This window comes from Amborella trichopoda, chromosome 1 (genome assembly GCF_054954075.1).
Source record: "Amborella trichopoda isolate Santa Cruz 75 chromosome 1, AtrichopodaSantaCruz75HAP2 v2.0, whole genome shotgun sequence".
Taxonomy (NCBI): domain Eukaryota; kingdom Viridiplantae; phylum Streptophyta; class Magnoliopsida; order Amborellales; family Amborellaceae; genus Amborella; species Amborella trichopoda.
The window spans coordinates 50091324-50146745 of NC_142336.1; the positions used below are offsets into that span (position 1 = coordinate 50091324).

The following is a 55422-nucleotide window of genomic DNA, read 5'->3' on the forward strand; positions in this document are numbered from 1 at the left end:
AACTCCTCTTTCTTTTTCAGCATTCTTATTGACATAAAATGCTGAGCAACTCCAAGGGGATTGACTAGGTCTTATTAATTGTTTCTGGATTAAGTCATATATTTCAGCTTTGCATGTTTGTAGTAATTCACTGTTCATTTGAATTGGTCTAGCCTTTGTTGGTATTTTCTTTTCATCAAAATCAGGCTCATAGGGTAAGCTAATAATATGTTGTTTCCTATTCCAGAATGCATTAGGTAAATCACTACATATTTCTTTTTCAATTAATGTCTTAAGAGACTGTATTTTCTGCATTAATTCAGAGGTTTGTAATTTGTCATATATTATTTTATTTTTTATTTCTGTCTGTAAAGAACGTAGAAAATATTCCTTTTGTTTAATCATTGTTTTGACAGTGTTGATTTCTTTGATTTTGGGTTTATCTAAAAATTCAAATTGTAGTACCATGTATTTGAGTTTCTATTCTTGTATGGGTAATTGTCATGGGATAAAGTAAAGTCAGAAAAGGTACACCAAGGATAACAGCTTGACTTAATCCTTTAACCATGATAAAAGGGGTTGGAAAACAATGTCCGTTATTGCAGATCATCGTATTTGATAATTTATATTTAATATATAATTTTCTACCATCTGCAGTATTTAAAATTTACGTTGTTTTATCAAAATATTTAGTAGGTACTAATCCTTCATTGAGACAGTTTAAATATGCTCCAGAGTCTATTAAGGCTAAAGATTGGAAGTCATACTCATTATTGACTACAATTTTGACGAATACAAACCATTTTTGAGTAATTACTTTATTAAGTAAATTTAAGGATGTAGTATCGTCCTCTTTGATTTTTACACCTGAGGAGTCAGGATTATTTTTAAGATTATAAGTATGGACTAAATTATTAAATTCAATATCATCATTTTCAATTGCTATTTCTGAAACATTATTTTGTAATTCTAAAATTTGTATCCTATTTTTTAATTGAGATACTTCACTTTTAATATTATTCACCTCTATTTTGAGTTCAGCAATAATGGGATCTTTATGAATAGCTTCATATTGACTGATCCTTTTCATTATAGTAGAAAAATTATATTCATCTGGAGGTTTGATCAAAGAAACTGGTTTAGGTTTTTCTTTAGTTAAATTAATAAATTGTGTGATAACTTGCCTTTTATCATCAGGACCAGATATTTTTTCTATCAGATCTAGAATAAAATTATCTTCTTTTGTCAGGGTATGAAGATTATGAGTTGGAATTTTACCAGAACAAGTTGGAGTTTTACCGGAGCATTGTTTGCATAGATCATTATCAGATTCATCTGATGTATCTGACCAAATAAGATTTTCATCTTGTATATTTCCTAGTAGTGACATATCGCTACTGATTTGAGAATCCGTATCAGAACTAGTAGAGGAATTATACATTTGTACTAGGTCAAATAGATTATTTCTTAAGGATTCATCTAATATAAGAGTTTCGATTTTCTTTTTGACTTTACATTGGCTTTTATAATGGCCAATTTTTTTACATTTATAGCAGACAGGTAATTTTCGTTTGCCCTTTTTCTTAAAGGCAGAATATTTAGGAGCAAATCGTTTGATAAATTTATCTCTTTTTTCTCTACGTTTATATTTGTTAGAATGATATTTTTCTTTTTGGTTAGATCTATGTATTTTTTTATGAAATTTATGAATTTTATCTTTTTCTATATGGTAGCCAAATTGTTCACAAAAATCACTTAATTCTTTTCTACCAGTCATTTTTTGTTTATCAAGTTGTTTCTTTAATTTCATATCTGTGCATAATGCTAATCCTTCAGCACATATTTCAGCAGATAATTCTCCTAAAGTATATTTAGAATAATTTAGTATACCACCATTTTTATTTTTAAGACGTTCTTTTACTTTTTCAGCTAATAAATAAGGTAATCCAGTTATGAATTTTTCTTTCCCGTGTTCAAGCTGGCTATCTTCTCTTAGTAATAAATGGGAAAAGAATACATCTTTATACCATTTACAATGAGATAGAGTAGGGCATCTTAAATTAGATAGAAGATCTTCAGATCTAGATGCTAAGACAGCTGTATTTCCTATCAAATGGAGAGTAATAGTGTAAATTAATGTATTGACTACATCACTTTCTGTATAAAGGACATCTTGGTTTTGTTCATTTTTTGCAGTCCATTGTCTTGTATTATTTAATATTTGTTTTTTAATAGATTCTGGGAGATGGAAATCCCACCATCCACGTAACTATCCTGTAAAACCACAAATTATAGCTTTTGTTATTTCTTGATCATGGGTTCCTACCATCTTGCATGCAGATGCATACATGTCATATGTCTCATAGTATCTAAGATTTGATGTTCAGATATTCCATCTATATTCCAGTTTACTAAAGTTCTTCCTGAATATGAAGAAGTATTGAATATGAAAGCCTCTTCAAATTGGATATCAACAGGTGTTGGTCTTCTATGATATGGTAAGGCTGTTGCAGGTTTCCAATTTTTAGAATATGCAATTCTTTGGATTTCATCTATATGTGGACTAGGTGTCATAGATTGATTAAATGCTTGTTCTCTATTTTCAATTGTATCATCCATAGATTCATCATATTCTTCCTTAAGCATTAAGGTTTCATGTTCAGGAACCTTTTCTTTGGCTTTATTTGTAATATCAAGTTTAGATATTTTTTATTTTAATTGATCCATTAATGTTTTATTATCATCTCCGATTAGAAATTTTTCTTTATTTAGCTCAGGAGGAGGTTTGAATAGTAACTGTTTTGGTACAGGAATGAATGGAGTTGGAGATAAAAGATTTTCAATTCGTACTGTTTGTTTGCCTATTGTTTGTAGGTAAAAGTTCGTATAATTATTTTGATCAATTATATGAAGAAGTAAGTCAAATCTTGTGACATCTGAAGTAGTTAGTTTATATGGGGTTGTTGTTGTTTCATATACAACTATTTTGAGTAGAAGTACTTGATTCTTCTGTATCTTTTTCGGAGGGTTGTTTACTAACTCCTTTTATCGTTAGATTTTGTTCTGGAGGATGTATGCAAGTGATTTCTTTACCACCAGTAGTATTGAATTTTGTGAATTGAGATTCAAGAGTGTTGCCTTCAAAGTCAGGTATTTTAATGTTTTTATCTCTACATATATTTCTTAACCAATCAAAGAAACATATTGTTGTTTGCTCCTTTTTAATAAATGTATTAAACTTTTTATGGAAATTCTAGTAATCTAGATTCAAAAGTATTAAGATACCAATGCCTAATATTTTTGTTTTCCTCAGATAAATAATCATTAGTAATATTAATTTTATTGATTTTTTCTTCTTTTTGAAGAGTTAATAGATGAAATTCTGATTCATCAGGTTCATCTTGGGCTGGTTTATATTGAGGAATAATAACATTTTCAGATGTTCTTAGTAATCCCTGAATTTGTGGTTCAGATGTTCGACTATTTCGGGATATAGGTCTTTGTTTTGATGTCATTGGTCTTTTAGGAGACCAGTTATAAATGGTAACAGAACTTCGACCTGGTTCTATTTTAATTGGCTTAGAAGAGATATTTGAATCATCTTGAGTTAAATAATTTCGATCATTCTTAAATTGTATTTCTATGTTACCATTATTATGTTCCACTATCCTATCGGGAATATTTTGAACCAGATACTGTATAGATTGTTGATCATTTTGTATAGACCATGATTGTGGTAGAACTATTTCTGACCATGATATAGTTCTGGGGACAATAGTATTAGAATTTTCTATATTTGTTTGGAATAATATAGTTTGTCCTCTGGTATCTCTACCTGGAGTACATTTGGACATAAAGTAGTCGTAACTTTATAATAAATTCGATATACTATGGCAATATTTTGAGATCTTATTCTCATATCAAACCCTTGTATTTTTAAGTTTAAGGATAAAACATTTAGAATATTTGGATCTGTTAATAATACAGAATAATTAGAAAAACAATTAAAATATACTGGTCCACTACAAAGACTGGATTCCACTATTCCAATTAATGACGCAGAAAACCTATTATGTCTTGTATCTCTTAGGCATACAAGAACAAAATTAGTTAGTCCTAACAATTAAGCCATTAACAAGTATGTTACTGAGCTAGGACCCCGCACCCTTCGAAAAATAGTTCCTTGTAGCACAACATCTGGTTCCCGTATGATCTGCTGATATAGTACCACATGGCCCCACATAACTAAAAATACCATCCCCCATGCTATCTCAACATACCCCACCCACACCTGCCAAACCTGGATTTCCCAATGATGAAACATCAAAATCCAGTTTGTGACATCCAAACATAGGAGGCTGCCATCTACATTGCGGTCTAACCTTAACAAACTTAAGAGTCATTCAGTTAGCTCCAATAAGATTCTTCCTTTAACTTCTTGTAGCTCCAATGAAATTCTTTTAAAAGTTCTACGATCTTTCTTCAACCATAGTTCTTAAACGATAGCAGCATGAAAAATATTCCATCATGCAATTGACCTTCGTTAGCCCTGTTAGTTTTAGATGATCCACAATTTCCATATGTGAAATTAGACAAACCAAATGGATACCAATCTTGTGCATTGCCCAACTCCAAATGCTCGAGGAAAAAGGGCAGTGGAGGAATAAGTGAGCCCCGTTCCCCTCGTCATTATTACAAATAAGATGTACATTTACCATAATTTTACCTCTCTTCTTGATTGTCTGGAGTGAGTACCACAATTTGTTGCATAATCCGAACAAATGCATACACTTTATTGTATTTCCACTTCCAAATATTATTAAGCTTGGACAATTCCACCTAAAACGATCATGGAATAGCATGTAACAGGTTGATTTCACTTAAAAACATCCATCTGTCTTCAACTCCCACAGAAATTAATCATCAATCGAATTAGAAACATGGACATAATTCAAAGTTGAAAGCAGCTCTGTGAACTGATCAAATGCAGAATGGGGTATTCTGTTATAAGAGCAAATAATATTCCAAGTGCTAGAGCCATCTGACCTTCTAGGGGATGAACATGATTAACGGTTTCAATTTTGATCTTGATTGGTGCCTCCAATGGTATGATTTTGAATTCTTAGTTTTGAAATCTTAATATATGTATTTTCTTTCACATTTTTGGCTCTTTTTTTTTTTTTGCTATTGTTTTCCTTTATTTGTTTTCCTATTTCTAACAATACTAACTGAGTCAACCGAGCTGACTTGCTCGGATGAGTTGCCAGAAGCTGGCACCCGGTTCTAGTGCCTGAGCAAGTTTGTAAACATTGATTTTTATGGTAGCCATCCATCGTTATGGTATCACCCAGACAACCAAGTGGCAGCCTGGCAAAAAGCCAAACAGGGAAAATACCTTCCATGATAGTGTTTTCAAGTGTTCAAGAACTCAGATCGACAATCAAATTAGCTGGTTATTGGACTAATTTGGATTGGTGATTATTTATCTAGACTGTTGATTCTCCAGGCTAATTCAAAAAATATTAACCATTATTTTTATATTTAAAAATAATTAAAACTTAAAATGTTTTAAAAAGAAAATTGGCTAGGAAGCAATTTAGCCAATCTAGATTGCATTAGATCCCTTACAGGGTGATAACACCGGTCTAGTCCCTCTAAATCGTATCTATTATTGGACCCGGATTAGTTCCCACATGTCCTGATCTGGTTAGCTATTTAAAAAATAATATTATTAGAAAGATTTTGTTGGTTATTTAGAGTCTCTTTTCTAAATAACCAACATGCTATATGGAGGACTTTTACTTTTCCATTTTCAACCATTAAAATGAAACTATATGTTTATTTTGCAGAGTTTGAGGATCACAATGGTGAGTTACATGGGGAAGTTGAGAGTGACAGTAGGCGTGGAGAAAGGGTTCATAAATCCAAAGGTGCTCACTTCCTGCTTCCAAGAAGCCTTCACCAATATATCACAAGCAGCTATTGTGGGAGCAAAACGCGAAGATTCTTGATCTTACATGTATTATCTAAGGTTCAAAATAACAGATATCTGTTTACGCGGTTTCGAGACCACGCACAAGAAATACATGAATAATTATGCATGCAAAACTTTGTATCTCTAAACTTTGTATATGTTATTTGCTCATCTAAACATATGTAAATTGCAACCTTAAAATATAGAATTAAGGTACAACTAAAAAATCTATTGTAAAAGGCTATTTTGGGAAAATCCTCTAATTTGATCATCTCAACTTCGAGATTTATGAATCTGAAAAAACAAACAAAAAAATCGAGTCTAAAAAATAGTGCATCTTGCAACACATTATCTGGCCTGTCAATTTTCAAGAGTATCATTTGTTTCTAGATCTACTTGATTTGAACCATTTTTGGAGTCTAAAATTTTATAATTAGAGATAAATTTGTATTCGTAGGCCATCCAAATAATTTTTTATATCAAAATAACATTTTGTGGTAAAATTTGGTGGCGCATTGTTTAAGATTGCAACCTTATGCAAACCACCCTATATATATTCATGGCTAGCCTGTCTTGACCTGGCCCTTTACCAACCCTATCCTCGGGTGGTCTGCATAACACTTCTATTGTAAGGATGCCAACAAAAATCTTGTGTTCGTATGTCGTCATCATCATCATAACTTTTTTCCAATTAATTAGGGTCGGCTACACAAATCCTGCTCTATCATTTTACTCTATTTAAGGTCATACCCTCAGTGAGGCCATAAGTCCATATATATTCTCGAACTACTTCCAACCACATTCTTTTGGGCCCACCCCTTATCCTTTTCAATCTTCCACTTAAAAATTTTGTATCTGTATGTATCTTGTTTAATTGTTTTAATTTTATTTTTCAGGGCAAAATATTAATTAGTTGTAATAGAAAAGGGTGTGGAGTTACTTCTCTTTCTAAAAAATTTGTGAGGGATAGAAGGGAGTTCTATTCTTTGGGAAAGGTTTCTATGCTTTCCCTACAACATAGAAGTTTTATCCTCCCGCTACCATCCAGCCATCCAATTTTGATCAAGAGAGCCACTCACAGTTTGATCTTAGATCCAATGTCTTGAAGTATTTTATTTTTAGTTTTTTTTATACAAATTGTATGAATATGAAATTTGGTACGTGCCATCTTTTCATTGGGGTGCACCTATAAAAAAATATTAAAAATAATTTTTCGATAAAATATAATGACCAAAATACCCTTGAAAATTTTTAGGGGTATTTTGATCATTTTATTTTATTAAAATCATTTTTTTAATATTTTTTGCTTGTGCAAGTTTAATAGAGGAATGGACGTCCAAAATTTGATGTCAAAATAGTTTATAGAAAAAAATTAAAAATGAAATAGTGTAGAGACGTGACATTGTGATTGGGGCAATCTTAGCCCTCTATTCAAAATGGATGGTTGGATAAGGGAGAGGATAGAACTTCTATGTTGTAGGAGAAGCATATAACACTTGCCCTTATTCTTTTATGGAAATGAAAGCTATTATATCTACTTTTTCCTTATTCTTTTATGGAAATGAAAGCTATTATCTCTACTTTTTTTAGTTGTCCTCGAGCAATTTTTGTTGTTATTATCTCTACTTTTTTTAGTTGTCCTCGAGCAATTTTTGTTTTCTTCATCAAGGCTAAGTCATCTTTTTATTACAAGCAAGGAAGACTTAACATTTTTGGGAATCTGAAAATCTATTGCATGTAAATAGATTCCACAAAAATATGACATTTCCATTGTTTAGGTACAATTTAATAGTAAAGAAATGAAAAAGATTACCCGATATTTTCCCAAAAATCAAGAAATCTATGCCTTGTGAAGGGTGAAAAATCTATTATGCGCTTGACGAGTAATCGGGTAAATTTTTCCGGCGTGTCTGACAAAAATCACTTGATTCATGTCCCAATAAACCACAAAAAATAAAAAAAAAAATCGTATGATTTACCTCCTAATAAACCACTAAGAATTCTTTCGATTCTTTATCAGAGATATTCGGTCAATCAGAATGAAAGTGAAAGAAAGTATTTATCCTTGTCGTGTCCTTTCTATTGAAATCGGAAGCCAAGGATCCATTCCCTTGATTCGTAGTGATGAAAATTTCACTCGAGCAAAAAGCTATTAAATTTGCGTATGTCTTGCACGTATCAATTGAAGTATTGCTTATTTACCCATATCCAAGATTCAATTTTTTTGGGTTCTGCAAATATTGCTCCAAAAAAAATAAATGGATTTGGGTTCTCTTCTAATATTATTGTGTGTATATTTTTGGCTTTTTTTTTTTTGCTATTATTTGTTGATAATATCGGAATACTTGAGTTCACTCACAGAGAAACGTCAAATCAGTGTGCTTGAATTTTTTTTTTTTAGAACTTTTTAAAATTAATTTACCTCTTCAATCTCCTCCAATGCCCCAACATAATTTCTCTTCTAATACATCTCAATTATAACCTTCTAGGTTACTGACCAAATTTTTTCAATTTTTTTTTTTTCTTTTGAATTTGCCCATGGAATTTTTGTTGAGAGAGATGATCGAAAGGCTTTAGCACATGAAAGAAAACATAAAAAATATGATCGCTTATCGTAATAAAAGTATGTTATTCCAAAGTGTTAACATCTTGAATATTCCAAGTCAAGATACAAAGGCATACAAAAGGTGTGGCTAATTCTTATGCCTAATGCAATTATAAAGTTTAAGCTACATACTAATAGGGATTGTACACTTAACCATGTTTTGGGTATAAAGCTAAAAAAGAAAAAAAAAATGTTGGTAATGCGTTTCCCATATTTCTTCTGGACATAGCCAAACAGTAACAATGTATTTCCCAGGTTGCATCTAAATACTACCCAAACAGTGACAATCCATTTGCAGGTAATGTATTACGCAATAATGTATTACGCCAGTGATATATTTCACAAACAATATATTTTCAGGCATCCAAACGACCACTTAAAGGATAACACTGCATTCCACTCCATTGTTTTGTCTGGCCTTATTTTTGGGGAAAATAGGAATTATGATATTGAGATTACATTCTCATTTTTTGTTGAGTGAGCTAAGGAAGATATTGAAGGTTGGTTTTTTTCATTACAGCTCAAATCCCCTAAAAAATATAAATTAAATATTGAAACCGGATTTTCGAAAATCATTAAGGCCCTCGAGTCAATATGAGTGGTTCTCGCCTAAATCCAGTGAGTTGACTGGTACAACTTCGAAGAAATCAAAATGTTGCCCATAACAAAATCATGTCGCTTTTATAATTTAGAAAAATGTTAAGACTTCTGTGCGGCGGAAGAACTAAGGGATAGATAAAATGTCATCAAGATAATGATCACAAACATAATGGCGGTCCACATTAACATTATTTGGTTCACTAATAAAAAACCATATTAGATCTTAATGGCACTTTGGCTATTTGCATAGAAAGGCGTCCGATTGGATATGAAAATTCCAAAATCATTGAGACTATGAACCAAAACAATCTCACTAACAACAAGGGGCATATCATTATATTTACTTGATTTGGAAATGCTATCATGTCTCTTTCTCTTCTATGAGACTAATAATGACCCAAGAAATAATAGCCTTTAGTTGAACATCAAGTATCGAGATGACCTGCTCAATTTGCATTTGCATATGTAGGAGAATACAAAAAGGAAGTGGATGAAGAGAATAAGCGTGTTAGCTAAGAGAATGGGTCAACAAGAATCAAAGACAAATTTGTCAATACATGAATTATCATCATTTGAGCATTATCTCAACTATTTGGCGTCGAGCTACATAAATCATGTTCTGCCATTCTGTTCTATTTAAGGCCATACCCTAAGTCAAACTATGAGACACTATATTTGTTTTCACTACTTCAGTCTACATCTTTTAGGTTATTTCCCTTGCCATTCTAAAGCCTTTTACATCAACCTAATGGTGAGCCCCATTCTCTATCTATAACCATCCAACATTTGACTAGAAATGCATGTTTTAGGGAACGCAGCTAACTTTTGCGTGCAAAGTATTCAATAATCATTGTACTAGGCGCAATGTTTGGGTTCGTCCACTGAATTAACTTGCCTCGGGCCTAGGCCAAGTCCCAAAACCGAGTCGAGTCTCTAAACATTGCAACGAAGAGTGGAGTGAATCATCAATGGTTGACATCAGATAGCCGGGGGAGGTGCTAGACATTTGCATAAAACCTAATTACTAGCACTGTATATGGGAATAGACAGTGAGGATGATGTGCACATCTCAACCTTCAATGGTGGCATAGAGAGTGAGGATGATGTACATATCTCAACCTTCCCTTGTTGACATTACATGACTCTAATTTAAGTGCTTGCATTTTATAGAGTAAGGCAACCCATGGGACTAGTTGGGTCACTAGCCCACAATTAAATATAGAGAGAGAGACGGTGGCATCGGCTGGGCTTGGGCTAGGCCAGCCCTGACCATGGCCTAGCCCTTTTCCTATAGTGCGTCCTAGGCTTAGGTCTTGCCCGGCATGCAGGGCTAGGCTTGGACCACCAGAAACAAATGAATAAGCAAAAATAAAAAGAAAAAAAGAAAAAGAAAAAGAGAGGGTGGAGTCAGGCCTAATCGGGTTAGCACTGATCCTAACCCAGCCCTCAGGCCACAATTTGTGGCCAAGCCCGAGTTTTTAGGGTCAGGTTGCCTAGCCCATTGAGATAGAGAGAGCACAGTAACAAATGACCAAATGGCAAGTCCCCACTCTCTTTTTATCAGCATCCAATAGTTGACTAAATATGCCTCTCGAAGGAACTGGTGGGTGGACCCAATTTGGGTATCGGTCCAAGTCTAAAAACCTAGACCCATGTCGGATCCGGGTCGGTTCTAGGTCTCGGTCGACTCGATCCGAACATATTTATATACATATATACACATATATATATATATTTATACATACATTACTTTTACACCCTCGATCAAATGCCCCATGTGGGAGATTTTTTTCGATCTGAAATTTTGGTTTATACCTTAGAAACGCTAGATGATTCTTCTTAAAAAAAAAAAATTTTGAAATTTGAGTTTTGTAACATTTAGATCCCACCCTCTAAAAATTGGAGGGCATCTATTTGAAAGAAAGACCTATGTGATCTTTTGCCGGGGAATACATTTTTTCTTTTCTTTTTTCTTCATCCCTTTCTTTTGGCAAAAGATCACTTACATGTGGTCTTTATTATAATAAGATAAATTTCAAAATAAAATCAGTATAACAATAAAACCAAGATCTTAACAACTTGACGTCATTGAAACAACTATGCAATATGTTTGATTGCAAGAAACAAAAGGAAGAGTGTCGGTTACCTCAACCGGGATTATTGCACCCCACACAGAGTCACCACTATCCGATGGCGCGGGATCAACAGTCTAGCTTCAATCTCGAACCGAAAAGTAAATTTCAACCAAGACACACCAATGGAACATGAACCCCTTTGATTACAAACTCAAACCCTACGTGAATTCTCTTAGCAACCTAGTTTGAGGGAGATGAATTCTCTTTTTGCTAAACCCTAAAACCCTTAGCTATAAATCCATAGTTGAGAGATAGGAGAGAGAATAACTCTATAACCTAGACCCTTGAGTTCTTTCACAATGTGGGAGAAAGAGATCAAACATGAGAGAGAGAAACTTTCTTAAGAGAGATAAATAGAAAGATAAGATGTAGAGATTTTGGGTGGAGACAATCCATTTTTATAGGCTTTGAATAAGATTAGGGTTTCTTAGGGTTTTCTTTGGCTTGCCTCTTGTTGTGAGATTGAACAGAAACCGTCGATCAAAGGTGACTTGTGGGGTGAGAGATCTGAGTCATCCATTCTATAGATGGGTCATCAACATTATGGAAGGTGCATGAACCATTATCCCCCTTTCCTAAACCATTTTATCATCAATGGAAATTAAATAAATTAAATCTAATCAAAATATTATACATACCATAAAATAGCACAAGTCTACTCAATCTTTCCACCAAATCTTTCAAAGATATATCAAGTTCATATTTAGTCAATATCTTCCAACCATATGACCACATGGCATATCACCAAAAAAATAAGAAAGAGAATAAGGGTAGGGCGTGCCACCCAAGGGAGGCACTCATGGGCCCCACCTTCTAAAAATATGGCTGGCCTATGTGTTCAATGGGCCCACATGATATTTTATATATTTAAAATTAATAAAAGGATTTTAGAATATTATTTGAATATTTAAACAATTGTAAAATCAATATCTTTAATTTTATAAATCCAAAAATTATAAATAAAATATCCAGGGGTTCATAAAAATTCAAATAATAATTTTAAAATAATTTCCATCATAAAACAAATATAATTAAATTAATTTGATGGGGAAAAGATCCATATAGTTTAGGAATCAACAATCAGGGAGCACTCCACCTTCAATTGTAGACTACATACCACACTTGTTTTATCAGACCGGGCAAGTGTTTTCCATGACCCACAGTCCAAGCAGAGGCTCATTAACGGGTCACCAAAGTCCGGCCGATGAGCCAAGGGATCGCAATCCCAGTCTGTGGATTTCAGGTACTCCCCTAGAGACAAGTCAATGTCACCAAGACCTTATGTGACCACAACTCTATGGTGCATAGAGGTATCCCTCGCAAATGCATGTGTCACCCTAAAAGGTGGATTTCTGGCTTTTTCGAACGATCTATCGATATGCATGCCGTGTGATGGTACATGGAAGATGTTTTGGCCCCTGTCAATATGATAGTCATATCTTTGAATTTTAATTTTTTTGCTATAAATCCAAATCACGAATTTTATTTTGAATTTTAATTTTTTTCTATAAATTCAAATCACTTGAAATTTGAAGTGCCTACTTTTAAAATTTTTTGTTATGTTCTAGACCTAGACCTGAACCATACCATGTCTGGTCTAGTCTAGGTCCAATTTTGGACCTGACGGATTTCAGTTTGGGTCCAAAATCCTAGGCCTGAGTTGGGTCCGGATCAAGTCGAGGTATTTTGTTTTGCCAAAAAGTTATGTGGGAACATATCCTACATTCACTCCCTTAGATAATATCCTATCTATGAAGTTCCTAACACCCTGAAACTTCAGGGGTATAACCTGCGCAACCTACTGACCAATCTCCAAAAGTACATGAAGATAAAAATTACATGTCCTCAATATGTACATGAAAAGAATAATATGATGAGATTTAGCAATTGGCTTTAATTTTTGAATGGTTTGATCTATATATCTAAGAACTCAATTTTTATTTTTATTTTTAAAAAAATCTTTGAAAATGGGTCACAAAAAATTTTATTGAAAAAATCTTCCATCGATTGGGAGATATAGGTAAATGGAAAATGTGAATATTTGCTTTTGAGTAGGTTGCATCGCAATGTATGCTTTTGGCCTTACGAAATACGAGCATGGCCATCTCCAATTTGATCGGTCCCAAGGAGAAAATGATGATGGCTGATCATCCAGTGAAGACTTTCTATTTCATGTTGGCAGGCGCACCTCAGGTAATTATCTTTTATACGTACAGATTACGTAAATACATTCTTCTTTTTTTTCTCCTTTTTTTCTCTCTTTTTTTTTTGACGAATACGAGATTTTATTGATGAGATCAAAATTACATCAAGAAATTAGAAACAATCATATTTTCCATTAGAGCTCCCACATAACTAATCCATCTGCCACCTCATGGGCTTCTCTGTAACATGAAGAAAAGATAAAAACTATAGTGAAGAATAGTCCAAGATCTACATCCATAATGATCTTAAAGGTCAAGGTGGAGTATACACCTTATTGTACTAATTAATCACATTAAGCGAGTCTCCTTCAAAGATAGAAGAGCCACCAATTTGACGTTCCCTTAAAATTTAAGCCCTTGTAGCGCAAGGGTTAGTTCCGCATGATTTGCATTATAGTACCACATGGCCCCGCATACTTAAAAATAACATTCCCCATGCTATCCTGGCATACACCAGCCACACCTGCCAAACCTGGATTCTCCAATGATGAAACATCAAAATCCAGTTTGTGACATCCAAATATAGGAGACTGCCATTTACATTCCGGTTTGATCTTAACAACCTTAAGAGTCATTAAGTTAGCTATATTTAACTCAATATCCACCTTAGAGACTCCTCTCCCTTCTTCAGTGATGCTAAACCAACTCCAAACATCCGATAAGATTCTTCATTTACCTTCTTGTAGCTCCAACGAAATTCCTTCAAAAGTTCTACGATTTCTCTCCAACCATAGTTACAAAAAGATAGCAGTGCGAAAAATATCCCAAATCATGCAACCGACCATAGATAGCTCTGTTAGTTTTAGACTATCCACAATCTCCATATGTGAATTTGGACAAATCAAAGGGATACCAATCTTGCGCAATGCTCAACTCCAAATGCTCGAGGAAAAAGGGCAATGGAGGAATGAGTGCTCCCCATTCTCCTCATCATTCTTACAAAATAAAAATGTACATTTACCAAAATTTTACCCCTTTTCCTGAGATTGTTTAAAGTGAGCCTAAAACCATCATGGAATAAAATGTAGTAGGCAGATTCACTGAAAAATATCCATCTGTCTCCAACTCCCACAGAAATTCATCATCAACTGAATTAAAAACATGGACGAAATTCAAAGTTAAAAGCAGCTCTGTGAACTAATCAATTGCAGAATGGGTTACTCTGTTCTAAGAGCACATAACATACCTAAAGATAGAGCTACCTGACCTTTCAAAAACTTCATTCACCTTCACTATAGGATGAGCAGAGCTCCGAAATATTCAGGAAAATAGATTTCAAAAGTAACATTACCTACCCACCCATTTGTGATGCCAACATAACACCTTATCTCCTTCCCAACGTCCCATCTAGAATGCCTTTCCACAAAAGAACGAGTGGATAATATACCTTTCCAAAGTTGAGATTTCTCGTACCCATTCCTACCGCTGGCTACGAGGTTAATTGTAGATTCCAAACCATATTTGGCTATTAGAAATTCATGCCAAAACTGATTTTCATTTACCATAGATATCCACCACCACTTAGCCATCAAAGCTTGATAAACAAGCTTCAACTTCCTAATCGCCAAGCCACCTCTCTTAGGAAAGCATACCCTCTCTCAACTAACCAAGTTCAATTTCCTAACCTTGTTGTCTGAGCCCCACAAAAAATTCCTCATACGCTGCTCTATTATGCATAAACATCAAGTATAAAAGAAGATTGGATAAGAGTGATACACCCAACAATAAATATTTCACCTTCCATAAATCCAGTTTTACAAGAATTCTCTAGACAATAAGATCCCAAACTTCCTTTGGTAATCTTGAATCTGAAATAAGCATTCCAAGATACTTAATTGGAAAACACTCTTCCTTACAACCTAAAAGAATTGCCAAATGATTAACTAAAAACTCACTACAACCAACTCCAATAATCGAAGTCCCAAAATTAACTTTTAATCCTACAACTAATTCACAACATCTGAGAAACCTTCTGATCTTCACAATTTGATCCACTTTGACTAAGCAGCCACCATATAACCTTTGATGCGACACTTCTAGACATTATAACTAACATAACAAAAAATGTTTGATCCAAAAAAAGAAAAATGTATCACAAAAGGTTTGGAGTATAGAAATTAGGATAGCTGCTTGCCTCTTATTGGGGGGTTTTGTGAATGATTAGCGATCAGTTTCTGAGAATATATTACATGATACAAATAAAGATACAGTTTCTATAAGGCCTAGGCTTTATGAAATAAAGTAAAGCTTCATATCGAATCCTTGTCCGAAAAGCACTTTCGGGCATAAAAAATCTCCATGATGGCTCTAAAATAAATTTTCAACACCAATAATGAAATTTGAAGCTTAAAAAAAGGTTAAGATCTTGTACATATGTGAACACTTATTTTTAAGGTGAAATAGATGGTCTGGATATTAATATATACACTATTTTTAGGGTTTGAAATCCTGCTTTTTTCTTTACAACCATAATGGTCAGGTCTTAGATGATTGATTTGGAGGATTTTCAATGCCAAAATTGCAATTTTCGGTAAGTTTTGTGGTGAGGGTTTACTTATTTGATAGGGCTACAGCTCCTATCAAAATATTTTCTTAAAAAAGAATAAAAAGTAACATAGTAAAAAGCATGGAAGAGTTTAAAAAATATCAAGACAACAGACCCCATAAAACTATTTGTTTTTTAAAAATTAATTTTGCACATTGTACTTGACTTGTAATTTTCTCGTGTTTTCTAATTATGTACATCAATGAACTTGTGTTTTCAACTTATACAACGATGAACTCATCTTTTCTTGTTTGTTTTTTTTAACATCAACCCAAGCAACGACAAACTCATTCGATTCTTTTGTCTTCTTTTCTACTAATTCACCTAAAAAAGTGCACTTCATGAGAAAATCATGTTTCTTCAACCCTAAACATCAAAATCGTCATTCTTTCCATTTCTTGCTTCATTCTTAATAAAAGTGCTTAAAACTTGTTTCAAACTAAGCATGTTAAGGCCTCTATGAAGGTAAGTGATATCATGCAACAAGTGTATAGTAATATAATGCAACCACATTTCTAGAAAATCATATTTAATATATTTGTATGACTCCAAATTTTGCACACACACTCCTTTCATCCCAATAATCAATACTAAAAAAATAAAGTTCAATTTTGCACCGTAGATATAGTAAAAAATGAGTGCCTTCTAACAATGAATCTCAACCATCTATTTGGTGAATTTCAAGATGTAAACATTTGCAAATTCAAAATCATTTGTTTCTTTTTTGAGATTGTTTATCTAATGATACTAATGCTATCTAAAAATTTTGGAAAGAAAAAAAATCCTTCTAAAGCCTAGATCTAAGCATCTCATTAAAATGGACAGTCTATATTAGTTGGGTTCAAAAAACATCTTTTGGGATGTGTTTTCAATTTTATTATTTTTTTTTTTTTTTTGTGAATGTTCATTAGATTGAAAACAATGTATATTTAAAAACTGAGTTAAACAAATTGGTTTAACATGATTTTTTAAGGTTGTTGCATTACATTACTATACAGCCGTTGCACCAAATCACTGCTCCTCTATGAAAGCCTCAAATCAAGTTATTGATTATTTTTCTCCGCCAGTTTTTTTATACAAAAGTCATAACAGTTTCTTTATTCAAAATGAAAAAATAAAAAATCATTTTTTGTTAATTTTTTTACTATTTTTCTCCGCCAGTTTCTTTCCAAAATATTTTTCAATATTGATCTTGATTGGTGCCTCCAATGGTAGGATTTTGAATTCTTAGCTTTGAAATTTTAATATATGTATTTTTTCATATTTTTGGCTCTTGTTTTTTCTTTTTCTTTTTTTCGTGCTTTTGTTCTCCTTTTTTTTTTTTTCGTATTTTTAATAATACTAACTGAGTCAGCCGAGCTGACTTGCTCAGACACCTTGCCAAAGCAGGACCCAGTTCTAGTCCCTGAGCAAGTATGTAAACATTGATTCTTATGATAACCATCCATCGCTATGGTACCACCCACACAACCAAGTAGCAGCCTGGCAAAAGCCAAATAGTTAGAAATACCTTCCTTGATAGTCTTAGTCTTCAAAAACTCACATAGACAATCAAATTGGTTGGATATTGGGCTGATTTGGATCGGTGATTTTTTATCTGATTCTCTAGGCTAATTTAGAAAATATTAAATGAGAAAGTATGTAATGAGACCATTTACCTTTGATACGAGGTGGTTACAATGGATCTTGACTAATGGATGTGAAATTGGGTAGCTGCATTTATTTAATTGACTAAGCTCAAAGTTCAAAAGAAATTTTCTTGAACCTTGTGACGCATCCAAACTATCAAATTTCCCATCAGATGGTTATAAGTAATGATAGCTATTTAAAAAGTAAAAGAAAGACCTATGTGATATTTTACTGGGGAATACATGTTTTTTTTTTTTTTCACCCCATTCTTTTGGCAAACGATCATTTACAGGTGGTTTTTATTATAATAAGATTTATTTCAAAATAACATCAGAATAACAATAAAACCAAGATCTTAACAACTTGATGTCATTGAAACAACTATGCACTATGCTTGAGAATAAAATATAAGATTGTAAGAAACAAAAAAAGAAAAATGTCGGAGATTACCTCAACCGGGCTTATTACACCCCACACCGAGTCACCACCATCCGATGGTGCGGGATCAACAGTCTAGCTTCAATCTCGAACCGAGAAAGTAAATTTTGGCTAAGCCACACCAATGGAACATGAACCCTTTGATCACAAACTCAAACCCGGTGAATTTTCTTAGGAACCTAGTTTGAGAGATATGGATTCTCTTTTTGCTAAACCCTAAAACCCTTAACCGTAAATCTATATTTGAGAGATAGGAGAGAATAACTCCATAACCTAAACCCTTACATTCTTTCACAATCTGAGAAAGATCAACATGAGATAGTGGTGGGTGCTCTTTTTTGGGATATGAGAGAGAAAGATGAGAATTAGGTACAAGAGATAAGGTGTAAAGATTTTTTGGTAGAGACCATTCCTTTTTATAGGCTTTGAATAAGATTAAGGTTTATTAGGGCTTTCTTTGGCTTGCCTCTTCTTGTGAGATTGAACATAGACCGTCAATCAAGGGTGACTTCTGGGGTGAGAGATATGAGTCATCCATGTCATAGATGGGCATAGACAGTCAATCAAGGGTGATTTGTGGGGTGAGAGATATGAGTCCTCCATTCCATAGATGGGCCATCAACATTATGGAAGGTGCGTGGACCATTATCCCCTTTTTTTAAACCATTTTTCCATCAATATATTTAAATAAAATAAATATCATGCATTCTATAAACTTGCACGTGTCACATATTCCATAAAGATATGTCAAATAATATCAAGCAGATAAATGCTATCAAATATAAATAAGATAAAATCTATATTAATTCAAATTGACCGTATCTCTTTAAAACAAACTTGCTACAAAATAGATAAAGTCATGGTAAATATATCCCTTCCAAGATTTGACCACATGCCACAAATCAAACTAACTTTATCTTAAAAGCAAACAAGAGAATCCAAAGAGGGTGGGGCGTGCCACCCTTTTGTAGCACATGCGGGCCCCTACCCACATGTCACATGGTGGGCCCATGTGCACTATAGGCCCCCATGGAATATTATAAAAAAAATATTATTTTTAAAATTGAATAAAACAATTGAAAATATATATTTGAAATTTTATAACTTTATAAGAACAATAACTGTATTTTTATAAGTCCAAAAATCACAAATAAAATATTGAGAGATTCATAATTCAAATAACAAAACTAAAATAATTTCAATAATAAAATAAACACAATTAAATTAGTATGATGGGAAAAGGATCCATATGGTTTTAGGAATCCAATCTGTAATAACGGGGTGCTCCACCTTCAACTGTGGACTATAGACCACACTAGCTTTATCGAACTGACCCAGTGTTTTTCATAACCCACAATCCAAGCAGGGGCTCATTAACGGGTCACCAAAGTCAGGTCGATGAATCAAGGGTTCGTAATCCCAATCTGTGGATTACAGGTCCTCCCCTAGAGACGAGTCAAGGTCACCACGACCTGATGCGACCACAGCTCTATAGCGCATAGGGGTATCTCTCGTACATGCATACACTTCACCCAAAGGTGAATATCTGGCTTTCTCGAACGATCTATCAATATGCATGCCGTGTGATGGAACATGGATGAGGTTTTGGCCCCTGTTTCAGTATGCCACCATTACACACAAGGGTCACACAGTCCCTCGGTTCATTCATATGGGCATGTTCTTCGATCTCATCAAGGGCTAACCCATAAACCCTCATCGGTTTGTTCTTCATGCCCAGATAACATGAGTTTTTTCCAACCGACTGGCCTAGATCGTTAAGCACGAGGGACCACACTCCCACTGAATTCATGTTCCACTATATCATTTCATTTTACAAGCACTCATAAAGGCCTTTAAAGACCACTTGAGCCCAACAAAAAGGACCCGGTTTCTATACGACAAAGCCCGCATATGTAGAAATGAGGGTCTCTTAATAAATCTATTTTTTAGATGGATTATAAGACTTAATTTTTAAGGACATTTAATCTCTAACATGGAGATCATAAATATGAAAAAATACATAAATTTTAGAAACTAAAAATAATAATTCTAGTAAGAAAACATTTGGACCATTAGTTTCCATTATTTTTAGATGGAACACCTACTTGCATCCATTTATGAGATGGATGCTTTACACTTTCTGGACCACATATGTAGAAATGCGGTCCAGCCCGCATGACACAAATTTTCATTTAAAAATAATAATACTAGAAAGGTTTTGTTGGTTATTTAGAGTCTCTTTTCTAAACAATCAACATGCTATACCGAGGATTTTTGTTTTTCTATTTTCAACCATTGAAATCAAACTATATGTTTCTATTTTGCAGAGTTTGACTATCACAATGGTGAGTTACATGGGGAAGTTGAGAGTGACAGTAGGCGTGGAGAAAGGATTCATAAATCCAGAGGTGCTCACTTCCTGCTCCAGCAAGCCTTCACCGATATATCACAAGCAGCGATTGTGGGAACAAAATCCAAAGATTCTTGATCTTACATGTATTATCTGAGGGTGGTCAAAATATTTAATATCTATTTACGTGGTTTCGAGACAAATGCACAAATATTTATCTACTCCTGACTTAATTCATTGAATCCTAAAAGGTAGATGTGACTATGTTTATAGGTACAAGACACAAACATTTATAAAGCATTCAAGAAAAACATGACATTCAAAAATAAATTAGTGGAATCATCAGAATGAGTTGATCATCACATGGTTAAGGATCGAACACGACAACCAAGCAATAAACAGAAACAAAGAAATATGGAAAATGGAGAGCTAGAAAGATACAAATATGAAAGATTTCAAGTTTTTGTGTGGTATATTACGAACCAGAAATTTGTATTTTAATATATTTTTATATTTATAGAAATGCTCTTAAAAAGTATTGGTGGAACTCTTTTATAATTTTAATATGGCATAAGAATTAAAACAAAAAATATGGCCACGAATCTTCAACAATAATTTTCAATTATATATCATCTTTATTAATAAAAAACTAGCGACCTAAACGACTGTGCAATACATGTTCTATTGCTAGTAATATATCATTTGTTGTAACAAACATATATAAAACAATATGGCATAGTAACACATTACAATAAAATAAGTTACAAGAAAAGATAAATAGTCCCACATCGACAAGGGAAAGAAAGAGGGAAGAGAAGAGGGACTATAAGAGAGAGAGTGGTGCACGAAGAGGAGCATACTTACCTGGACGGGGTCAATCGGTGAACAGGAATCCCGATGGCCTAGGGTTGGTGCCTCCATTGCACTCAGGGGGTTGCTCACCTTAGTATCTCCTCAAGTAGGAGAGTACACGTCATAATTTGTGGTAGGGGGGTACGCGTTCGCGCGGCCCCCATCAAATCTAACCCCAAATATTTACAGGTCGGACTACACGGGATGACCGTAAATTCACTTGTATGAAACAAATGCCGAGTAAGGCCGCCGTAGTCGTGAGATGGCAAGAGAGCATTGGATTCCAAATTTTCAGCTTTGGAAAAATTGTATTTGGAAATGTATCTTTAGAAATATTGTATTTGGAAATGTATTTTTGGACTGTGAATTATCAACTTTGTTCATAGATGCTCAATTTATGCTATTTTTTAAATTTTAAATTTTATAATTAACGATAAAATTTATTTTAAAGCTATGACAAAGATTTAGTATTGAAATGCTATTTTTCAACTCGGTTCACTTTATTTTGATTATTTAGAGCTTCGGCTCTATACAAACTGCACCTTTTTAAATATGACACCTATTTTTAGTATTTACTTTTCATTAATTGTTTTCTTGTTTTCTTTTCCACAATATACTTTTTTTATTTTTTTATTGTTTCCAATGGTATTTCAAAAGGGTGGATTTTTTACTCTATAGAATCGTGTCGGATCATTAGATCAACGACCGGGATCGGTCTAAAGTGGTGATCTAAAAAATTATTACAAACACAAAAAAAAAAATCAGTCTTATAGGGGGGGGATATATATGAAAAAAAAAATTAAATAGTAGGTCATAGGAAGAAACTGGGTTGAGACCTATACCATACTTAAAACTAATTTGGTCTCGAGTGTTTCTCATCTATTGCTCCAAATCAGGAATCGGGGGGTTTTTAAAAAAAGGTCTTGGGGAGAAACTAGGCTAGGACCCATACAATACCAAAACTGATACGGTCTTTGATTGTTTCGAATCTATTAATCCCAACCAAGAATCGGGAGTTTTTAAAACATTGTTGTCTAAGATACACAGGTTTGAACCGAGCTTTCAAGTTTCGAACCAAGCATTCACTGAGAAATAATCGCGACACAAGTTTAAAATTTGGCTTCAAGTTTCAAACCGAACATTTCACTAGAAAAATTAGTGAAAGTGAAGTATGGCCATTTGTCTTTCTTCTAAGACGACCGTTTGAAGTTCTGAACCATCCCATTGTATCACTAATTTAGCATGGAGCCTGAAATAAATTTTTTTGAAAGTTGTGATAAATTTCTATACGTTAGATTTTACATTTAATAACTAAAAAAAAGTTACGACATTCTTGAAAAAAAATGAATGATCTCATAAAATACAATCCTATTTACTTATTTGGGTTTCAAGCCTATAATAGACGTCATTCAAGTATTTTTGACAAATAATAAAAGAGGAATTTTTTAAGTGAGAGGCTCCAAGATTAACAATGACCTTTAGGACAGGGTAGGGATAGACTGCTACAATATGATGTCAAGGGTTTTATCTTTAATGAGGTCATAAATTAATATTCAAAAAAGAAAAAAAAAAGAAAAGAAAAAAAAAGATCCGAGCTGGACATTATGAGTCCAATAGCGTTGTTTCCCTTGCTCACAAAAAAAATAAAATAAATGAATGAAAAGAGTTGCCCAATAAAACCATGGTTGGTTTAATCAACTCCTCAGTGAACTTTTAATGTTGATAGCTTAAACATATAATCGAAGAATTTGAATTATATTACAAAATCATTAAAGGGCTCAAAGTATCATTTACGCTATAGATTTACTTTTTAATTTCATTTCATAAGTGTACCTCCTAAGCAATTTAGTTCAAAACTTTGAAAGTCAACATTTTTCACTGAAACTTTAACAAGCAGGGGCATTTTGATAAGGGTGCGGTTTGTATGGAGCCTAGGCTCTAAACAATCAAATTAGAGCCTACCTTTGAATAGTATCGAGAAATGTTGTTTCAACATTGGAAATCTTTGTGATAGCTTTAGAATATATTTTTTTCTTTATCTATAAAGTTTAAAGCTTTAAACATAGTGTGGATCAACAGATTTATGAAAACTTGAAAATCTTGAAATCGACGGTCAAAAACTACATTACGAAAATACACTATTTTCAAATCTTGAAATCCAATTTTTTTTCATGTTCATGCATCTTGATGCCGAGATGATCAATTTGAAGATATTTGAGCATCAAAACAACCTCTCCTAGTGAAATTTTAGTGAAATTTTTGAGGTAGGCTCCAATTTGATGGTTTAGAGCCTCAGCTCTATATAAACTTTTTCCTTTTGATAATTTGGTCTACTTATGTGGCTCAAGCCAATTATGAGATACAACTAATTATTCAGGGGTTCTGTTGTGCACACGAAAGCTCTAAATTCGATGGGTTGATTTTTGACAAATGAAGTATGAGAAATAAAGTATAAAACACTATCACAAGAACACAAATATTTACATGGTTCACCCAATAGGGTTACATCCACAGGCACGACAAACAAAAATCCATTATACCAATGAAAGTTACATCAAATATTTTGAAACAAATATCGACAAAAATCCCAAGTCGAGCAAACCTTTTTAAACAACTCTACATTCCTTCTCTTTACTTCTAGTAATAACAACAACACCAGATAGAGACGCGAGAGCAACGAGAAACTAACATTCTCTCCTACTAAAAGGTGAACAACCTAAAATCTCTATAGGAACCGTTTCTTTACAAGAAACAAATAAGCCTCTCAATCTTCGGGAGTCCTAAGCAAGCACCATCACAATGTTTCTGTTCAAATCAAGCTTTCTTCTCTATAAGAGGAAATTGCATCTTATGCACATGACGCCCTAGCTTTCTCTCTCTCTAGAGGAACTACCATTCTCATATGGTGACCTAAATAGGGCACACAAATTCTTTGCACTTTCATCTCATATTTATAAGATTCGGAGTTCATATTAAATAGAAAACTTTCGATATATATAAAAAAACCAAGAGATATATCGAAGAGTCCTAATCCTTTCTGGATTTTATTTCCCTTAGGAAATTTATCAATATAAATCTCAATCCCATAAAATATGAGAATATCTCGATCCCACAAATATGGGATTTACTTATGTGGGTGATTTTAGATAACACCAAATCCAAAAATCTCCACCTTGATATCAAAATCATTTACTCACCATGCCAACATCCATTGGATAGCTTTATGGATTTTTCATCTTTTGCCAAATAACTTCCTTCATCATTCTTGCTAAAAATAATATTTGCCATTAAATTTCTTCACCTTAAACTTTGCATTCGAAACCTTTATTGTCTGTGATACCACTTGTTGTGCTCTGATACTACTTGTTGTGTGCGCCGAAGCTCTAAACCCGATGGGTTGATTTTTATCAAATAAAATATGAGAAATAAAATACGAAACACATATAACAAGAACACAAATATTTACGTGGTTCACCCAAGAGGTCTACATCCACGGGCACAACAAACAGAAATCCACTATACCAATTAAAGTTACATCGAACATTTTTTATCAAACCTCGACAAAAATCCCAAGTCGAGCAAAGGCTTTTAAACAACTCTCTATTCATTCTCTTTACTTCTTGCAATATCGACAACACCAGATAGAGACACGAGAGCAATGAGAAACTGATTTTCTCTGTTACTGAAAGGGTAACAACCGAAAATCTCCATGTGAACCGTTTTTTTTATAAGAAACAAACAAGCATCGCAATCTTCGAGAGTCCTAAAGAGGATCCATCACAGTGTTTTTGTCCAAATGAAACTTTCTTCTCTCCAAGAGGAAATTGTATCTTATGCACTGGAGGCTCTAGCTCATTCTCTTTCCAGAGGAACCACCATTCCCATATGGTGACCCAAATAAGGCACACAAATTCTCCGCAATTCATCTCATATATATAAGATTAGGAGCCCATATTAAATAAAAAACTTCAAATAGATATCACATATATCTCAAAAGACCAAGAGATATATAGAAGAGTTCTAATCCTTTTTGGATTTCTATTTTCCTTAGGAAACTTCTCAATATAAATCTCAATCCTATAAAATATGAAAATAACTCAATCCCATAAAATATGGGATTTACTTATGTGGGTGATTTTGGATAACACCAAATCCAATGATCTCCACCTTAATATCAAAATCACTTGCTCACCATGCCAACATCTATTAGATAGCTTCATGGATTTTTCGTCTTTTGTCAAATAAATTTATTTATCATTCTTGCTGAAAAATAGTGTTTGTCATTAAATTTATCCACCTCGAACTTTGCATTCGAAACTTTTATTGCCTTATCAAATACCCTAAACCAGGGCTCTGATACCACTTGTTATGCGCGTGGAGCTCTAAACTCGTTGGGTTGATTTTTGGCAAATAAAGCACAAGAAATAAAGCACAAAACACTTATCACAAGAACACAAATATTTACGTGGTTTACCCAAGAGGGCTACATCCACGGGCACAGCAAACATAAATCCACTAGACCAATGAAAGGAACATCATAGATTTTGGAACAAACCTCGACAAAAATCCCAAATCGAGCAAACCTTTTTAAAAGAAACAAACTAAAAAGGGAACAACGAGAAACACCTTTTTGAGAGACACGAGAGCAACGAGAAACTGACTTTCTCTCTTACTAAAAAGGGAACAACTAAAAATCTCTATGGGAATCGCTACTTTACAAGAAACAAACAAGTCTCTCAATCTTCGAGAGTCTTAAAGAAACTCATTTACTTCTTGCCATATCGACAACACCAGATAGAAACGCGAGAGCAAAGAGAAACTGACTTTCTCTTTTATTAAAAGGGGAACAACCCAATATGGGAACCGCCTCTATACAAAAAACAAACAAGCCTCTCAATCTTTGGGAGTCCTAAAGAGGTTCCATCACAATGTTTCTATTCATATGAAGCTTAGTCCTAAAGAGGTTCCTTCACAATGTTTATATTCAAATGAAGCTTTCTTCTCTCAAAGAGAAAATTGCGTCTTATGCACTGAAGGCTGTAGCTCACTCTATCTTCAGAGGTACTACCATTCCTATATGGTGACCCAATAAAGCGCACAAATTCTCTGCAGTTTTATCTCATATATATATAAGATTAAGATTCTATAGTAAATATGAAACTTCCGATAGATATCACATATATATCAAAAGACCAAGAGATATATCAAAGAGTCCTAATCCTTTTTGGATTTCTATTTCTCTTAAGAAACTTATCAATATAAATCTCAATCCCATAAAATATGTTAATATCTCAATCTCACAAAATATAAGATCTACTTATGTGGGTGATTTTCGCAAGCCCCAAATCCAACAGATACATAATAGTAATGACAATATTCTTAGTTTTGTATTGCTAACCCTGAATAACCAAAGGTATTTTTATAATGGAAAATCTTTTAATATGCGCTGGACTTCTTTTCTACATATATAGTCCAGAAAGTGTAAAGCATCCATATTAAAGATGGATGCAAGTAGGTGTTCCATCTAAAGACAAGGCAAACTAACGGTCCAAATGTTTTCTTATTAGAAATATAATTTTTAGTTTTTCAAATTTATTTATTTTTTCATATTCATGATCTTCATGTTAGCTATTAAATGTCCTTAAAAATTAAGTCTTAAATCCATCTCAATAGATTTATTAAGAGGCCCACATTTCTACATGTGCAGGCTTGGTTGCATAAAAACTGAGTCCTTTTATAATTGAGTCACTTAAATGGCCAAATGACCAAAATGGCCATGATTGTTTTGGCTTCCGAACTCGACCAAGAGTAATTTGAGATTTTAAATTTTTTTTTTTTTGAGGAGTGCCATTTTTTAAGAAAAACTTAAAAAGTAAACAATCCAGTGGCAAATGAGCCCTCTTAATCCATCATTATTTTAAAAGATTAATTGAGCTTTTATATCTATAGAATGATTGTAGAAGATATAAGGATGTTGAGATAGATGAGCGACAAGATAAGAAGGGATAGAATTCGAAATGAATGCATTTGAGAAAATTTAAATGTAGTTCCAATAGGCGATAAAATGAAAAACAGTCATGGGCTAACCATGTGTGGTGCACATTCAATATAACATCTGTTAGGAGGTTCGAGTTAGTTCAAGTGGAAGACTAAAAAAGAATAAAAGATAGACCCAAATTGACATAATTGAAAATATGACCTTCATATAGCAGGATAGCAGACTAGATTAGTGTAGCCGACCTAAATTAATTGGAAAAATCTTTGACGATGATGATGATAATTTGAGCCAACAATTAATATTTTGCCATATTTCACATTTCCTGACAGCCCATTTTCCTAAACTTGAAATTTAAAAATCCTGAGAAAATCCCTTCATTTTTTGATATCCTAAACTTCTAATACGTAACAATGCCTAATTTTGGCCCTAAAACGAAAAACTTTTGGAAAAAAAAAACAGAAAGCAAAAAAGTACCAAAATGTCATTTGGTTAATTCCTTGGTGCCGGGGGCACGGCCAAATCCAATGGATTGTTGCCTGCTGAAATGATAGGGGTACTTCGGAAGATTTTCATTATCCAGTAGGCAAATTTAGTCCACAAAATATTTACTGAACGGCTTAGATTGTATCCCAATTAGGGTTTTGCAACTATAAATACGATGCCGTGCGTCTTGCGAATGAGGGCATACAATACGCAAAATCAGGGTTACAAACTTCTATTCTCAATTTTATGAGATTGAGGTACTGAGCAATTAGAGTTTCTATTTTTCTGATTTTATGTGGATTTTACATTTGTTTTTTCTTTGTTCCCTGTTATGCTTGTGTTTTTATTCCGCCATGTTGATTGATTGAGGTACTGGGCAATTAGGGTTTATATTTTGCTGATTTTATGGGGATTTTACATTTGTTTTTTCTTTGTTCCCTGCTTTTTCATATTGAATGTTTTCGTTTTAATCTACATTTGGGATTGTGAGGAAAGTATAACGAGTTAGTATGATTGATGATTACATCTTGGTTCTCGCTACGTTCTTTCTGAATCCAAATTTCTATGCATTTAATCTTATTTTGTGGGAATTTTCTCTTTTTTCTCTTATATATACAAATATAATTAGTTAGATCTAATGAAACCGATTTACCGCTCTCTCTTTTATATGGCTTTGCAGATAGGGATGAAGAGAATATGCATAATCCAACACTTGATCTGACATTTCAATGTGAAGGATAATTTCTGGTTCTGAGTCTGTAAATTATCAATTTTCATTTCAGTATTAGTTTAGTTTCTTCTATAAATTTGATATTTCAATCAAGGATAATTTCTGGTTCTGAGTCTGTAAATTACCAACTTTCATTTCAGTATTGGTTTAGTTTCTTCTATAAATTTGATATTTCAATCAGATGATGAGACTCAGAAAATCTTAGGACACCTTCCTACACAGTTATAAAATAACTGTGGATGAGAAAGACTTTCTATCTCTGATGATAAGTATAATAATGGGATATTTTTTTCCATGTTTTCTAATCTCTTTTTTTTTTTTTAGATTTAATGTCTCGGAGGGTAAATATTCTGCTCAACATTCCTGCAAAATTTTGTCTTCAAAGGATATTTTTAACGCTTTATGAAACCCAAATATATTCATCAGGAAAATTTGGAGCTCGGAATGTTTTTTTATTTCCTCAATCTTACAAAAAATTGTTTTTGAGAAATAATAAGAATTATTTTGTGCTATACTAGTGTTTCAATTAATTAGAAATTTTAACCCAAACGCCGCCTTGAAACCCAAATCCTCATGTCCATCGATCTGTAATCTCTTCTTTTTGTTTTGGAAAATTTTCTTCCTCTCTTTTGGTATCAAGTTTTTGCTTCCTTTCTTTTGTTATCTAGTTTTTGGGAAAATGTCACTAAAGCGATTACCCCTGTAATTTTAAGGAAAAATTTTATACAAGTGAAATTAAGGCGCGCCTCAAAAATTTTACTGCAAGAGGTTGTTTTGATGCTAAAAAAATCCTCAAATTGATTATCTTGACCGCAAGATGTATGGACCTGATGCAACTGCCCGATCTAGTTTTGGGTGGTTTTGTGATCGTGTATTTAAAAAATAAAATAAAAAATATGTATAAAATCTAAAAAATAAAGAATTTGGTTTGTAATACATTTTTTAATACTTTTTAGATTATTCTAAATATTAGAAATTGTTTTGATCATTAATACTCACTTTTATATTTTTCCATCTTTTTTGAAAAATTTTAAAAATATTATTAGCCACAAATTGATTATTTAAAAATCAGTTTATTTTCCATTAATTTTGAACTTCATTGGAATGCATTTTGTTTGAGTGGGGTGGTTTCTATAAGGTTGCAACTTTAAGGTGCACCTTCAAATTTGATGATAACATATTATTTTGATGTAAATTATTCTTAGGATCATCTCAAAAACTATTTTCATATCTAATTATAAAATTTCACATTATAAAAATGGTTAAAATCAAGAAGATCTATATTCATATGAAAATTTGAAAAATGGATAGTTTAGATAATGTGTTGTAAGTAGCACTATTTATGTGACTCAAAATCCTTTTTTCTTTCGTAACCATACGTTTCGATGCCGAGATGCTCAATTAAAAGGTTTTTCAACATTAAAATAATATTTTTCAATGGATTTTTGAGGTTCATATGTAGTTTTACATTTTAAGTTTGTAATTTTATATAAACTTTTTCTTTTTTTATATGTTTTTTGTATTTTATCTTTTTTTTTATCTTTTTTAGTAGTTTTTTTTTTATCTTTTTTATCTGTTTTTTGTATTTTAGTAGTTTTTTTAATCTGTTTTTTGTATTTTAGTAGTTTTTTTTGCCTGTTTTTATTTTTTTCAATAATTTGTTGACCGCTCGGGACGTGTCCGGTTAGAACGGTTGAATCAGTTGGTCTACGTCATTAGAAAAAAAAAAAAAAAAAAAAGGATTCCAAGTTTTGAAAATTGTGCATTTTGTAATGCATTTTTGGATGTCAATTTTGAAGATTTTCATAGATTTGCTTGAGCTACACTAATTTTTAAGCTTTAAATTTTATATTTAGAGTTGTAAATAAAATTTTAAGGTTATCAATTTGTAGTATTGAAACAACATTTCTTAACTTTATTTGAAGGTGTGTTTTATTTTTTATTGTTTAGAGCCTCGGTGCGTTTTATTTAGATTGTTTAGAGCGTCAGGCTTTATATGAACCGCACCCAATTGTTAATGGTTCAAACATCTCTTATTTTTTCTTTTCCATTTTAATTAGAAACCTAAAAAAAAAAACACTTAAATTATGTTTATTTGACAGCGGTTGAGAAAAAAGTTACGATGATGATGAAATTATGTTTTTGGTCTAGTACTCAGGTTATGAAAGTTGAATAGCTCTGCACTAATCAACTTGGTGCTAACTGATAAGTATAGGAGTTTTGCATCGGCCATCGGATATTTAATAGAAACGGCAGAATTAGTGATATGGAATGTCATGAAAAGTTAATTAAAAAACATTTAAAAGATGGAAATCTGGGTAGAGGGACCCTGATCGTCGATCCAGATGCCAAAGGGACGAACCTAAGAAGATAGGGAAAAAACAAAACTGAGCGTACTTTGTGATTTAGCCGAGCCGACGCCCTTTCCTTGCTGTAAACGCATTTCCCTGCCTCAAATACTACTTTTAAATTGGATGAGTAAAATCTACTTGTTAAAGACTCAAGTCGATAAATGGTAATCTTTTAAGGAAAGGTTTATACAGGGATGAGGCTCTAAACAATCAAATGAACTAAAAAATTCACTAGAAGGGGTTTTGATCAATGTTGTCAGATTTGTATCTTTTTTTTTTTTTTTTGGCTTTGCCCTAATCTTCTGCTGAATCGGCTTGAAGATGATTGAAGCGGCCAAAATTTGATCGCTTTGGCCTAATCTACGGCTGATTGGCCCAATTTTGACTGCTTTGGCCTAATCTTTGGCTTTGATTGGCCCAAATTTGATTGCTTCACTCTAATTTTCAGCCAAATCGGCTAGAATCGGATCAAAGTGGCCCAGATTTGACCGAAACAACAACATCAGTCTTTACTTCGGTTCATCCCTAACATTAATGCCCAACATACTAAGGCTTTTTTATTGCTCTTGCTCGTTCATGCCTAACATACAAAGGGTTTTTTATTGCTCTCGCTTATCATACGATTAATTTCGCACGGGCCACACTCTCGCTCATCATACGATTAATTTGGCATGGGCCACATGAGGTTGAGTAATTTACCATACAAATTGATTTGTCGGGTATTCCTTCCATTAAAGAGCGTTTTCATGGGGTAGAATCTCCTCCGGGAATGTAAGGTTTATGAGGCCAATCTTGAGCCACCATCCATGCTCATTCAATAGAATATTTTTGGTACAAGAAGTCGAATATTTTTGGTATTAAAGGTCTCAAATTCAGGAACTTCTACTGCAGGTACCTTGGAATACGAAGTCATAATCGCGTAAGTTCAAAGCCAGACTGACTGCTCCAATAACACATCCATAAATCGGTTATTGGTACAATAACATAAAGAAATGAAACCAATGTTTATTGGAAACAACCACCACAAAGGTTTTGTGGTTTGGGGCCAAAAGCAATTAGCATTGACTATCGAATAAGCCTCTTCAACTTGAGTTGGAATAAAAGCACGGAATACATTTGTACCATAACCATCTTCAAATAAAGTATTTTTTATGGTAGCACCATGAATAGTGCATAGTAGCACTCAATACTCTAACAACTCCCATCATATGAAATAAATTCAACATCCATTTATGAAATCTTTGGAAGTAGTGAATGAAGCAAAATATAGTTACAACATCGAAAGTTAGTGCAAAGAACTACTAGATTGACCTAGTAAATAAATCAGGAAAATGGAAATAAAAACAACAATGGAGTGGAGAATGTGATTGTGTTATAAAGTTGTAATCGAACAGATCAAGCAAGGTCAAATTAGTGCAACATGAAACCTAGTAGTTTGAAAGCACCATAGAGAGCAACAAAAGTCCACATACCATATAATTGACACCAACGAGTAAAATCTTAGTGCTTCTGGACCCCATAGTAGCAACAAAGCATGTGCTAAACTACTAGCAAGAGTAGAAATTGTAATTGTCACCAACTAAAATCTCCTTGTGCTTCAAGACCCTACAGTAGTAATAAAGAATATGCTAAACTATCAACAGGAGTAGAAGTTGCAGTGGTTAAAAGAAAATGCATCCTTCCAAATAAGAGAACTAATCCGTGGTGTACCATGAAGTTACAAAGGTTGAACCTATGAACCACCATCCTAAAGAAAAATACACACAACAATTGCAATCATTTTTTAACACTTCATATCACTATGCTTAAAAAAATATATGTAGTTCGATTATTTATGTGTGGTTGATCACTCACCCATTGCCCCTTCCAAAATATCGGATTTCGAAGATATAGATCCGTTGTGGAAATAAACCTAAGTAAAGGCATGTTATCCCAATTTCATTATTGTTTCCTATTCCTATATCTGATCCATGAATTGTCGCATGACTCATTAATCAGATGAAATTTATAAAAAAAACTTTCAAGGAATAAGTGATCCTTTCTCTCACTATCAGTTTCTTCTTAGATCCTATCTCCCTTTTCCATCAAACGGAAGTTCTATCTCCATGTTCCATCAAACATTATCTCCTTGTACAAGAGTTCATATTTGAAGTTGAGGAGTCTATGGCTCTGATACCATGATAGAATTTCAGAATATAGAATTTCAGAATACTGTAGAGAACTCTATGTATTGATCGATTAAAAAATACACAATACTCGTATAAATATATGGTCAGTAACAGTCACAAATAAATACTTATATCTATCATACATATCAATGACATCTAAACTTATCATAATCAAGAGATATACATCCATACGACCTAATCTAATTAGGACATACATGTCCCTACTCGATGTGTCCATATCTATCCATCAATATCTTTCTATACGATAACAAAATTAAAAAAATTTAAACAAAATTCAAAAAAATTATTAGGAACAAAACTATAGAACATTTTTTAATCTATTACAACTTTTCATAGTTCTATTGAAATGTTAAAGAATAAAAAATAAAACCAAAAAAAGAAAACTAATATTTAACTAATAAAAGTGTATATAATCTACCAAAAAAGTAAGAACCTAAAACAATATACCTATTGAAGCAACAAAAACAATTAAATTGAATAAAAGAAATACTTTATTGCATGGATTTGAAAAGGAATATTATTTCTAGCAAAACCCCTAAAAATTTATTAATTTTTTTTCTATAAATATAAAATAAACAAATAAAAAAAAGTGTAAAAAACTTGCTTGGGGCTTGAAATAGGTCAGAATTTTCAGAGCAACTGTATCTATAAAAATCTACTTTGAAGCCCCAGAACCCTCCTACTGTGATGGTCATGTATGAAATCTATCACAGAGAGAGAGAGAGAGAGAGGCGTAGAAATATAGTGTAATTTTTTTGAACAAGTAGAAATACAGTGTAATAATAGTCCATAGACTATTAAACAACCTATTAATTATAATAACCATTTTTTTTTTTGTTGCAAGGTAGAATAACTTCTTCGAAGATATCTCCTTCAATGAGCAGATGTCCATATATTATCTACAAGTTTCATACACAGATAAATAGTTAAAAGCAAATTTTGATTCTAGGTTTCCGGTTACAGTCTGCCAAACATTACCGAAAATGTGAAATCAATTATACATGATTTATATGTTTATTAAAAATGGGAAAGGTCAAGAAAACTTATTTCTAGTTATAAAGGTAAAAAAAAAGTATTGAATGAGACAATTTACTTTTGGTATAAGATGATCACAATTAATCTTGACCATTGGATATGAAATTGTGTAGCAGCATTTAATTCATTGACCAAACTCAAAGCTAAGAAAAAATATTCTCAAATTTTGTGACATACCCAAATTAACAAATTGTACATCGGTTGGTTATAAGCAATTGTGACATTGTACCAAGAGTAAATGATTTTATTACATACATTCCCATATGTAAATATATTGCATAAACAGCCTGTTTCAAGCAAACAAACGTACCCTAGTAAGTAAAGGTATAGTAATTTCACTAAGCCCATGCCTGATGGCTACGGGATCCAAATAGTACACTTGGGCCTGCCACCAAAAATATTAGTCGGGGGATTTATGCTACCGAGAATCTCGTTGAAACGAATTCTATACATCCTAAGAGCCATATAGGGTCATGTGGTAGCACCCCCATGCCAAAGTCACTACGTTGTGGTTTCTATTTCTATTGGTACCCCTCAACTAACTAACACCTTCAAAATGTTAACTTCTAACCTATTTGAAAAATTAAGTAGGGCCGGTCTTCCCCACGAATTACCCAAAAAAAAAAGAAGAGCAATATCAAAGCAAAGGACAAAAAAAGAAAGAAAAAGAAAACGAGTTTAAGCTTAAAAATTTCCAGCCCTAGTATTCCTTCTAGATTCAGTCTCGGATATGATTTTGATTTAAGACACTTTTTGGGTTTTAAAGCAATGTTTATTCTTTAATTGATCTTAAAGTGTGGTTATAAACATATTTAAGAGTTTCGGGGTTGCATTAGACAGTCCCATACAAGAGTTTCATATGCAGGTGCTCACCGAAAAAAAAAGAGAAAAGTTTCACATTTAGGTCCAAATGAGCAATTTGAACTAGAGATATCCAAATGTCGAAGCGGTTCTATTAGAGTTTTGATTGATCATCAAACTAGTTGGACTGTTAAAACCCCTAATCTGTCTCCGAAATGTTTCTCCAATTCATTAAAATCCGGTTTTTGGTGATCTGGTTTTGGTAAAGGGTCCACTTTTTGAACAGCTAGGTGTCCACACACTAAAATATTACAGCCTTTTGTAGTGCCATGAAACAAGTACAAATTATTTAGCCCCACTTGTAGGCGGGGGAACAGGGCGGGCTGAGCCCTAGACCAGGCCCAACACTGACAAGGCAAAGAGGCCATGGCCCAAGCCTGGCCTTGACCCTATCAGTGCGGCCGAAGAGGCCGTGGCCCAAGCCTGGTCTTGACCCGTCAGTGCTAGGGTGGACAAGACCAAATACAATAAACATAAACAAAAAGCAATAAGAAAAAAGGGCCAGGATGACCCGGCCTGTAGCGGACCTGCCCCACCCCATGCCTGCTATTTCCTCAGGCCATGGTGGCCCGGCCCTTGGGCCACAGTTTGTGACCAAGGCCTTTATTTTTTCGGGCCAATCGCACTGGGCCAACCGGGCCATTGCCCTACCCACTTGCACAAGGGTGACACACTTCAGTATAATTTGCTAGCAAACTAGGGGTACATAAACCGGAGTCTAGAGTCTAGAGTGTAAGATCTAGCAAGCACATAAACCGGAGTCTAGAGTTATTGTGACCTTATATTCCACTTAGGCTTTAATTTTTAATATCTAATGTTGACCACGCAAAATAAGCGCTGAGCAGCAGACTTGATAAGTATCAAGTCTTCTATAGAATTGGTTTGAAGTAATATAATAACCATATCAATGGTTTCAAAAAATATAATAACTATAGTTTCATAACTATGATTGTCACTAATTCTTAGACACTCTGTGAAATTTAGAAGGAAAGGGAAGAAATCAATACAGGGTTTTGCACTGCCACCAGATTAAAGTAATCATAGGGCAAGCTACATTAAAGTCCTTGCTTCTTCTGAAAATTTATGAAAAACCCTCTTGTAGTTCCCTTGTTATATATACTCACTGTACCATTCCCGATCTGCTGGCTTGGCTGAATCGTTGAAAACTCGGCAAAAAAGTTTTGAAAATAATAGTATATAGTGATTTTAGAAGGGAGAGGACTTGTACTGCAATCCGGATTACGATTCCCTGTCCAAATTACAGACTTTCAAACCCCAAAAAAACACCTATCCCTAAAGACCGCGTGAGGATTTTCGGAAGTGTTTGTGATTGGAATTACTCTAATAAAACCTTGTAAGGTCTTAAAATTAACCCTATAGGGGGTTTTCTCCTAAGGGGACAAATGAGTAATATACTCCCACGGGAGCATGATATCTTTGGTTAGCCTAATTCATGTTTTATGTTGATTATTTTGGAGCACTTGAGATTTCTATTTGTTGGGTGCATTTCCTTAATTTCCAAGAAATATGAAGGGTAAGCTGAATGCTCACATGGGACTTGGAAACCAGGGTCCAAGAATTTAATGTCCTTGAAGTCAAAAGAGCTCTGATGCGTACACGTGGAAGTCATTCCATGCGATGGACGGCATCCTCTCTCTTAATTTTGGCGGGCAACCCATGTGTGCCCAATTTCAATTCACCCTTCAAACGCCCCTTTTTCCCTTCAATAAGCAAACCAAATAAAAATATGATTTCCTTTACTATAATAATTAGTTTAAAAATAAAATTAATATTTAAATTCATCTATTAAAAAAATAACGCATTTCTCGCCTAAAAACCAGATCACCAACCTCCCCCTTCATGCAATTGCAAACAAACACCGGGAACGTTACGCTTCTTCCGTTTCATTCCAGCAAAATATTCAATATATTTATCTTACAATAACATGATATATATAATATAATGAATGCTAATATTTTAGAATTGCAATTATAATAGTTGTAATATTGAATTATTTTCAGTTCAATTCCGAAATATTATAATAATTGGCAGCGAATCTGTGGCTGTAGTGGCACGGAGAAGCCCCATTGGAGCTCGTAGGATCTCCATACGTAATGTCTAACCAGGAGAGCTTTTTTTTTTTTTTTTTTTTTTTAAGTTTTCCCTTCATTTTAGTGATTTTAAAAAATTCCTGAATAATAACTTGTATTTTTTTAATGAAAATCTAGGAAAACTAAAACATAAATCAACTTTAGTTGTTAGAATTTTAAATTTTGTGGCAAAAAATGTGCCATCCATCAGGTTCAAAATTTTAAAATTTTTTTATCAAACTCTATTATACCCTAAGCCGTAGGAACCTTTGAGATTAAGACTGACTTGATTGTACCAAAAATAACCTATAATATATACTCATTTCCCAAAATGTCCCATTTTCTTGTTGTTAATTTGTTGTTTTAGAAATACTATGTATATAAAAGCTTGATTTAGAGAGATGGAAGTGTTTATTGTGACAATCAACTTTACGGGTGGGTTCTAAATTGTGTGGCCAAGGTTATACCATTCACCACAATAAAAATTCAAAAAAAATCTTTTGAACCTTATAACCCGCCTCAGGCCGTAAGATTTCACGTATGATATTAAGACAAATTATGATCTACTTCTACCAAAGGCAAACAGCCTCATGGAATATACTACCTTTGGCGATTTATCCCTGTTCCCTTGTGTTTACGCATTGTTTTTAGAAAGGCTATACTCATAGAAACTTTAAGGGAAAATTGCATAATACTCTAAAAAATGGACTTTCTAAACACTTCAACTAAACCTAACTTTTTTTAGCAACTTTTTCCTCAAAAACATGTTTCATAGCATATACACCCCAACTCAAAAAAACAAAAAAAACCGAGACTAAAATGCTCCTCCCTTACCTCACATTGACCATGGTGGTCCGGCACTTCACAATGACGGTCCGGCACTTCATCATGCGGGTCGGAGTTTGGAAGAGGTGGTCCGGCATTTGCTTCTGGATTAATGAGTGGTCCGGCATTTTATGAGCTACGGTCCGGTAAAATTGAAAATTGTGTTTTGAATAGGCAGCACGACAGTGTACAGTTCCGGTCCGGCATAATGGATGGATTTCGCAATATACAACTGTGGTTCGACGTTTCTTTTTATTGGGATCCGAAAATGATTTGTTATGTACGGGAAAGGTGTTTTCATTAAAAAAAAAATTGAACTTTTTGTATTGGAAGGGTATTTACTATAAAACTTGATTTTTGAAAAAAATATGGTAAGCAAAATTAAGGTGGGGCAAAGTGCCTAAAAAATCTATTTTTTTGGTCTTTTATACAATTTTCCCAACTTTAATAATCATTGACAAATGCAAATGTTTAATGTCTTCTATCTAGTTGATGCAAAAATTAAGAATTCCTCAACTTCTTGGAACAAAAAACAAATTGAAAATCCCTAAGACTAATTTGTTCATCGAGGAATTAACTTTCTAAATTTTGAGTTTATTATGGACATCTCCAAAAGCTTGACTTTTGGTTCCTACAATCCCAAAGCTCAGAACTAGGCTGGCAATTTCTACTAAAATAGTGGGCATCAAACTGAAGTCATTAAAAGCGAACAATATTCTATTGATACAATTTGTTTCTAAAGATGGATTTCTCGACGTATCATACTATTTAAACCTTGAGGCACTTATATTTATAGAATATATCAAGATTCAAGAACCCTTGTTATAAAATTATATTTATTTTGTCGAGAGAATTCCACTTCAAATACCCATCGTAGGGCACGTCCGCTTCGATAGTTCCCTAGGTGGAGAGAGAGAGAGAGAGAGAGAGAGAGAGAGAGAGAGAATGCAGTCTTTCATGAGAAGTGCCACTATTCTCTCTCTTCTAATGTTGGGCGTTGTTCTGAAGGTAAGTTGTGATGCAGTAGCAGATGAAGGCATGGACGACCACTTTCTCTCTCTAAACCAGAGGGCAGGGAGCAGGTTTCTTGCAGATAAGATCAAGAAGGGCACGAAATGTGACTTATCAAACAACGTTTGCCCAGGACTTTCTCTCTCTAACGGTTCGGTGCTACTCGAATGTTGCAAGAAACATTGCCGTAATGTGCTGTCTGATAGGAACAATTGTGGGACTTGTCTTTCCAAGTGCAAGTTCGGCGAGCTTTGCTGCCATGGGGTGTGCACAAACATTGCTTACAATGTAGACAATTGTGGCAAGTGTGGGCTCAAGTGCAAGCCTGGGGTCAGGTGTGAGTATGGGTCTTGTGGTTATGCCTAGAGAGAGATAGTGAGTGTAGAGTGTGATGGCTAGTGGTAAGTGCTTATAGATACTCAAATAAGTTAGAGAGAGAAAGAGAGATGGGTGGTGGTTTAGGGATGGAATTTTTTGTTGTTTTCACATAGGAGGGAATTGTATGTTGTGACAATACTGGTGGTACATTGTTATAGATATACAAGCCAAGCCTATTGTTGTTTCGAAACTTCTCTCTCATCAATAACAAAACCATGGTTGCATATTTCATTCTTGGTTTTACTACATATCAAACTGTGTGTGTTGTGTGAAAAGAGAGAGAGAGAGAGAGAGAGAGAGAGAGAGAGAGAGAGAGAATTTCAAGTTTATCTACCATTTTTTTTTTGTGTTATTTGTAGTATCCTTTATTGAGCTCTAATCGTTTCAGTGTTATTATTGTGTGTCGTTTCGTCTTAACTTTCATCAGTTCACAATGACTCGAGAAATAAGCAACATTTCTATGTTAGGGAGGAGTGATCTCTCTCTCTCTTACATTGAGTCTATAAAGACCATCAATCAATTAGTATTCTCCCCCTCTCTCACTCATGCTTTTGTTATTTTGCATGACAGAGTCGATCAACTGATTCAAACCTGATTATCATTCTTATTTTGCCTCTGCAATTTTAGTTTTTGACTTATTTGCACATCAAATGGTGCCTCTAGGTCTATAGCCTCCATAGATTTTTTGTCAGTATTTCCTAGTTTTTGTGAAATGCCAATTTAAGGAGTCGCATGTGAAATGGCAATGTAAGAAGTCATACACGTCTTCTCTAGACTTTTTAGAGGGAGACTTCACCCCCCAAAAAAAAAAAAAACAAAATAATAATAATAATAATAATAGTAAAGAGTTTGAGATTTCGTTGTTCCACGTGCATAGTATCAGATCTCTATGTATATATAATTACGAATGAGAAAGAATAGTAAGGAAGACCGAGAGTCTCCACAATCAAGGACAATAGAAGTGCAAATTACGCGTTCCCCATGTGGGGACATTTATGAGCAAAACTTTACTTCAAATGCTTTTGTCAAAGACTCTTTGAAGTGCAAAACAAGTATATAACTATTGTGTTAAATAAGGGCACGTATGCTATGTTCTCTCGGGAGATTTACTTGGGAGGGAGGATTTTTTCGACCTACTTCAGAATTATTAGATGACTATTTTATAAAAAATAAAATAAAAATTGAAATTTGAGGTTTTTAACACCGTCACTATCTAAAAATTAGATGGTCCCTTTCAATCTCGAGATATTATTTTTTTCAAGTGCCTTAGAATTTTTTTTTATTGAGATTAATGTATGGGTTGAAATCATTGTTGGAAAAATCAGGTGATCTAATTGGTATCCGCTCGTTTAGATGTGGCTGGTTTAGTTTTAAGCGGTTTTGGTGATCGGCCAGTATTAAAAAATAATTCAAAAATATATATGTAAATTCTCATAAATAAATAATTTGGTTTGTAATACATCTTTTAATATTCTTTACATTGTGGTACGACTAAAAATTGTTTTGGTCACTAAAAATACCCATAGGAGCAAATCGATTTTTTAAAATCCATTTTTTCATTAATTTTCAATTTCATTTGAATGTGTTTTGTTTTAATCATTATTTATATGTTTTTTACATTTTAGTAGACTTTTTTTGGTATCTTTTTTAATTTTTTTGAACACTTTTTTCACCACCCGAAATTTGCCCTTTTAGAACGATTGAATTCGTCAGTTTACCAATTAGGCCGGTTAAATCACTTTCCGGCCGATGTCTAGTTAACCATTCCGGTTCGATTTTGTGAACACTGGTTGAAATGGTTACGTCCCTAAAATTTAGGTTCCTAAAATTATTTTTGGGTGATGTTTTACCCGAGAAAGAAAATACGGCGTAAATAATTGATGAACGGTGATGTCGGGAGAGTGGAACCCTCGAGAACATGACATGAACGTATGCGTTACTCTCACGCTGTCCATCCCACCATTGGACGGTGGCAACATTTAGGACCACAACTTATGATTACGTGCATCATGGTATGCTTTAGGCCGTTTATCCCACAAATCAAGCCTCCTCCAACGTTTTTCATGGATTGAACATTTTATCTGGCCCTTCCTTTTCTTTTTTTTTAGTCTGAGAGATAAAAATAAGTAAGAACTAAGAAAACGCTTGCTTACGATAAAGGGAAAAGTTAAAACCTGGCTTATTCAGATGTGATCCCTTTTGGAAAGTCTATTTTAAAGATGGCTTTGACTTTGAAATTTCACAGGTTGATAATCTCGATTACTAAAAATTGTGAACCTAAAAGAAAGATAAAATTAATTTTAAGCCTTAAAAATCTTTTGAAAGAATAGAATGAATAGAAACAAAAATAGAAACAAAAATAAAAATAGAAACAAAAATAAAAACAAAAATAGAAACAAGAATAGAAACAAAAGCAAAGTTTAGAAAAAAAAATTTTACTTTTATTTTAACGTTTAAACTTTAAAACAATCTTGAAGTTTTATTTATTTTTTCATTCATTGCCTGTGAAATGTAAGATAGAATTTTTGGAAGGAGACCTTACTCGAATAGGTGTATGGCATGGCTCTCCAAAACCCGATCCTAAACTAAAAGGAAAAAAAATTAAAATACAAGAAAAAAAGATTGAGATTGCAGGTAAATATCATAAAGTGAAAATCCAAAAGATTGAGATTGTACAATGTAAGATATAAAGTGATCGCTGCATACCGATGAAATTTAAGGGAAAATTCTATAGGACAGTTGTAATACCAGTTTTTTTTAAAAAAATCGAAATATTGAACGGTAAAAAAACAACATACCCATAAGATAAATGTAACTGAGATGAAGATGTTCAGATGGAGGAGTGGAAAGACAAGAAATAATCAAATTCGAAATGAATACATTCGGAATAATTAGGTGTGGCACCAATAGGAGATAGGAAGAAAGAAAGCAGACTTAGATGGACAGGCTACATGCAGTGCAAATAGTCCAAGTGTAAGGCTAAAAAAAATAAAGGATTGGGGCAAAGGATATAGTGAAAATAGTGAGAAAAGATATAGGATATATGACCTTACTGAGGATATAGCCCTTGATAGAGTAAATTGATAGACCATAATTTGTAACAAAACCCAAATAGTTTGAAAAAAAGCTTGGATGATGATGAAGAAGAAAAAGCTATGAAGAAGTTAATTTTCTTTAAAATCAGTAAGCTAGATAAGTTTTTGGCACAAACTTGTAGATTTATGCAAAATGTTGTTGGTTAATTTAAACCTTTCCTCAAGAAATATATGATGTACGAGCATGTAAGTGACACGCAAAAAGGAAGCCACAAGAGAATGAAAAAACCTTTCGTATTATAATAACAATTTGGAGGCCGGATCAAAAGTCATGATTTCGAAAGTACTAGGCCTCCTAGATAAAAAAAAGGCATATTTCCAATGGCATCTTCTGGAGGTTTGGATTTTTCGAGCCATGAAGCATTAGGGTTGGGAAAGAGATCAATATAGGAAAACATTCAGGTGCACAAGCCAGGTTGAGTGTTCCTGAAGTTCATTCAAAGATAGATATTTTTTACTGCATTACATATTCTTTTTCATTTTCTTTTTACATGTATTGTTAGTGTTTGGGTCCTTGAAAGCCTTTAAATTTTCTTTTCTTATGCTCGGGTACGCATTTCTTAGGGCCAAAACTCCATAACTGCAGCCAAAACTGCATATCTGTTGTAAAAAGGTATACCTAATTTGAAATGAGTAACTGAGGTTAAAATGAACAACGAAGGTTAAACTACTTAGCAAAAAATGAAACGGCTCCATTGGGCAATTCAATGGTGTCTATAGACATCGAATGTTAGGAGAAATAAAATTTTCAGATTGTTACCATCTACAATACTTTTTAAGATGTTTCATCACCATCATCCAAGCCTTATTCGCATATCCCAAATAATTGCTTTTGAGGTGTTTCACAACCGTCGGAAATGATTGTTTCAAGAACTGTAGCTTGTAAAAGTAATTGACGGTGGAAATATGGATTATGTGAGGAGAGAAAAACTCATGGATTTCTCAAAAGAAATATTATATCTGTAAAAACGAAAAGCAATCTACGAAAACAAAAAAGAAGAAACAAACAAAAAAAAAAACGACAACCAACCACAATGCAAAGATATACGTGGTTCGACAACGTGCCTATGTACACAATAGATACAAGCTTCTATACTGACAATATTATACAGAGATCTGCGTTTTTCCCCTAACCTTAACCCCATAATGGTATAAATTGCCTAAATACCCCATATACAGATACAAAAATTTCCCTCAGAGGCGACAGCCTCGAACCCTCGCAGGGGCAGAGTCCATCCAATCTACTTGGCAAGACGACTCCTCCAAGCCTCAAGCCCTTCGAGCCTTTGGCCCTTCGGGCTTTTAAGGACCATCCAAAGTTATCTTTTTTACTCCTATCTTTGACGGACAGATATATTTCCTCGTAATACAAGACATCAATCCTCGACAAAATCTTCCTTCCCCTTAATTTTTCTAACCCAAGTTTCAATTTGCTATTACAAGAACGGGGTAGCGCACGTCAACCGGTAAAACCGTCCAGCTATTTCAACATGCATATCATTGCTCATTTCCCGTAGATTTTATCATTCGAGTTTGCCTTTATAAGGAGTAAGCGAAACAGAATATAGATTCACAAATAATTTTTTGAAAGAAAAACTATAATTGTTACAGAATGTGACTTGTTTTAGGGAAAAAATTGAAATTGCTCTAAAATTGGAATAAATCCCAATACATAAAAGCCCATTACTAGCGCATCAAGAATTTTATTCATTGAATTTGGTGCACATGGGATGGTTATCCCCATAAGTCCAAGTGGTTTGGTGCTGTCTCTCTCTCTCTCTCTAGGAAGACAGTCACAGTTGGCATTAAGCAAGGTTGATTGATGTATACCACATTTCATAAAATAATAATTAATAGTGAGAGAGCTAACCAGCCTTCCTAGAGTGATCAACCAAAATTCAATTGGCCATGAAGAACAAAGTTAAAATGAAAAATAGGAGAGAGTATAATAATTGCTATGAAGGGAAAATTACAGGTCAAACCCTTTCTCAAAATCTATGAAACACAATGCATCTTATCTTAGCCTCCTCGTAGCTTGTGGTTTATTCAGAAGCTCACAAGTATCGGATAAGCTCAACTGCATATTTTCCTTTCTTTGTTTCAGTTATTTCTCCTATCTGCATTAACAAAGCTTGGAATTTGAGGAAAAATTGTTCGAACTCTTAAATCATTGTCAATATATGTGTGTGTGTGTGTGAGAGAGAGAGAGAGAGATACTTTTAACCTCCCTTTCCCACTGATTGATACAGTATCACCAGTCTTGAGCGTAGCTCCATTTTTCGTGGCAGGGTTCCAGTTAACCCGAACATCCCCGTTACTGAAAGACAAAATTGGGGAGAAAAAAAAACACTCACAACATTCATTTGACAAATACGTTCGACGAACGCATGAAGGTGGACTAATATGATTCTCATAACCTCTACTCTAAGATAGAACTTTTACTCATATACTCGTATATGCGATTCATATACTCAGAGTGTATATGCGAGTGATTAAAACACCTGGAATAAAAAGGTAATTTGAGTTATTATACCTGATCAAATCAACAAGCTTTGAACGGGAGACTTTAAAGCCTGCACTGGCTATGGCATCCACTCTCAAGGAAGCCTCAACAGTCTTGAATGACTTAGTCCTAAACTAAAGTAAGTAATCGTGAGAATGAGAATGCATGAGCTAAGAAATTCTTCTGTAAATTCATAAGAAAAACATGAAGCAAGGTTTGATGACTATATATCTGACTTCGGTGGCTGGAACTCCAGTGCAAGAAGTGGAATCTGATTACATGAAACCGTAACGTTCCCAACCTGAAAAGTGATAAATAAGAACCTTAATGAGTGGATTATATTTCAAATGAGAAATTTACACCATACACCTCTCCCAAACCAAGATGTCAAATACTCCAAAACTTCTACGAGGAGCCCAATACTCCCACTAAACCAACATCCAATCCCCTCCTACTTGTTCAACCAAAGTCTCTCTCTCTCCCCCCTGGTTCTCTTCCTTCTATCTGCCCTCCTCAATGGAGGACTCGCTGAGTTTTTCTGCTCTTCCTGTATTCATGAGAATTTTGTCACTCCATTTTCTGAGCAAGGATTCCCCAATATTCTTGTTAAAGTCAACCTTATTTTCGAGTGTTGTCTCTGCTGGTTCCTTGATTATCTCCACCTCCTCACATGCGAGTTCCGCCTTCTAACCAAAAACCTCAATATCTTCACAATTCTCATCATTTTCACTAGTTTTTCTCCCGCTCTCTCCATTTTTAGTGGTGGATTTCTCTTCTTCGTTCTTCTCTGGTGGCCCATACCTTTTTTTTTTTCCAAGATCCATTCCAATGAATCGACGTGATGGATTAGTTGGTGCACTTTTCTCAGCTTCAATCTCCTCAGTTTGTTCGAAGTGCCATGAATTGATTGGAAAGTCAAGCATGTCTCAAATCTTCACACTTCTCTCCACTCTTTGCAAGAAGTGCTGCTTGGTTTTTTGACTGTCCTTTCTTGGTGTGCATTCTTCATATGAGTCTGACTGAAATCATGTCCAAGGATAGAGCACTGCCATGCAATAGTTTAACCAAACAACAGAATCAGGCTAACTCCACCTTCTCTAAACATAAACTTTTGGACTAGCTTTACTGAGCTTCTTCGAGTTCATAACTCTGAATAAATTCATGATCACTGTTGACACTTCAATCACTCTAGTCTAAAATTGACAAGTACAAAACCATGAATCCACAGTAAATGTTCCAAGCTTTAAATTTGATCTTCTAATCTTCAATTTCCTCTTGATAATCAGACTAAATGATTTAGGCAATTTCATGTCAAGGAAACTCAAACAACAGAAATGGAGAGAGGATCTGTAAACAGAGAGTAAGTTTTCATGGGAAATTGAGGAAACCAAATATTGTGGTTTTGATTGAGAGAAGAAAGTGAAAGGTGAGAGAAACAAGGAAAAGATAAGGAAATTAGGAGTGGAAGATTCATAGAGAATGGAGGCTTTTGAAGGTTCTTCTGAAACAATTAGGAGAGAGAGGTAACAAGGTAACAGGGGACACAATGGTGACCAAATGAGAAAAGATTAACATAAAAGGAAGATTCATAAAAAAGCAAGTTGGTTCATCCGATGAGTTTGGAGAGAGAAAGAGCTGGTTACCATTGGCCCATCATTTCCAATTGGATCACGCCTATCTTCGATTTCAAAGAAAGAGGCAATAGTTTAAAGAAATCGTGGCTGTCCAGGAGAGGGAGGGAGAATGGTAGAGAGAGAGAGAGAGAGAGAGGTTGGGAGCTTCGATTTAGGAAAAAATATTAGGTTAGTTTATTAGAAGAGAAAAAAATTGATTTTGGTTGAACCGGTACTGAGGGGGTTGCATGAAGATTCACTGGGAGGTAATGAGGTTGCACATGGAAGTTGTGGAGGTGAGGTGTTTTTTGCACATTGGTCTGGGGAAGGTAATACACTGTAAATTTCTCTTAAAAAAAAAAAGATGGATGACCAGTTTATATCATGTGCAAGTGCCACATTTAAGAAATTATCGAATCTTGAACAATTCTATTCTTACTACAAATTTACCTTTGCGATAGAATGACATACTCTGCTTTCAAAGAAGTTCATGAAATGTACCACTAGCCATTTCATTATTCAAATCATGACTTCATATATTGGTGAATTTAAGTTGAATTTCAGTTTATGCTTTTGGCGAAAAGGCCATTAACTGAAAGAAGTGGAACGTTATATGTCATATGCTAGACCTGATACCCAGAAGTTTGTCATATCTAACACAATCTGTTAGTAACTACTGAAATGGGACATTAGAAGGACAGGTAAATCAATTTCCGAGTCTCAAGATCTGAGTCGCATTACATCGAGGTATTTGCACAAACATTATATGCATGCTTACTGTAGTACCTATATTACAAAACAAGAAAACCATCAAGTACAAAAGGAAATTTTGACAAGAGGCAATAAAGTTAGGTCATGATAACATCCCTAAGATGTATCCGTCGATTAACTGAATTCCATAGAAGTTTAGTTTCTCCAATCCTAGCATGTCGGGAATTGGGTAACAAAGTAATCGCACGTTAGCTACTAAGCTTGCTCAAATATGAAGTGAAGTTGGAGGAAGTTCCAGGCAAGGTTCGAGGGATCAAAGAATGGATAAGCATTTCACCAGTTGTCAATGGGGATTGAGGAGTCAGACGGCTTTAGAGGAGGGTAATTGTGAGTGTACCTAGGTGCCTAAGCAAAGGATTCGGGCTGTCATCTCTTTCCCTATTTTTTTTTCCCTTTTTTTTTGGAATGTTAACTTGGGATTGGTGAGAATGGAAGTAAAGATGTCACATTATGGAGCCTGCCACCACAACCACCACTACCGTTATATGCCACCTATTGCAATTTCTTTTCTATCATCATCATAGCCTTTTCCCATTTATTTGGGGTCGACTACACGAATTCTAGTCAACTATTCTGCTGCTCTATCAAGGATCATACGAGACCATAAGTCCCCATATCTTTTCTTATTACCTCCAACTATGTCTTTTTGGGGCAACCCCCTACTTTTCTTTAGCCTTCCACTTGAACCAACTCGCACCTCCCAACAGGTATTGTACTGGGTCTGTGTTGCACATGGCCACCCACCTAAGTCTACTTTCACTCAGTTTATCGCTTGTTGGAGCCACACCTAAGTTCTCTCAAATGCATTCATTTCAAATTCTATCCCTTCTTGTCTTGCCACTCATCCATCTTAACATACTCATCTCAACTACATTCATCCTATCAGTATGTTATTTTTTGACCGCCCAACATTGCACCCCCATAAAGCAAAGCTGACCTCATAGCTATCCTATAGAATTTCCCCCTCAACTTCATTTTAATTTCTTTTACAATTAATAAAAAAGGCATTTACATATCTATTTAGGCAAAAGATAACAACCTCACTAATAGATTATTGATTAGAATGTAACAATATATAGAGGTTACAAAATATTAATACAATAAAAGAAAAACTTCACCTTTACTAGGGAAGATCTCAGGTAATCAACGAGCTCTGGAACAACAATAACCTGAGCTCCTTTCTCACCCTGGAACAGGACGATTGGTTTTTTAACCTGAATGATATCTCTCCTAGCAAACCTAACACCCAAAGTAGTAAAGAGAACATAGACATACAAGTTAAGCGACACACAAATTCTTGAGTTAACCCATATGCACTTCTAATTATTAGAAAAAGCAACAGTCACACCTGGAGAAGAATGTCACCAACTTTCTCCCTGGCAATCCCTGTACCAAGAACAGCTCCAAGAAAGTCACCATGAGAGCAAGGTTCAAATCCAAAGTTTCCTGTGATGCTGAAAAGTTCAACAATTTACTGAAGATGATTTTGTGAGGGATTTCAATGGAACTGTAAATCCTAGAAAATATAACCTTGAGAAGGAATAAAACTCTGGAAGCATATGAACTATGGGAAACTACACTAAATAATCCAACAGACTATGCAAAACCAGAGTTCATTGGCATCACCACCAACAAGAACAGGAAATGACCGCAATGGAGGGTCTGATTCTCTCTCCATCACCATCCATTTCACCAGACAGTGATAACCCCAATGGACTATGGTTTTCCTTAGACCATAGCATGCACATTATATAAAAATTTGAATTACTAACCTCAAAGCAGCAACTATATCAGGAACATTTGACATTGCTTCAGGACATCCAACCGATAGGCGGCAACGTTCAGCCTAGGCAAATAGGACACTGCATAAGCTGATTGGTACTGTTGATGACGCGTAGTGATACAAATCTAATTGCTGTCATATGTATTGCAAGGAAACTATATGAAAAGAAATGTGCCAAAAACAACATGCTTGGAACATGAAGATCTGCATGAAAATAATTAAATAATAATAATTAAAAAAAAGAAGTAAAGGGGCAACAAATTTTAAGTAGATAATGATTCCAAGGGCAGTCTTGAAGAAGAAAAAGAAATTCTTGAAATTTTTAAATGATAATACGCATTGATTCTGATTGAGAAAATCTTTAACAAACCAAATACACTTTTTATGATTAAAATCAGGACGAATATATTGTTACGCCAAGATAATTACTGGCACTTTATTTAGGCAAATTTGGAGGAAAAGTTGCCCAACTTCCAACTCTATGCAAAAACTATAAGAGAAGCATGGACAAGAAGAAAAATGATTATAAGCATTGGAGATTTGGACTATTAAAATATCATTCTGTTTTCAAAGAGAACAGGCTAACCAGCAGTTATTTGTTCTCACTAATATGAACAGACGGAATTTATGTCATTCTAATGATAATAATTAACTAGCATCATGGGATTTAACCTGTGGATAACCCCCTTGAGAAACAGCTTCAACATCTGATAATTTTTCCAGTGCAAACATTGCGTCTCTTAGTACGGGTGGAGTCAGAAAATCAGTATGATAAACTTCTTTCCTAGTTAGAGCCCTCCTTGCCTTGACAAAATGATGGGAAGACAATCAGCACACATGTATATGTTCCTAATAAGAATTTCTCAATGGCTACTACATAACAAAAAAGTGTATGTCATGCAAATCTGTGGGCACACATGCCTAATGCATATGAGAGAGAGAGAGAGAGAGAGATTTATAATGTGGGCACATTGTGCTCCTGAAAGTAACTTTCAAACTTTCTAGGAATGCACCATACTCACACATGTACCAAAGTAATGCGCATCAATCTAAAAATCAGATCCATAAACTCAAGCTCCCAATAGTACTAAGATCAATCTCCATAAAGTGAGATTACAGCCCAAAGATATGAACTAGGTAAGTCTCCATTACGAACAAGTATACAAGAATTAGAACAAATTAAAACATTATTACATTCTGGATACAAAGTAGAGAAAATTTGCTCAAACATAAAGCCAATACCATTTCAAGAATGTTCTTCACAGCCTCAATGCTGTTCTTGTCTCCTATTGCTTTCAGTATAACTTCATCCCCACCCTTTATTGCATGTACCACATTGCAAAACCCTACATATTTGAGAAACATTAGGTCATAACTAAAATGACATCATTCACAACAAAGGATAGGTCCCCAACAAGGTTTGTGCCACGATGGTTACGGCAATTAGATTCAGTTGATGAATATATAACCCAAGTGGAATATGGAAGAACCATTGTCTGGAGTTACCAACCAAAAACGGATAGGACCCCACTAGAGGGCACACACTCTCCATCACAGTACATCAATTCTATGAAAATGGACGATCAAACAGTCATTGGTTCTTCTAAAATCCATTGGAATTAGTAATACACATTTCCTTCTTTATATGGACGACAAGGTTTTTTGAACTGGAAATCAATGAAACAACATAGGCTGGCTGTTCAAAAGATTCCCATGGTTCACAAGACAACCGCATTCACAACCGCTATTTCAGTGATGCATTCACAATGAAAGCTTGCTTACTCTGAAAGTATTGTCAAATGTCGTTTTCAAACTGGAAATTTATTCATTACACAAGACTACAACACCATGAGAACTTACACCAATCCATACCAGTGTAGGAAAATTGGGCGGTTCAAATTCTATGTGCCCAGTTAAGCTTGGTTAGATCGGAACTGGCCACTAATCAGATCCGGTTTCAGCCTGTTTTGGTAAACCGACCGAGTATTTTAAAAGAATTCAAAAACATTATATAAAATCTCAAAAAATAAGGAATTTTGTTTGTAACGCATTTTTTTATGTTTTTCATCATATTGGCAAAGATTGAAAATTGTTTTGACTATTAATACTTATTTTTAAATTTTCCCATCTTTTTTACAAAATTTCAAAAATACTCCTGGGCACAAATCGATTTTTTAAAATCTATTTTTTTCATTAATTTTGAACTTCATTTGGATGTGCTATGTTCAATCATGTTTTAAATATACTTTTCATATTAGATTTCTTTTTGTAATTTTTTTTTTTTTAAACACTTTTTTAGCCGCCCGAGACTTGCCCAGTTAGGCCGGTTGAACCGCTTCCCGGACCATGTATGGTTGACCATTCCAGTTATATTTTTCCTACACTGATCCATACAATCAATTTGGCCTTTGCACTTTGTTGAAGCCCTAACATTCACTTTAGCCAATGGCTGGAAACACAATCTTTTTTATCGAAGTAGCATATGTGAAGTTAGAAACATATAATGAGGAATGTATAACATAAGGTAAAGAATATCACAATCACAGTTATTAATTGGAAGCTTTTTAGTATCATATATATTATCACTATTATTATCTCTTTTTGAAATGTCTTCTATGTATGTTATAAATCAAAAAACAATTAAACTTATGAATGGTAGAAACAATTAGGTATGAAGAGTATCACTTACAAGCGATAAGGAGGTTTTTGGGTTTTGAAAAAAAAAAGATGATCAAGAATACAAAACACAATGAATATGGTATATATTGCCATACACTTGCTTCCACATGATACATAACAAGTTTTGGAGAAATTCTTTAGTAGAGGAAATCATCAACTAGTCATTTACAAATGACACACTTTCTCTCTTTGCAGTAGTCAAATTTTCAGATACTTTACCAAGCGCAACCATTAATCATTCCATTTTTAGAGTTTCATCTAATTCTAGACTGAATTCCTATACTCAATGGCAAAATATAGACTCTTGTTTAAATGATACACTCAACAGTCAAGACCTCTATAAACAACACAGATAGATACATCTATTTCAAACATATTTACGATTGTCAGATTTGCCAACCCCGACATCGGCCTTCAGACACAATATATCCATAGATCATTTCGAAGAGCATCAAACTACTTTTATACGAAGATACCAACATGAAAGGTCAACAAGAAGTGCCTAAGTTTCTAAATTGTCGAAAACAAGTGTAGTGTCCTTGGTGTGTTGACACACATGCCAAAAAACCATCTTACCTTGATTAGAAAAATGTTTCATATGAGACTAGGGGGCCAAACCCCTTCACATGACTTGAAAGCGTTGAAAATCTCTCTCTCTCTCTCTCTCTCCAAACACTTAAAAAAACATACACATACAGATAGGGTTGTGTAAACATTCAAGTATTGCTGTTGATTTAAATCATATTTTATACTCTGGCCTAATCTTATCCAAACCTTGTCTAGAGGCTTCTTTGTAAAAAATTATCTTAGAGATTGTAAAAGTAAAATTGATGATAAATCCATACCTTGATTGAGAGGGATTACTGACTTTCTCCAATATACTTCTAATGTACAGTTACAAAGAATTCATCTAAATTGCCTTCATATTAAAAAGCTAACACTTTCTCTAATCAATTCAACCACTAGTAAAAAAGGATACAATATTTTACACTTCTCCATCCATTAGAAACTCAAATTCCTCCATCTGAATATCCAGTTTCATTAAACCACAGAACTCAAATTCCATAACCAATTTTGTAAGATAACCATTTCTATGTAAAGCATAAAATGTTAATTCTAGCTCCACTGCAAGTTATTAAGCTACACAAGATCAGATAAAATAATAAAACTACACAAATCAAATTACACAGAAGAAAAGCAAAAGATTAGGGCACACTACGCAAATTAACAGTGACCATGTCATACAATTCGTTTACTCGTCAGAAAGCTGGCATTAAACGGCGGAAAATCGATTCAAGCAGCAGAAACAACTTTCAATCAAGTGATATGATAAGCTTCTTTTCCAGTATTTAGTCATTGCTTCGATTGTCCACTAACCAATAGAGAGAGATGGACTATATACAGAGTCTACGATAGTATAAAAGCGTGTTTTTTTGTTTAACATACCTGAAGTTTTTGGTTGAAATACAATAAGATTGAAGCATGAAAATCGCAGAGAATTGAACTTAAATGAAGAAAATGAATTGCAGATAAAGTTTGATCGGGAATGCAACAGGGTTTGCCTCATGTTAGTCATGCCTTTTGGCAAACCCAAACTAAATGCACTCATCTCTCTCTCCTCGCGCTGTCTGAGCTGTCTCCCTCTCTCTCTCTCTCTCTCTCTATCTGAACTGTCTCCCTCTCTCTTTTTTAAGAATCGCCAGAAGTATAAGGTCCGTTTACTCCCTTAGGCAAAACCGACCAGTGTTCAGAAATCGAACCGGCGTCCGAAGTCGTCCGAGAAACCGATAAACCGGCAGGCCTGTTCAAACCGCCGGCCAGTGCGCTAAAAAAATGTTAAAAAAATATCAATTCTAAAAAAAAATAAAAATTATCAAAAGTATATTTAAAGCATTATTATACAAAACACATCCAAATAAAATTGAGATGTAGTGAAAAATATGTTTCAAAATTTTAATGTGCTCAAAAAATTTCAAGAAAGATGAAAAATTTAAAAATAAGTATTCAATACCCAAAACACTTTCCAATATTTACCAAAATGATAAAAAAAAATTAAAAAACACATTACAAACAAATCCCTTATTTTTTTATATTATATATATTTTTTATTTTATTCTTTTTAAATACCCGGCCGGATTGGCCAATGCTCAAAAACACTATTGTTAAGGTTTTTTTTTATTTTTACCTGGAAAAACAAACATTATTGTTAAGACTCGGGAAGTTTAGGATGCTGGAGGGTTTGGTTTTGGTTTTGATTTTGATTGGTTGGTTGGTGCCATTGAAACCAAGTATCAATCTCACCAATGGTTTGATCGACTGTGTTGATCATTGTTAGAGTGTCGTAAAAAAACAATATATCGGCAAAACCAAGACACTGATAATAAATTGATTTCATTCTAAAAAGTCGAAGGCAAAAAAACCGAGTTATGGATAGAGCCAAAACTTAGATGTTAAACAATCATGAATATTTCAGATTTAACTCAAAACAAAATTGAGTGAAAAGAAAACATAAGCTAAAATTATAATTTACCGTTATTGTAAAAATATATTAAAATTGTTAAAAATTAATTTTATGTCCTTACTTTATATCATTTAGGGAATACTAGATAAATTTTGATCTAAATTTTCATCAAATAAACAATATGCTTCCTCTGCTATTACTACACAAAACTTGGCTGATTTATTGGGAGTGTATAATAAAATAATTACAAGAATATTCAGTTATTGTTAAAAAATAATAATACTAATAATACTAAATGCTACAATTACCAAATAATAAGAACTGTAACCTAAGGTAACAAGATTAATGTTCGAAAAAAAGGAGACCCCTTACGGTTGCAATTTTAACAAACACAAAAAGAAATACTTCATCCAAATTGTTGCGTTGTATACGCACTAATGAAATAACAAAAAATTCAGAAAATGAGATTAATCAAACTTTTGTATACAGAGAAAATACCTACTTGTATTGACAATAGTTGAAAGCAAACCTAAATATTTGAACCTCATGTTGAATTTCCAACCGCCTAAGTCTTTTTTATGACAGAATCTTGCTCTTTAATGACGCTCTTGGTTTTCATAATTTTTTTTGTCGGGTTACTCTTTCTCATACTATGCCAATTATTTGAGATATACAGTTGTTTCAGGAGAACAATTTTTCTGGGAATATGTTTCTAGTGTTTATTTTCTTTTAGAATATAACATTTTAGGTGAATATGTTGGAGAATTTTTTATGAAATTTTTGTTAAATCAAGATTCTTAATTTAATCCCAATTTTAATGTGCTTATCTCAAAGCCTAAAACTCAAAGAAATGAAGAGAATGGAAGTTTCAAGAAAGGTATAGAGATGAAGTTTGTTTTTTTTTTTTTGATAAAAAAGTAAAAGAATATATACTTATATCAGTTCTACAAAAAAAGAATGATTTTTTTTAAGATCGTTTGACTCGTGTATGTGAGGGCGCTTGATAGCACACTTCGTACGTTCGCATCGGCATATGAAGTGCCATTCGCTTGAGCATGCATGGAGGCCAGGCTCAAGGCTCGATTTATTTTTTGCATGGTGCATGCTAGATCCAACTTCACTAGTCGTTGAAAATATAAGGCACCTTAAACTAATTGCAGTCGTTGAGACAAAGGGCAGCACATGTAATTGTTCACATCCAACAGCTGATAATTGTTGATAGTGGTTATTTGGAATCCAACATATTGTGTAATTA

General features: G+C 34.0%; 2 protein-coding genes and 3 non-coding genes across 30 annotated transcripts; 4 read left to right on the top strand and 1 right to left on the bottom strand.

Annotated features, from left to right (window-relative positions):
- Positions 1 to 21315: 21315 nt before the first annotated feature.
- On the top strand, positions 21316 to 21475 carry LOC148783906 (U1 spliceosomal RNA). Its single transcript, XR_016047703.1, has one exon. It is a non-coding gene; the product is annotated as a U1 spliceosomal RNA (small nuclear RNA).
- Positions 21476 to 28468: 6993 nt separating this feature from the next.
- Positions 28469 to 28552, top strand: LOC148783907 (small nucleolar RNA snoR31). Its single transcript, XR_016047590.1, has one exon. It is a non-coding gene; the product is annotated as a small nucleolar RNA snoR31 (small nucleolar RNA).
- A 143-nt stretch (positions 28553 to 28695) lies between these two features.
- On the top strand, positions 28696 to 28792 carry LOC148783908 (small nucleolar RNA snoR31/Z110/Z27). Its single transcript, XR_016047568.1, has one exon. It is a non-coding gene; the product is annotated as a small nucleolar RNA snoR31/Z110/Z27 (small nucleolar RNA).
- A 9944-nt stretch (positions 28793 to 38736) lies between these two features.
- Positions 38737 to 39491, top strand: GRI (Stigma-specific Stig1 family protein). Its single transcript, XM_006858955.4, has one exon. It carries the CDS (start codon positions 38819 to 38821, stop codon positions 39248 to 39250), a length of 432 nt encoding a protein of 143 aa, XP_006859017.4. The 5' UTR covers positions 38737 to 38818; the 3' UTR covers positions 39251 to 39491.
- Positions 39492 to 44156: 4665 nt separating this feature from the next.
- LOC18448901 (RNA-binding S4 domain-containing protein) lies at positions 44157 to 53308 on the bottom strand. 26 transcript variants are annotated; one of them, XR_016058389.1, is made up of 10 exons: positions 53153 to 53308; positions 50270 to 50373; positions 49700 to 49831; positions 49017 to 49090; positions 48593 to 48698; positions 48363 to 48431; positions 45097 to 45161; positions 44891 to 44994; positions 44575 to 44674; positions 44157 to 44474 (listed from the first exon to the last, which is right to left on the bottom strand). XR_016058389.1 is itself a non-coding variant. In XM_011630502.3 (10 exons), the coding sequence occupies exons 1-10, from the start codon at positions 53280 to 53282 to the stop codon at positions 44412 to 44414; spliced, it is 942 nt and encodes a 313-aa protein (XP_011628804.2). In that variant the 5' UTR covers positions 53283 to 53308; the 3' UTR covers positions 44157 to 44411. The 26 variants fall into 26 exon arrangements, 13 of the variants coding, with proteins under 13 accessions (XP_011628804.2, XP_088726678.1, XP_088726752.1 ...); XR_016058390.1 differs by having other exon boundaries at positions 44157 to 44488; XR_016058411.1 differs by having other exon boundaries at positions 48363 to 48483.
- Positions 53309 to 55422: the final 2114 nt, after the last annotated feature.

Coding starts and splice junctions, on each gene's coding strand:
- GRI (XM_006858955.4), top strand. CDS start 38,819: ATGCAGTCTTTCATGAGAAGTGCCACTATTCTCTCTCTTCTAATGTTG.
- LOC18448901 (XM_088870547.1), bottom strand. CDS start 53,282: ATGACTAACATGAGGCAAACCCTGTTGCATTCCCGATCAAACTTTATC. Junction 48,484..48,592: donor TTGGTGACATTCTTCTCCAG/GTGTGACTGTTG, acceptor TTTGGGTGTTAG/GTTTGCTAGGAGAGATATCA. Junction 44,675..44,890: donor AAGCTTGTTGATTTGATCAG/GTATAATAACTC, acceptor TTTGTCTTTCAG/TAACGGGGATGTTCGGGTTA.